We start from the raw sequence: 70,459 nt of genomic DNA, 5'->3' as shown, positions 1-70,459 counted from the left end.
GGCTGGCGAGCGGGGGTTTGGATCGAGGGCCCGAGTGAGGGCCTGTCCGTTGGATCTAGTCAGTTCGGTGAAGATCCGACGATTGGAAATGAATCGGTGCATGGATGTGGCGTACGCGCCTCTGACTTCGTGTGCTTCTTTGTTGCATGACACGCGTCGGTTTTTCTGCATGCATGCACGCGTCGCATCAGAGCCATTAGCAGCGCATCGAGGACCGCAGTCTGAATGGGCTCTGAATATGAGGGGCGTGCTCGACGCGGTGCACCGACGAAAGTCTGAACGGCGGGCGTGCTCGACGCAGTCCTCGACGCAGTGTGTGAATCGGTGACGCACCCTTTGATCCAATAGGCACACGCAAATGGGCGGCATCCATTAATTGCTGCAACTGAATCGACGACCCGCAACCGACGCAGCCCAAAACCTGCTATTTAACCCTCCTCTGCCCCGTGCACATCTTCATCTTCCTCCTTGCCCTCCTTCTCCCCAGCCCCCCCTCGCATCACATCCAAGAAACCGCAAGCCCCGGCATGGAGTTCCAGGCCCGACGTTCCAAGCGCCCGGCACCAGGCCGGAAAGGATGTACCCCGCTGGGGTCATCATGGAGAATCAGCTCCGGGTGTGGGCCATGTCGCGCTGGCGGGGTGGACGGGAGTTCGCCGGGCTCTTCCTTCGCGCCCTCTATCACCACCTCCCTGTGGGAACTCTGCAGATGTTCACCATCGACGAGTCTCGCATGGGAGGAACGGGCATGATCGTGCGCTTCCGCAACCCTTACGACGCGTATCACCTCCTCGGCCGTGTCTGGTTTGCCGGGTGCGAGTTCATCTGCTTCACCACCTACAACATCTTCACCGACCTCGACAGCATGTGGCCCAACGAGCACGCCATGCACACCCTCCCCTACAACCTCCCGCCGGCCGACGATGAGGAGTGAAGATGCGCGCCCGTCGCCCCTCCATGTCGGGTTTATCGTAGTTTAATCTTTCTTTTCTATCGTATCTGTAATGTTAAACACTATCTTATCTGTAAGTTTATTGTAATCGCCCGTACTGTTGTGCCAGTTTATGTGATGCCCGTGTTTATATCGAGCCCGTTTATATCTTATCTATGTTGTGCACATCTATGTGTTTATCTGTCAGATTATATATTTATCAGTGACGCAGTGCACGAGGTATTGGGCTGATCCTTTCTTCTCACCATTCATGGTTCTGTGTTTATCTTGTCACCATTCACCAGGAACTAATCTCTCGTTTGGTTGACCCAGGAGCAGCAAGGCAACAATGGAGGGGGGGCCAATGGAGCGCAGCCGCAGCGACCAAGGGGCGGGCCAGAAAAGAAGTAGCCAGAACCTGTTCCAGCCGGGCCCGTTCCAGCCAGAACAGGCGATTCTGCAGCGAGTAAGGGCCAGAAAAGAAGCAGCCAGAACCTGTTCCAGCCACTGTTCCACGCATCACAGGCGATTCTGCAGCGAGTAAGCCCCAGAAAAGGAGCAGTCAGAAGACGTGCCCGACGTTCCTCACGTGTAGTTGCCCCGTGTAGTACTAGCTCTGTAGATTTTACACTTGTATCTTGTAGGCCGCTTAGGCCATATTTGTAAATAATACAAATCAGATTAGATGTTCAGCCCTGTTAAGATAAATGAACTTGGATTGTTGTATATAATCCGTCGTTTTTATTTCCTATTGAAAATCATACATGACCAGTCAAATAATTGTGGGCCTGGTTATTCCTATTGAAATCAGTAGTACCTTTTGTAAATTACACCTTTGGGCCTGGTTATAATCCGTCGTTTTTATTTTGGGCCCAACATCTATTCGCCAGCCCACGAATAATTTTTTTGTACTGAAACTGAACTTTCTTTGGTCTCGCATTCGGCAGCCCAATTTTTTTTTACTGCAAACTGAATTTGGGTGTGTACTCTGTTAACTGAAGAACAAAAAACAAAGGAAACACAACATGAAAACTGAATAATGTGTTCCAAACTGCTGATTCATTTAAGATACATGAACTTGTCATGGCGCACAGATCACATCATCTACACTGGACAGACCTAAATGCCCCCTCTAATGACGATGAATAGCAAGTAAAACATAAACAGAGCAATGACACAGCAATAAAAAAACACTGCCATGATATTTGCTTGCTTCTGCAAATCGATCATCTCCCTTTGATTTTTCTTTATCTTCTTCAATTCATCGGTCAGTTCAGACTCCAAGTACCTCGCCATCGGCACAACTCTGCCCGCCCCTCTGTCCGAGCTCCCCCAATTCTCCATCTGCGGCACCCCTCCCAAATTGAGCTCCCAGGTTGCGGCCACGCTAGAATCAATGTAGCCCTCAGATTTAATCCTGTGAACATATTCATCAATACACTCGAAATGTGTGCATTTCTTCAGGATCTGCAAACCACAAAATGAACCCTAAATCTTAAATTCGAGGAGAAAAAAAAATATGGAGAAATCAAAGCAAACAACAGCGAAAGAACTGGCTTAGAACCGAGATCTAACCTTGCCATCCCTTCCTGCCATTGGTTTGCTCAAGCATTTTACAAACTCCCGCCCAAGATTGCCATTCTCATCCGTCTTAGTCACCAACCGTTTGAGAGGCTCTGGGCGTGGGCAGTTAGGGCACCTTGTGAGCATCACTGGACCATACTGACGCCAGTTTGATTGCGGGCGGAGGAGGTGGACATCTGCACTAGGTCGCCGGAGACCCGAGGAAGAAGAAGAATGGGGAAAGGGGAAAGCAATGGGCGGCGGCAGACGGACGGGCACGGGCGGAATCGCTTCTAGCCGCGACGAGGTAGGTCCCGCGCTTACTGGACAAGTGGTGGGTCCCGCGCTTACGTGGATACGTTGTGGGTCCAACCCATAACAGCTAATGAGGATATCAGTTCAGCTTAAGGGCCATGTCGCACAGGAGCTATTTACTCGCTCAAAAGTGTCGCTGCCGAGCCATTCTGTCGAACAACGTCTCATTCCATCCAATTCCCAGGAAAGACGTCGCACAGGAGCTATTGGCCCGTCTACAGGTAAGGGTACTTGTTGCTACAGCTAGCTTCGCTAGAGTTTGTGCTGATCGATGCTGGGGCTCGTGCTGCAGAAAAGAAAGCGTCCTGGCCGGCCGCCTCGAGGGATGGCGGCAGGTCACACCTGCGCAGCCGGCCGCCTCGCCTAGTGGCGGCAGGTCCCAGCCGCCTCGACCCGTGGCGACAGGTGCCACGCGTCACCTGGCGCGCGTGCCACCATAAGAGGTGGGGTTTTTTTCTGACATTTCATACCACATGTGGTCTTTTTTGACAATAGCACTCGGCTAGTGGTCTTTTTGGACAAAAAATCACTTTACAGTTCCGCTACATCTGTCTGCTTTGGCGATGGCTGTTGAGACAACGTTCACTGATAGGATCCAACAATCTTCTTGTTGGCCATAAATTAAGTTCCCTGCTACCTCCTATTCTCATCTATTCTTGTGGTCTCGACATGTTAAACCTTGCACAACTAGCAACGTAGACCATTTTTCTTCTTCTTATGAACTCTGTAGCAGTAAGAAGTGCCGATTATTTATGAACGAGGGTGAGGGAGAGGGTGCATAAGTGCAACACAAGTGCCTTCACCAAGTGAATATTGGTGAAAATCAATGCTAGTTAACCATCCGGTAGATGATGGTTGATGGATTAATTTAAAGCAACATATTCTCCTTTTATTTACGGGTGAAAGCAGCAGAACTGTATTAACTAGACTCTCCTTATTTTTTCGCATTTGAAGTTTCAATCCTTTTAACGTGTCCAATTGTGGTTCAGTATTTCTTTTTGTTAAGTTTCAGTCACTTTTCTGAATTTTCAGAGAACTGCAAGAACATCTTATATTTTGGTACAGAGGTAGTATTTCACTAGTTTTGCATTTGCAAATACATTTTTCTTAAGTTTTTTCTGAATGTTCAGTGAATTGCAACTAGTCCTCGTTGTAATTGCGCTTCACCTTTTTTTTTAGATTGTTTAAGTTATTTTGTTACTGTTTCTGCAGTTGCACTTCAGTTTGGTCTAGAAAGAACAGTGTCGCTCTCATCATTAAACCCCCCACACACATCGTGTCTCAATTTATAGTAACCAAATGAATTGTTATTCAGGTGCAAAGGCCTCTTCTGACCGGGTCCGCCCGGTAACCGGAGGAGAGCGAGGACGAGATTTCGACGGCGAACCAAGTGTCTGGCGCTGATGCCCCCACCGTTCTTCTTCCTAAACCGTTTCCATTACCACCACGTAAATCCTGCCGTGCATGCTATGCAAGAGGTGTTTCATCTGGGAAAAACTTTCGAATCTGCGTATACTAGTTTGGATGCTGCACTTGACTCCACAATCTCTACATTTCAAGCCTCTGCACAGCAACAGCAACAAGCCCTCGGCACGCCTTCACCACCTTTAGTTCACCATGACTCCCTTTCCTCGTTGTTTTCACCTAACAAAATTTATATGATGTAGACTATTTACTTAATATTCCTGCAAAATATATTCTTGTTTACAAATGGTATAAATCATTGTCAACAGATTCTTGTTTGCAAATATTTACTTAATATACTGTCATTTTGCATAACATAAGTCAAATATGGATTGAGTACTGGCGTTCAAAAACATGCAAACAATATATTATTTATATTCGCAGGCGTTGGGAGGCAGTACATTTCGGAGATCCTCTCCGAGACTACCCTTAGAATTTCTTTCCAAGAAAGAGTGAGGAACGAACTTTTACACGCTAGCTTCGAGATCTTCATCCTTTGCTTCATGATATACGAAGTGACACGGATATAATGAGCTTCCCCATTCCTCCTATTCCTGAGTCCGAGCACATACACAAATTATTCATCATGGTATTTGATAATACCACCGGTGGTATGTAGGATCAGGAACATCATCGTAAAACCAAAGGTTTCGAACTCCCCGTCATGCAAGACAATGATTTTGAACGGTATCTTTGCTAGGACATGTGTGGAATGAGTGGGAACAAGGAAAGGGGGCTCATTTTAAGGACATGGGATGCACATGGATCTTAAAGGGCAGCGGAAAATATCTGTGTTAATGGGTACCAATACTTGATGGGGATGAAGAGAGGTGTGTCATAGGCTCATAGCCCGACGCCACGACATCATCGGACAGAAGGTGGAGGACATAAATACAGCTTGTGGAGAGCTGCCAGCGAGGGATACTTGCTGCTTGTGGAGAGGATCAGAGGAGTCACCGGGGAGCAGAGAATTTAGAGTAGAACGGGAGCAAGGCTGAGGAAGAAGACATGCTCAGTTCATTTCTGTTCGGGAGCAAGGCTGAAGCTGCTCTCATTTTGTAGCTAGCGGATCCAAGCCAACGGCCCAGTCCCACATGCCATCGGCCCATATCCATGGATGGGTTGTCTCAGAAAAAAAAAACTCCCATGGATGGGTATGACAACAAGTTATGGTAAACTGAAAGTCTGAGAGCATCTCCAACAGCGGCGCAAAAAGGCGCGCGCGCTAAACCGGCATTTTACCGCGCGCGGGACAGTTTGGCGCGCTCCAGCGGCGGCGGGAAAACCGCGTGCGGGAACCGCTTTTCGCGCGCGCGCGAAAAGGCGGCAGCTCGCGCGCCATTTTTCGGCGCCGCGTCCCGCACGCCCATAAAAGGCAGCGCGCTGCCGCTTCCTCGCGCTATCGCCGCGCGCGTTCTCTCTCCCTCTGCCTCTCGCACCGTCGCCCCAGCGCGTTCTCTCTTCCTCTGCCTCTTGCGCCGCCGCCACCGCCGACGCGCCACCATGCCGCCGCGCCGCCGTTCTGCGTCGGGCTACCGCGGCGTCCGCTAGCGCCCCAACGGCGGGTTCTACGCCGAGATACGCTCCGGCGATCTCCGGCTGAGCCTCGGAACCTACGACACGGCGCACGAGGCCGCCCGCGCGTTCGACGCGGCGGCGTGGCGCCTAGGCAGGCCGCGCCTCCAAATGAATTTCACGGACGTCCACACGCTCCAGCAGGCGTTAGACCTCGCCCCGCCGCCTCGTCTAAACTCCGCACAAGACCGTGCGGAGCACACTGCGCTGCAGCGCCGCCTCCTCGTCGCCCAGGAGGACGAGCGGGTCATGGCGGAGTGGCGCCGGCGCCACCCGGAGGACGTCGCCTACGAGCAGGAATATTGGGAACGGCGCCGCGAGGAGGACACGCGCCGGCGCCGCGAGGAGCGGTTGGACAGGCGTCGTCGGAAGGCATTGCCGTGTGCGCAGGCCGACCTCGTCAATGCAGGCGGGAGGTCCTTCTTCACTGAAGAAGATGAGCGTTGATTTGACATCTGGCTGTCAACCTCTGACGACACCAACGACGATGATGATGGTGCAGATGACTGGAACGACTAGGATTAGTTTTTTTTGTTTTTGAACTATCTAGCACCAAACTATCTATCTATGTTTTCAAACTACCTATCTAGTTGCAATATATGTAAAATATCATTTTTATTTTAATGCAATCTACTAAAAAATGTTGTGCGCGCTGCATTTTTGGGCACTGCTGGAGCGGCGCGCGCGCTGCATTATAGCGCGGTTGTTGGAGTCAGCGCGTATCCCTGCGCTAAACCAGCCGGCGCGCGCTGCAAATACATTTTTTGGACGCGGCGCGAAGCGCGGCTGTTGGAGATGCTCTGGAACGTGAAAGAAACTAAATTTGCTTTTCCTGGGTAAGTATACTGACCGAAGATGGTAGATGGATCAGCTGTGAACATTTCGGCGCTTCACAACTCAGGGAAGGTGTATGAAGGGAGGCCCCGACACGTACCCACATGAAGTTTCTATAAAATGCTTAATTATCACTACATATATGCACGGAAACACTACGGATCAACCGGCTGATGCAAGGAAGTTTGAAGGAGTATTGCTACACCTACAAAGGCTTACGTAAAGATTTTACGTACAAACTGATGTGTAAGATTGTGATTGGTAATTGAGGGATGAGGGGCCCCATCCCCACTGAAAATCAGGGGGGGGAAAGAGTTAGTTTGGAAGGTTAAGTAAACCTTTGTAAGTTTTTTATGTCTAACATTATTGAGTTTGAAGCCGCCTCGCTAACCGTATGATCAGCCAGACCAATCCCTACCTTTCGCCTGTTGAATAGTCAACGCACATACTTCTCCCTCCTCACATCGCACGACCAATCCGCTCTCTGCTTTGATCTCGCATTCGCTGTGCCTGAAGATGTCGATGAGGGCTGCATCGAAGCACGGCTAGCCGCCGACGACGCTTGACTGCAGCGACACACCGGCACGGCGCTGCTTCATCGCTGCACCCGACGCCGCCAGTGACGCTTCTCCGCAGCAACACACCGGCGCGGCGGCGCTTCATCGCTGCACCCCATGCCGCCGACGATGCTTCACTGCAGCGACCAACCAGTGCGGTCCGTGGTGGCACTTCATCACTGTACCCGACGCTGCCCCACAATGCTTCACTGCAGCGTCGACGGCGACGCCAGCGCGGCGGTGCTCCATCGCAGCACTTGATGGTCGCCGGCGATGTTCCATTGCAGCGTCAGACTGACGCGGCAGTGGTTCAGCGCATCACCCGACGCCGCCGACGAAGCTTAATTGGAGCGCACCATCACACAGGCGGTGCTACATCGCAGCATCGGCCACCCCCGTCGAAAGCTCTTGCAACACCCGATGGTCGCCGGCAAAGTTTCACTCGAGCACAACCGCCGGCGCGACCGAGCTTCATTGCAGCGGGGCGGCGATAGGGTTATAGTTGCAAGAAGCACGTGGCAGTGACGGGTGGATTGCAACCGCTGCCATCACAAGCAAACTTCGTTGCTACAAGGCCTGTGGAGAGTTGCCCCAAGTCACCGACCGTCGCGATTGCCTCGCCGTGGAGGGATCGAGAACTGCTGCTGTTGAGGACAACGTGGAGCTGGAGCTGTGCTGCTATGGAGGACGGTGGAGAGTTGATGCTGTGAAGAGAGTTAGAAGATGACCGCCCTCGAAAGATAAGGCAGGGAACGAGTGGCTCTCGAGGCAGCGTCCCCACCAAAACACACGACTTCCATGGTCCCCACCAAAACACATGACGTCCAGCAGAGCGGATGATTTGTAAACGTTTTCCAGCTGCTATAAATCATCAGAATGATTCTAAACGTTTCTAGCTGTTATAAATTATTCGGTTGATTTATGACTTGCAGAATGATTCAGAATGATGCTAAACGTTTCAGAATGATTCTAAACGTCTAATTTGTTTTTACAGGGTATGCTACATAATGTGATATGGCCAAAAGGATGTGATGATATGTATGTGATGTATGAGATTGATCAATGTTCTTGTAATAGGATTCATGACTTGCATGTCGAAGAGTACGACAACCGGCAGGAGCCATAGGAGTTGTCTTAATTTATTGTATGAGACACAACGACATGTGATTACTTTACTTTATTGCTAACCATTAGCCATAGTAGTAGAAGTAATAGTTGGCGAGACGACTTCACGAAGACACAATGATGAAAATCATGATGATGGAGATCATGGTGTTATGCCGGTGACAATAATGATCATGTTGTGCCCCGAAGATGGAGATCAAAGGAGCAAGATGATATTGGCCATATCATGTCACTATATGATTTGCATGTGATGTTTATCATGTTTCTATATCTTTTTTGCTTAGGACGACGGTAGTAAATAAGATGATCCCTTACTAAAATTTCAAGAAAAGTGTCCCCCCCTAAGTGTGCATCGTTACGAAGGATCGTTGTTTCGAATCACCACGTGATGATCGAATGTGATAGATTCTAACGTTCGCATAAAACGGGTGTAATCCAGATTTACACACGCAAAACACTTAGGTTGACTTGACGAGCCTAGCATCTACAGACATGGCCTCGGAACACGGAAGACCGAAAGGTCGAACATGAGTCGTATGGTGGATACGATCAACATGGAGATGTTCACCATTGATGACTAGTCCGTCTCACGTGATGATCGGACACGGGCTAGTCAACGTGGATCATGTATCACTTGCATGACTAGAGGGATGTCTATCTGAGTGGGATTTCATTAAATAATTTGATTAGATGAACTTAATTATCATGAACTTAGTCTAAAAATGTCTTTACAAATATTGTAGATCCAATGACCAACGCTCATGTCAACCTCAATTTCAACGCGTTTTTAGAGAAAACCAAGTTGAAAGATGATGGAAGCAATTATGCGAACTGGGTCCGTAACTTAAACCTCATCCTCATTGCTTCCAAGAAGGCATATGTCCTTGATGCACAGCTAGGTGACCCTCCCGTTTGCGCGACAGCCCAGGACGTTCTGAACGCCTGGCAGTCGCGAAGTGATGACTACTCTCTGGTTCAGTGTGCCATGCTTTACAGTTTAGAACCGGGGCTTCAAAGGCGTTTTGAGCTACATGAAGCATATGAGATGTTCCAAGAGCTGAAACTGGTTTTCCAAGCTCATGCCCGGGTCGATAGATATGAGGTCTCCGACAAGTTCTTCAGTTGTAAGATGGAGGAAAATAGTTCTGTCAGTGAGCGCATACTCAGAATGTCTCGGTTGCACAGTTGTCTGTCTAAGCTGGAAGTTAATCTTCCGGATGACATTGTTATTGACAGAATCCTCCAGTCGCTCCCACCTAGCTGTAAGAGCTTTGTGATGAACTACAACATGCAAGGGATGGAGAAGACCATTCCCGAGTTGTATTCAATGTTGAAATCAGCGAGGTGTAAATCAAGAAGGAACATCAAGTGTTGATGGTGAATAAGACCACTAGTTTCAAGAAAGGCAAGGGTAAAAGGAACTTCAAGAAGGACGACAAAGAAGTTGCCGCGCCCGGTAAAACAGTTGCCGGGAAGAAGCGCAAGAATGGACCCAAGCCTGAAACCGTGTGCTATTATTGCAAGGGAGTCGGTCACTGGAAGCGGAACTGCCCCAAGTACTTAGCGGATAAGAAGACCGACAACGTCAAAGGTATATATGATATACATGTTATTGATGTGTACCTTACCAGCGCTCGTAGTTGCTCCTGGGTATTTGATACCGGTGCAATTGCTCACATTTGCAACTCAAAACAGAAACTACGAAATAAGCAGAGACTGGCAAAGGACGAGGTGACGATGCGCGTCGGAAATGGTTCCAAGGTCGATGTGATCACCGTCGACACGCTACCTCTACATCTACCTTCGGGGTTAGTCTTAAACCTTAATAATTGTTATTTGGTACCAGCTTTGAGCATGAACATTGTATCGGGATCTCGCTTGATGCGAGATGGCTACTCATTTAAATCTGAGAATAATGGTTGTTTCATTTATATGAGTGATATGTTTTATGGTCATGTCCCGCTAGTCAATGGTTTATTCTTCATGAATCTCGAACGTGATGTTATACACATATTCATAGTGTGAGTACCAAAAGATGTAAGGTTGATAATGATACTCCCACATACTTGTGACACTGCCGCCTTGGTCATATCGGTGTCAAACGCATGAAGAAACTCCATGCAGATGGACTTTTGGAGTCTCTTGATTTTGAATCATTTGGCACATGTGAACCTTGCCTCATGGGCAAGATGACCAAGACTCCGTTCTCCGGAACAGTGGAGCGAGCAACCAACTTATTGGAAATAATACATACTGATGTATGCGGTCCAATGAGCGTTGAGGCTCGCGGTGGCTATCGTTATGTTCTCACCCTCACTAATGACTTAAGCAGATATGGGTATGTCTACTTAATGAAACACAAGTCTGAAACCTTTGAAAGGTTCAAAGAATTTCGGAGCGAGGTGGAGAATCAACGTGATAATAAAATAAAGTTCTTACAATCTGATCGTGGAGGAGAATATTTGAGTCACGAGTTTGGCACGCACTTAAGAAAATGTGGAATTGTTTCACAACTCACGCCGCCTGGAACACCTCAGCGTAACGGTGTGTCTGAACGTCGTAATCGCACTTATTAGATATGGTGCGATCTATGATGTCTCTTACTGATCTACCGCTATCATTTCGGGGATATGCATTGGAAACTGCTGCATTCACTTTAAATAGGGCACCGTCAAAATCCGTTGAGACGACACCGTATGAATTATGGTTTGGCAAGAAACCTAAGCTGTCGTTTCTGAAAGTTTAGGGTTGTGATGCTTATTTGAAGAAACTTCAACCTGACAAGCTCAAATCCAAAGCGGAAAAATGCGTCTTCATAGGATACCCTAAGGAAACTGTTGGGTATACCTTCTATCTTAGATCCGAAGACAAAATCTTTGTTGCCAAGAAAGGATCCTTTCTAGAGAAAGAGTTTCTCTCGAAAGAAGTGGGAGAAAAGTAGAACTTGATGAGGTAATTGTACCTCCTCTCGAACCGAAGAGTAGCACAGCACAGGAAAATGTTTATGTGGTGCCTGCATCGACTAGAGAGGAAGTTAATGATGATGATCATGAATCTTTGGATCAAGTTGCTACTAAACCTCGAAGGTCCAGAAGGACACGTTCCGTACCAGAGTGGTACGGCAACCATGTCATGGAAATCATGTTGTTGAACAACGGTGAACCTTCGAACTATGAAGAAGCAATGGCGAGCCCGGATTCCAACAAATGGCTTGAAGCCATGAAATCTGAGATAGGATCCATGTATGAGAACAAAGTATGGACTTCGGTGGACTTGCCCTATGATCGGCGAGCCATAGAAAATAAATGGATCTTTAAGAAGAAGACTGGTGCGGATGGTAATGTTCAAGGAATTGACTACGTAAGACTTTCTCACCCGTAGCGATGTTGAAGTCCGTTTGAATCATGTTAGCAGTTGTCGCATTTTATGATTATGAGATCTAGCAAATGGACGTCAAAACGGCATTCCTTAACAACTTTCTTAAGGAAGAATTGTATATGATACATCGAGAAGGTTTCGTCGATCCTAATAATGTTGACAAGGTATGCAAGCTCCAGCGCTCCATCTATGGGCTGGTGCAAGAATCTCGGAGTTGGAACATTCGCTTTGATGAGGTGATCAAAGTGTTTGGGTTTGTACAGACTTATGGAGAAGCCTGTATTTACAAGAAAATGAGTGGGAGCTCTGTCATATTATATGTGAATGACATATTGTTGATGGGAAATGATATAGAACTTTTGGAAAGCATAAAGGCCTGTTTGAATAAGTGTTTTTCAATGAAGGACCTTGAAGAAGCTGCTTACATATTAGGCATCAAGATCTATAGAGATAGATCGAGACGTCTCATTGATCTTTCACAAAGCACATACCTTGACAAGATATTGAAGAAGTTCAATATGGATAAGGCCAAGAAGGGGTTCATGCCTGTATTACAAGGTGTGAGGTTGAGCACAGCTCAACGACCAACCACGGCAGAAGATAGAGAAAAGATGAGTATCGTCCCCTATGCTTCAGCCATAGGCTCTATTATGTATGAAATGTTGTGTGCCAGATCTGATGTGAACCTTGCCATAAGTTTGGTAGGGAGGTACCAAAGTGATCCAGGAGTGGATCACTGGACATCGGTCAAGAATATCCTTAACTACATGAAAAGGACTAAAGATATGTTTCTCATTTATGGAGGTGTTGAAGAGCTCGTCGTAAGGGGTTATGTTGATGCTAGCTTCGACACAGATCCGGATGACTCCAAGTCACAAACCGGATACGTGTACATTTTGAATGGTGGGACAGTCAGCTGGTGCAGTTGCAAGCAAAGCGTCGTGGCGGCATCTACATGTGAAGCGGAGTACATAGCTGCTTCGGAAGCACCATAGGAAGGAGTCTGAATGAAGGAGATCATCACCGACCTAGGAGTGATTCCCAGTGCGTCGAGCCCGATGACTCTTCTGTGACAACACTAGAGTTATTGCCATTGCCAATGAGCCCAGGTTTCACAAGAAGACCAAGCAGATCAAGCGCCGCTTCAACTCCATTCCTGGATACATCCAGGATGTAGATGTAGGTATTTGTAAAGTACATACGGATCTGAATGTCGCTGATCCGTTGACTAAACCTCTTCCACGAGCGAAACATGGTCAACACCAGAACTCTATGGGTGTTCGATTCATCATAATGTAACTAGATTATTGACTCTAATGCAAGTGGGAGACTGTTGGAAATATGCCCTAGAGGCAATAATAAAGTGGTTATTATCATATTTCCTACTTCATGATAATTGTCTATTATTCATGCTATAATTGTATTAACCGGAAACGTAATATATGTGTGAATACATAGACCACAACATGTTCCTAGTGAGCCTCTAGTTGGCTAGCTCGTTGATCAATAGATGGTCATGGTTTCCTGATCATGGACATTGGATGTCGTTGATAACGAGATAACATCATTAGGAGAATGATGTGATGGACAAGACCCAATTCTAAGCATAGCACAAGATCGTGTTGTTCGTCTACTAAAGCTTTTCTAATGTCAAGTATCATTTTCTTAGACCATGACATTGTGCAACCCCCGGATACCATAGGAGTACTTTGGGTGTATCAAACGTCATAATGTAACTGGGTGATTATAAAGGTGCACTACAGGTATCTCCGAAAGTGTTTGTTGGGTTGGAGACTAGTATTTGTCGCTCCGTATGATGGAGATGTATCTCTGGGCCCACTCGGTAATGCATCATCATAATGAGCTCAATGTGACTAAGGAGTTAGCCACGGGATGATGTGTTACGGAACGAGTAAAGAGACTTGCCGATAATGAGATTGAACAAGGTATAGGGATACCGACGATCGAATCTCGGACAAGTGTCATACCGTTAGACAAAGGGAATTGCATACGGGATTAAGTGAATCCTCGACATCGTGGTTCATTCGATGAGATCATCGTGGAAAATGTGGGAGCCAACACGTGGGTGTCTCGGTCATGTCTGCATGGTCCCCGAGCCCGTAGGGTCTACACACTTAAGGTTCGATGACGCTAGAGTTGTTATGGAAATAGTATATGTGGTTACCGAAGGTTGTTCGGAGTCCCAGATGAGATCCCGGACGTCATGAGGAGTACCGGAATGGTCCGGAGGTAAAGATTCATAGATAGGAAGTGGAGATTAGATCATCGGAAATATTTCGAGGATCACTGATATTATACTGGGACCATCGGAAGGGTTCCAGGGGTCCACGGGGAGGGGCCACCAGCCCCGAAGGGCCACATGGGCCAAAAGTGGAAGGGAACCAGCCCCTAGATGGGCTGGTGCGCCAACCACCAAGGCCCAAGGAGCCTAGGAGGCCAAACCCTAAGGCGTGGTGGCTGCCTTGGGTGGCAAGCCACCCCCTAGGGCGTCGCCCCTCCTCCATCTAAGGGCTGTCGCATCACCTAGGGAAACCCTAGGGGTGGCGCACCCCCTCTCCCTCCCTCCTATATATACCCAAGGGTTTGGGGCTGCAAACACACAAGTTTTCTTCCTCCCTCGGCGCAGCCCTGCTCTTGCTCCTCCTCTTCCTCCGTAGCACTTGGCGAAGCCCTGCCGGGAGTACCACGCAGCTCCACCGTCACCACGTCGTCGTGTTGTCGGAGCTCTCCCTCAACTCCTCCTCTCTCCTTGTTGGATCAAGGTGAAGGAGACGTCACCGGGCTGCACGTGTGTTGAACGCGGAGGGGCCGTTGTTCGACACTTAGATCGGAATCTTCCGCGATCTGAATCGCTACGAGTACGACTCCATCAATCGCGTTCATAGCAACACTTCCGCTTAGCAATCTTCAAAGGTATGAAGATGCTTTACCCCTTGCTCGTTGCTAGTATCTCCTAGATGAATCTTGGTGAAGCGTAGGAAAATTTTGAATTACTACTACAATCCCCAACAGTGGTGGGTCGTGGGCGGCCCCATAGAGAATATGTGTCAAACGCACGAGACTGCTTACGAGAGGGACAAATCAACCGGCCTAAAACAAACGTTTTTCATAGAATTAACATAAGGTCAATGCTCAAAAGAAAAGGTTTTTCATGAATGACTGCAATGCCCTATGTGTAACAATGTCATTGAAGGAAGTTTAATGCATCTTCTATGCCACTGAAGTTGTTGGGACATCCTAATTCTAAACAAAATAGAAGGGCCCTCTGTTTGAAGACACCTTGTTGACAATCAATGGGAAATCGTTTTGTTTCTTCTGAACATCCTAAGGAGGGCCCACGGAAGGAGAATGCCACCGACCACCGCCACACTGAGTAGCCGACCATAGGGTCGTGCCCTCGTCGAGGAGAGGAGGCCCACACGGCCCTGTCCACTGGCTCGAGCTCGCATGAAGTTCTCGACACAAAACCAACTGGGAAAGCTTATTTCAGTTGCTCTCAAATGTATACAAAAATCTAACTAATTTAATTAGTGACACGCACAACGGATCATATAGATAAGGCCCTGCACCCAACCCAAAAATAGCTAGCAAAATCGAAAAATCTTTGATCCGTTGTCTATATAAAAATATTCCTACCCACCAACCCAAACTAAAAATAACACAATGCCATCCAACACAAAACAGATCTGGTAGATGCTGGAAATACAACTATCAACTTTGTTTTCCCGTGTCGCGAGTGTTCAATCAAAAGATCTCAAACATCTTGCTCGTGTCGCGAGTCTTCAACCAGGAAAGTGAGGCATCCTCAAACATCTTCAAGGGCTTGTTCGGTTAATCCTCTTGGGGAGAGGATTAGAGGGGATTGACGTATTTTGACTTACAAGGGATTTAAATCCCCCTCAAACCCCTTCAATCCTCTTGAATCCACACGCAACCGAAGAAGACCTAAAGCAGCGACCAGAGTAGATGACACACCAGGGAGGACGCTCCTGAGGATCAGTGGCACCTCCACGAGAGGAAGAAGTCCTCCGCTGACCTGCACGCCACGCTTTACGGTTCCTCCACCTGAAGCTAAACCTGAGATCCTCCTTTCTGTTGAAATAATCCAAACATGTGTTTGTTAGGAGTATTAGTATGATCACAGTTGCCGATTAGATTAGAAAAAGCAAGAGTACAAGTCCAATCGTGAGTTAGATTAGGATAGGAATACTAGTCCGTGTCCTAGTTGGGCTGGATGTATAGTAGTAGTTTCAGTCAGTTTAGGAAATCACAAGTTGGGTCTGATTTGGTTCGATGCGTAGGTCTGGTCGGTGGCGTGGATCTATATATACTTCGGTGTCTGCGTAAGTTTTGTATCAGAAACACGAGAAAAGCAATAAAGAGATTTTACGAGGCACGACACGTGCCTCTAACCATCTTCGTGTTGCTGCGTTCGCGTGCGTGTGTTCTGGTCCCGGTGTTTGCGTGAGCGCCGATGAGATATCGAGTGCTATAACTAGTTCGCATACGTTGAGCCGAGTTGCACGTACACGACTAGTCGAGCTGCAGGGCGATCGTGTGTTCGATCCTGAGGACGAAAAGACAACAATTGGTATCTGGAGCAAGGTGTGGAGGCTTCGCCGTCAAGTTGCATCACGGTGGAGTTGTCGTCGCCGTGAACTTGTGTCACGGACAACGGAAAATCAAAGAAGAGGATCATGTCGACTTCGAAGGCGAGTGGTGGTGGTGTGACCATCCATTACCCCATGCTTGATGGTGACAAGTATGGGGTGTGGGCTGCGAAGATGAAGATCTTCATGCGTGCGCGTGGAGTTTGGGCAGCGGTGGAAGGTGAAGGTGCGGTCGAAGAAACAAAGGACCAAGACGCTTTCGCCATCATAGCCCAAGGTGTGTCTGATGCTGTTTTCATGTCTATATCGGAGAAAGAGACGACAAAGGAAGCTTGGCAAGCGCTCAAGGAGATGCATGCTGGAGATGATCGTGTCAAGAAGGCACGTGTTCAAGCTCTAAGGAGGGAGTTCGAGAGGATGAGCATGAAGGCGTCAGAAGGGGTTGGTGAATTTGCGTTAAAACTAACCTCCCTGGTTAATGAGATGCGAGCTCTCGGATCAAAGATGGAAGACATCGCGGTTGTGGAGAAATTACTACGAGCCGTTCCCGACAAGTTTTTACCGATCGTTGGCACCATCGAGCAGTGGGGCGATGTGACGAAGATGTCGGTGATGGAGGTGATCGGGCGGCTAAAGACCTATGAGTTGACATTGAAAGGACGGGAACGCGACCAAGAAGAGGAGATGTTGATGTTCTCGCACAATAAGGAGAAAGAAAAGCAGAAGTATCGGAAGTTCGACAAATCTAAAGCTTGTTGCTACAATTGTCAGGACTATGGACACTATCCTCGAGAGTGTCCTAATCCATGGAAGGAGGCAAAAAAGGAGCACGAGATTCTGCAACTAGCTAAAGTGGGCGTGGATGACGGCCCAGGGTTGCTTTGATGAAGAAGCTGCGACGGAAAAGAAACAAAAAAAGAGTCGTGACTTTAGTTTTTTCTTGTGTTTGAGTCGTTAGTGTGTCTCGGTGAAAAGACGAAGGCCAGCGTGAAGATGGATGCGCACCAGTTAAGTTGAGTTCCTACATGAGAGGCTATGTGTTTAGTCTGCATGTAGCACGCTAAGATGTGACGGCGTGGACTGATAATCCAAACGATGTGTTGGTTCCAAGTCGATGAGTCGAGTCTTTGGATTAGAAGGTGAATGTTGAAATAATCCAAACATGTGCATGTTAAGAGTACTAGTATGATCACGGCTGTCGTTGATTAGATTAGAAAAAGCAAGAGTACAAGTCCAATCGTGAGTTAGATTAGGATAGGAATACTAGTCCGTGTCCTAGTTGGGCTGGATGTATAGTACTTCATCCGTTCTTAAATATAAGTCTTTGTAGAGATTTCACTAGTGGACTACATACGGATGTATATAGACATACTTTATAGTATAGATTCAATCATTTTGCTCCGTATGTAGACCTTTAGTAAAATCGCTTAAAAGACTTATATTTAGGAACGGAGGAAGTAGTAGTTTCAGTCAGTTTAGGAAATCACAAGTTGGGTCTGATTCGGTTCGATGAGTAGGTCTGGGTCGGTGGCGTCCTGCATCTATATATACTTCGGTGTCTGCGTAAGTTTTGCATCATAAAAACGAGAAAAAGCGATAAAGAGATATTTACGAGGCACGACACGTGCCTCTGGCCATCTTCGTGTTGCTGCGCTCGCGTGCGTGTGTTCTGGACCCGGTGTTTGCGTGAGCGTCGGTGAGATATCGAGTGCTACAACTAGTTCGTATACATTGAGCCAAGTTGCATGTACACGACTAGTGAGCTGCATGGCGATCGTGTGTTCGATCCTGAGGACGAAAAGCCAACAATTGGTATCTAGAGCAAAGTGTGGAGGCTTCGCCGTCAAGTTGCGTCACGGTGGAGTTGTCGTCGTCGTCAAGTTGTGTCACGGACGACGGAAAATCGAAGAAGAGGATCATGTCGACTTCGAAGACGAGTGGTGGTGGTGTGACCATCCAGTACCTCATGCTTGATGGTGACAATTATGGGGTGTGGGCTGCGAAGATGAAGATCTTCATGCGTGCACGTGGAGTTTGGGCAGCGGTGGAAGGTGAAGGCGCGGTCGAAGAGACAAAGGACCAAGAGGCTTTCTCCATCATAGCCCAAGGTGTGTCTGATGCTGTTTTCATGTCTATATCGGAGAAAGAGACGACAATGGAAGCTTGGCAAGCGCTCAAGGAGATGCATGCTGGAGATGATCGTGTCAAGAAGGCACGTGTTCAAGCTCTAAGGAGGGAGTTTGAGAGGATGAGCATGAAGGCGTCAGAAGGGGTTGGTGAATTTGTGTTAAAACTAACCTCCCTAGTTAATGAGATGCGAGCTCTCGGATCAAAGATGGAAGACATCGCGGTTGTGGAGAAATTACTACGAGCCGTTCCCGACAAGTTTTTACCGATCGTTGGCACCATCGAGCAGTGGGGCAATGTGACGAAGATGTCGGTGATGGAGGTGATCGGGCCGCTAAAGACCTATGAGTTGACATTGAAAGGACGGGAACACGACCAAGAAGAGGAGCAATTGATGTTCTCGCACAATAAGGAGAAAGAAAAGCAGAAGTATCGGAAGTTCGACAAATCTAAAGTTCGTTGCTACAATTGTCAGGACTATGTACACTATTCTCGAGAGTGTCCTAATCCACGGAAGGAGGCAAAAAAGGAGCACGAGATTCTGCAACTAGCTAAAGTAGGCGTGGATGACGGCTCAGGGTTGCTTTGATGAAGAAGCTGCGACGGAAAAGAAACAAAAAAAGAGTCGTGTCTTTAGTTTTTTCTTGTGTTTGAGTCGTTAGTGTGTCTCGGCGAAAAGACGAAGGCCAGCGTGAAGATAGATGTGCACCAGTTAAGTTGAGTTCCTACATGAGAGGCTATGTGCTTAGTCTGCATGTAGCACGCTAAGATGTGACGGCGTGGACTGGTAATCCAAACGATGTGTTGGTTCCAAGTCGATGAGTCGAGTGTTTCGATTGGAAGGTGAATGTTGAAATAATCCAAACATGTGTTTGTTAGGAGTACTAGTATGATCACGGCTGGTTGGGTTAGATGTATAGTAGTAGTTCCAATCAGTTTAGGAAATCACAAGTTGGGTCTGAGTCGTTTCGATGCGTAGGTCTGGGTCGGTGGCATCCTGCATCTATATATATACTTCGGTGTCTGCGTAAGTTTTGTATCAGAAAAACGAGAAAAGCAATAAAGAGATTTTACGAGGTACAACACATGCCTCTGACCATCTTCGTGTTGCTGCGTTCGCGTGCGTGTGTTCTGATCCCGGTGTTTGCGTGAGCGTCGGTGAGATATCGAGTGCTACAGCTAGTTCGTATACATTGAGCCGAGTTGCACGTACACGACTAGTCGAGCTGAAGGCGATCGTGTGTTTGATCCTGAGGACGAAAAGCCAACAATTGGTATCTAGAGCAAGGTGTGGAGGCCTCGCCGTCAAGTTGCGTCACGGTGGAGTTGTCGTCGCCGTCAAGTTGTGTCACGGACGACGGAAAATCGAATAAGAGGATCATGTCGACTTCGAAGGCGAGTGGTGGTGGTGTGACCATCCAGTACCTCATGCTTGATGGTGACAATTATGGGGTGTGGGCTGCGAAGATGAAGATCTTCATGCGTGCGCGTAGAGTTTCGGCAGCGGTGGAAGGTGAAGGCGCGGTCGAAGAGACAAAGGACCAAGAGGCTTTCGCCATCATAGCCCAAGGTGTGTCTGATGCCGTTTTCATGTCTATATCGGAGAAAGAGACGACAAAGGAAGCTTGATAAGCGCTCAAGCAGATGCATGCTGGATATGATCATGTCAAGAAGGCACGTGTTCAAGCTCTAAGGAGGGAGTTCGAGAGGATGAGCATGAAGGCGTCAGAAGGGGTTGGTGAATTTGAGTTAAAACTAACCTCCCTGGTTAATGATATGCGAGCTCTCGGATCAAAGATGGAAGACATCGCGGTTGTGGAGAAATTACTACGAGCCATTCCCGACAAGTTTTTACCGATCGTTGGCACCATCGAGCAGTGGGGCGATGTGACGAAGATGTCGGTGATGGAGGTGATCGGGCGGCTAAAGACCTATGAGTTGACATTGAAAGGACGGGAACATGACCAAGAAGAGGAGCAGTTGATGTTCTCGCACAATAAGGAGAAAGAAAAGCAGAAGTATCGGAAGTTCGACAAATCTAAAGTTCGTTGCTACAATTGTCAGGACTATGGACACTATTCTCGAGAGTGTCCTAATCCACGGAAGGAGGCAAAAAAGGAGCACGAGATTCTGCAACTAGCTAAAGTGGGCGTGGATGACGGCCCAGGGTTGCTTTGATGAAGAAGCTGCAACGGAAAAGAAACAAAAAAAAAGTCGTGTCTTTAGTTTTTTCTTGTGTTTGAATCGTTAGTGTGTCTCGACGAAAAGACGAAGGCCAGCGTGAAGATGGATGCGCACCAGGTAAGTTGAGTTCCTACATGAGAGGCTATGTGTTGAGTCTCCATGTAGCACGTTAAGATGTGACGGCGTGGACTGGTAATCCAAACGATGTGTTGGTACCAAGTCGATGAGTCGAGTGTTTGGATTAGGAGGTGAATGTTGAAATAATCCAAACATGTGTTTGTTAGGAGTACTAGTATGATCACGGCTGTCGTTGATTAGATTAGAAAAAGCAAGAATACAAGTCCAATCGTGAGTTAGATTAGGATAGGAATACTAGTCCGTGTCCTAGTTGGGCTGGATGTATAGTAGTAGTTTCAGTCAGTTTAGGAAATCACAAGTTGGGTCTGATTCGGTTCGATGCGTAGGTCTGGATCGGTGGCGTCCTGCATCTATATATACTTCGGTGTCTGCGTAAGTTTTGTATCAGAAAAACGAGAAAAGCAATAAAGAGATATTTACGAGGTACGACACGTGCCTCTGGCCATCTTCGTGTTGCTGTGTTCACGTGCGTGTGTTCTGGTCCCGGTGTTTGCGTGAGCTCCGGTGAGATATCTAAGTGCTACAGCTAGTTCGTATACGTTAGCCGAGTTACATGTACACGACTAGTCGAGCTGCAGAGCGATCGTGTGTTCGATCCTGTGGATGAAAAGCCAACACTTTCTTCATTCTGGCGACAACGTCTTCTTGTAGGATCTCAAAATGCTCCGGTCGGCCACAAACTAAGTTTCCTGCTACCTCCTACTCCCGTGTATTCTTGTGGTCTCAACATGTGAAACCTTGCATCAGTTCCCATGGATATCTTCCCCATGCTTGCACATCTAGCACAGCATAACACTTCCTTAGTCTTATGGACTCTGTAGCACTACCAGTGCCGATTATTTATCAACTGATGGGTGATAGAGAGGTGCATAAGTTCAACAGAAGTGCCTTCAACAACTGAATAAGTGTAGTACAGATGTCATGAATGTAGCTGGGAAAATCGCTGCTAGTTGAGTATCCAGTAGATGATGGTTGATGGATGAATTTAAAAGAAGCTCAGTCCCTTGTTCTTTTTTTCGAATGAAAGCAGCAGAATTGTACTATTAACTAGACTCCTTATTTTAAAACAGTTGAAGTTTCAGTCTGTAGTATGTTTCTAATTGTGTTAACAGTGTTTTTTGTTGTTGTTAAGTTTCAGTCACTTTTCTGATTTCAGTTGCTTTTATTAAGTTTCAGTCACTTTTCTGAACTTCTGTTAATTTTCAATCACTTTACTAATTTTGCATTTGTTGCAACTGGCCCTCGTTGTAATTGCACTTCACCTATTATTTATATTTATTTTTAATTGTTTATTTTCTTTTTGCTGCAGTTGCACTTCAGTTTGGTGCAAAAAGAACAGTGTCGTTCTCATCATTAAACCACACGCACATTGGTATCTCAATTTATAGTAACCAACGAATTGCTCTTCAGGTGCAAAGATCTCTTCTGACCAGGTCTGCCGGGTAACCGGAGGAGAGTGACGACAAGATTTGGACGGCGAACCAAGTGTCTGGCGCTCATGTCCCCAGCGTTCTTCTTCCTCCAGCATTTCCATTACCACCACACAAATCCTGCCGTGCATGCTATGCAAGAGGCGTTTCATCAACACCACTGGGAAAAACTTTTGAATCTGCGTATACTAGTTTGGATGCTGGGCATGACTCCATAGTGCTTACTTATGGCCAAGACCGCTCAGCACCCACTCTCTACATTTCAAGCCTCTGCACGCAGCAACAACAACAAGCCCTCTGCACGCTCTCACCACCTTCAGTTCACCATGCCTCCATTCCTTGTTGTTTTCACCATCCTCTTGTGCCTACGCACCCCGGCGGGTTCTGCTGCAACTGACACCATCTTGGCCGGCCAAGCGCTTTCTGTCAACGACAAGCTCGTCTCCAGCAATGGCAGGTACGCGCTCGGCTTCTTCCAAACAAGACTCACTGCCAACTGGTACCTTGGAATATGGTTCAATACGGTCCCCAAATTCACTTCAGCATGGGTTGCAAATAGGGATAGACCCATCAAGAACACCACCTCACTGGAGCTCAGAATCTCCCACGACGGCAACCTTGTAATCTTAAACCAGTCTGCCAAATCCATAATCTGGTCTACACAAGCAAACATCACAGGAAATAGCTCTACTGCTAGGCTGTTGAGCAGTGGAAATCTCATCCTGACAGACTCTTCAAACTCACCAAATGTTCTGTGGCAGAGCTTTGATCACCCCACAGATACATTTTTTCCTGGGGCGAAACTCGGATGGGACAAGGTCACCGGCTTGAATCGCCGTTTTATCTCTTGGAAAAACTTGGTCGACCCGGCTGCTGGTTCGTACTGTGAGCAGTTAGACCCCAGTGGTGTTGACCAGTTACTGCTTGTAGCACTGAACTCATCCATACCATATTGGTCCACTGGTATATGGAACGGCAAATACTTCGCCGCGCTTCCAGAGATGTCAGCCCGCCACTCTATTAGTCCAAAACTTGTCGACAATGACAAAGAGAAGTACTTGACGTATAATTTAGTAGCTGAATATATGGATCCAAATATGATTACTCGTCATGTCATTGACGTCTCAGGTCAAGCAAAGACATTCATTTGGATGAAGGGCTCAGAGGATTGGGTAATGATCAATGCCCAACCAAGAGCTCAGTGTGATGTCCATGCAATTTGTGGACCTTTCACAATTTGCACTGATAATAAAGTTCCACACTGCAACTGTATGGAGGGCTTCACCATAACATCCCCCAAGGACTGGGAGCTAGAAAATCGAGCGGATGGGTGCACTAGAAATACTCAGTTAGACTGCATTAGCAACAAAAGCAAAACACATACCACAGACAAGTTCTATTCTGTACCATGTGTTAAGTTGCCCCAGAATGCCCCAAAAGTAGAAGGTGCTGCAAGCGCGAGTGAGTGCGCACAAATTTGCCTGAGTAATTGCTCTTGCACCGCATACTCCTTCGGCGACAGCGGATGTTCTATGTGGCGTAATGAATTGCTCAACATAAGACAACTACAATGCAGTGACACTACCAATTCAAATGGAGAAACTCTTTATCTTCGTCTTTCTGCTAAAGATGTACAAAGTTTGAAAAACAGTAGAAGAGGGATAGTTAGTGGAGTTATAATTGGTACAGGTATTTCTGCTCTAGGCTTATTTGCACTCGTCCTCCTACTAATGGTTTGGAGAAACAAAAACAAGATTTCTAGTCAAATACGGAATGAATCTGAAGTTTGTGATGGAATCACTGCATTCAGATACAATGATCTTCAACGAGCAACAAATATTTTTACAGAAAAGTTGGGGGGAGGCAGTTTTGGTTCTGTGTTCAAGGGGTTTATGAAGGGCTCCAATGCCATAGCAGTGAAGAGGCTTGACGGTGCTTATCAAGGAGAGAAGCAATTCAGAGCTGAAGTGAGCTCAATTGGAGCTGTCCAGCACATCAACTTAGTTAAGCTGGTTGGTTTCTGTTGTGAGGGTTCTAAGAGGTTACTTGTTTATGAATACATGTCAAATCGCTCTCTTGATGTCCATTTATTTGGAAGCAACTCAATGTTGAATTGGACTGCTAGGTATCAGATAGGCCTAGGTGTTGCACGAGGGTTGGCCTACTTGCATGACAGTTGTCGAGACCGCGTCATACACTGTGATATCAAGCCAGAAAACATACTTCTTGATGCTTCACTCCTTCCAAAAATTGCAGACTTTGGGATGGCAAAGCTTTTAGGAAGGGATTATAGTCGAGTATTGACAACAATGAGAGGAACTACAGGATACCTTGCGCCTGAATGGCTTACCGGTGTTCCTATTACGCCAAAAGTCGATGTTTTTAGCTATGGGATGGTGTTGCTGGAAATAATATCTGGAAGGAGGAACTCATGTCCATCATGTCCTAGTGGTGGCAACATTGATGTTTACTTTCCTGTGCATGCCGCACATAAGCTTCTTGAAGGAGACGTCGGGAGTTTGGTAGATCACAAGCTACATGGTATTGCCAATCTGGATGAGGTTGAAATTGCTTGCAAGGTTGCGTGTTGGTGCCTCCAAGACAGTGAGCTTGATCGGCCAACAATGGGAATGGTGGTTCAGATTCTGGAAGGGCTAGTTGAGATCACAATGCCCCCGATACCAAGACTGCTCCAAGCTATGGTTGGAAGCTCAAATTCAACATGTTCCTTTTTTGTTTCAGGAAAACGAGCTGCATTGCGCGCCTAGACATTATAATATATGTCTATCTTTAAGACTAAAGTTGTACTATTTACTATACAATTGTAATGCCCATGGTTGAAGAAACAGCTGTGTTTTGTACAAACTTGTAACTATATATCTTGATGTACCCTCACTGCGTCGAAACAGGCGTCACAGAGATTTCAGTTTTTCTCTACTTAACATGGAATTTCTAGTTTTTAAGATCCAAACGGAAGCTCATATATCTTAGCCTTTTGTTTATATGAAAAGCTGAGCGTTGTTACAACAGGTAGCAGGGTGGCATAATGGCAGCAAAGGTTAAGCCGTGCTGGCAATGCTACTGCCAGAACAGAGCGCTCATCTTGGCCAACGGTATCCCATAAAACTCACCAGCATAGGCAGCAGGTTCTGATACAGGCGTTGATCATAGCTCAGTGATGGGGTACACGCGGATGGCAGCATTGGTGAGTAGGAGGTAGAGCCGTAGAGAGAGGAAGACGAGCAGACCAGGCTCGGGAGCCGCAGTTTCAGACAGAGTTGATGATTGAGCAAACGACGGCCATCTCGATCTCTCCGGTGCGGGCGGCTGCAAATTAAGTGGGGTAAATATTATCAGGTAGAGATCAATGGCGCACTGAGACGCGGATGGAATCGGACGAGGCTCACCGGCGAGGGCAATCGGCGGCGCGGCGGGGGAATCGATTACATGCTCCCTGCCTCCAGAGCTCGAAGGACTGAACCATGGAACAAAGGGATGCGGTCTTCGGGGCACGGCGAGTCGCCGGATGCTCGATTGCGGGCACAAGGCCTGATGCGAGCGGGTCGGATCAAATTGCGAGCGCAGAGGCGGCCAAGCCATGAGGGGGAGAGGGAGGATGGAGCGCGTTGCGGGAGGGTTGAGCAGAGGATATAGAGCGGGGGTTCGGGCCACTCGCGCGCGCGCGCAGCAGCAGCAGGCGAAGATAGCGGCGCTGCTTCGCTGCGGGCGGAGCCGGAGGTTGGGGATAGGTGTGACGAGTGGGACCCGGAGGCAGCGGCGTCGGCTCCTTCAACTCTGTTCTCCCGAGAGTTAAATGCAAATTGGAGTTGAGTTCAATCACAGCGAGGGGAGTTTCTTTTCAAGCACACGCAAGAGAATTGCGTGCTTTTTTATTTTATTTTATACTATACTCCCTTTCTTTGATCACGTAGTGCGCATGTATAAATTTAATCAAAGTAGAACAAAACATGTATCAGGGTCTTACAACAGATCAACATCCATAGCAGCCTTATCGATTTACCGGTACAATCAAGAGTAGTGAAAGCATGACCCGGACCAAAATATATAAAGCTTTGCTACAAACTGTTGAGGCAACTTAGGTCAAGGGAGGATCAGAACAACACACGTCGTGGGTGACAAGAAATTTGGAAGGAGATATGGAAGAACAGGAGTAGAGCTCAGAGAAGGATAAAAATATAAGACGTTTTTTTTACACTACAGTAAACGCCTTACATTATAAAACGGAGTACTAGTATATTTGACCATCAATGCCTTGCTGTCCTAGTGCCTACCGTACCACGGTAAATAAAAAAACACGCTCAACACACACACACATGGCGGTAAATAAGAAATACACTCAACGCACACATACATGGCGCAGGCAAGCACACGTACAACTCCCACACCATTCTGATTCTGACGTCGAAAGCAGATTGGTCTACCCATCTCCTCACTATTGAAATTTTCTTATACTTCAAGTGGCAGGCTCTTCCTCGAGAGCCAAACCATGAGCTTTCGGCAAACAAATATATGCCGAGAGCCACCCTTGATAATCAAAGGTTTACGGTAACTATGTCCTTTTGTCAACAGTGGCTTACAGCGAACACGCGTCGAACGGCAAACGGAACAGACGTCGAGCGCTACTCTTGGCAAAGAGAAGCCATGTGACATGGCCATTGGGAACTGATGGCGCTGTCATTCGATTTAACTATACCGAGTGCAGCTACGTCGTCCTCGGTAAAAACACGTCACACTAACATTTTCTTACCTAACATGTGATCCCAATGGTCACATTTATCCATAATAGTTCTAAATTAGTATTTGCTAAATATTTAAAATGAATAATATGATTATGTCTTTGCCAAGAGCTACTCTCGTCAATGCCCTCGGCACAAGGTGACTTAGGGTTTTCTCTTTATCAAGAGCAACACTCAGTACAAGGTGAACCCTAGATCTAGGGTTTTATCTTTACCGAGAGCTCCCCTCAGAAAATGTGAATTCGAGATTTAGGGTTTTACCTTAACCGAGAGTCGCACCAACAGACTCTCGGTAAAGGTTTGCGGGATACTTAAGTTTCTTCCCCGTCGGGCTTTTCTCACTTTTGGTTTTATTTTCCACCAACCGATTTCCCCTCCCCCTCCCCGCCCGACGCCCTCCCCTCCCCGCCGGCGCCCCCACTCCCCTCCGGAGGCGTCTTCATTTTTTTGGTGAGCTTGGATGAATGTTATATGCATGAATGCTAGATATATGTTAGATCAATGCTAGATGTTATGAATGCTACATGTTGGATGAAATGTTAGATGAATGCTAGATGCATGCTAATTAGATGAATATGCTAAATGAATGTATGCTACCGATCACCCAACCTTTAGAAGAAGTGTAGTAAATGTACTTGCTAATGTGTAGCCTCGGAGTATAACTTGAATATGAATCATTAATGCTTATGTTGGCTATGTTTTGCTTGTGCTCTTCTAAACTTTTGTTGATTCTCCTGTTATGCTTGTTCAAATCATATTCTTCTAATGGTAAATGAGGTGGTATGCGGTGTGTAGAGGAAGGTCTCCTAGAGTGTACAATTCGTGGGAGGAATGTCGTGAACAGGTGAACGGTTACAATAATACCGACTATAAAGGGTTTCCAACTAGGCAGCGGGCAGAGGATCATTATTCCCAGTTCCTGCTCAAAGCGAGTCTTCCTGAAATGTATGATTCGTTTGAGTATCATTGCTCCTAGCTACGGTGCAGTGCGAAGGGCGGTGATGGAGTAAGCAAGGGTGTATGTGAGACTTGGTTTGGTGGCATGAAGAATCTGATAATCTTCGTCCAGTCCGTCGTTATTTTGGTATTGATGATATCTTGTGCAAGGTTAGTATACATTGGGATAAATGTTATTTCTTTTCTATTGTTGTCTCACTTTATTATTCTTTTTATATAACTAAAGAAATATGTTTCGTGATTATTTTGCAGATGCTTTAATAAATTGTGAACAACGGAGCTCATGGATACAAACTTGATGCACTTACATGCTATGATCATACCGGTGAAGCTCATGGAGCTTATGTTTACATATTTGCACTCGTGAACTTGCTTTTGGTTCCGAATTTGTTGAATATATGTGTATGCACTTGGTGGAGATATATATATATTGTTGGATATATATGTATGCACTTGATGGATATATGTATATATTGTTCTATATGTATTCAAATTTATGGAGATATCTATGCATGCATGTTTGATCTAGCTAGATGGAAAAACAGGAGAAAAAGAACATGGGCACTTAACTTTACCCAGAGCGGCTCTCGGTAAACATGCATGAGCTAGGGTAATAAAGTGCTCAGCTGACTAGTTTTTCGAGAGCTACACTCGGAACAGGAGTGGCACAACCGTAGTTTCAGTTCAGGCGACCCCTTTTGTAGAGCCCTGTGTAGACTCTCGGTGACTATTGTGCCACTCCTTTATTTTCCTTTTTTGTGTTTTTATTTTGACACTTCCTTTTTGTGTCTGATATTTCACACCTTTTTATGACTAATGTTTGAAAATACCATGACTTTTTATGATACTAAGGTACTTTCGCCCCCGGTGCCATGGCATGCCCCTCCCTCGTTTGCGTAGGGCCAAGGCATGCCACAAGGACATCACAAAGGATTTTCCATGTCGCTTTCGGGCATGATTTAATGTGGTGCCTTGCAGGTTTAGAATTTTCGGTGATGAAACCCTAGAAGAGCAATAAATTTCTAGAATATTGCATGCGGGTCCGAAAAATGCGGGGGCGTGGTACATGTCATGCGATGATCTTCTTTGAGAGCACGAGAAGTTTCGAGGCCAACGCAGCAACATGCCCCGTACTTCGTGCACAAATCTAATACGTTCCCTCTCAATACCCAGAGAATAGCTCGGAGATGGTGTGTTTTACAAGTGGCCTGAGGGGAGGCTTATTTGAAATGCGCCCAAACTTTTACTGCACCCTATATGGGCCATGTGATGACACCTGCACCCTATATGGGCCATGTGATGACACCGTGCCAGCTCTCGAGGAATTCCGGCATCGTACGCTTTTCCGAGGATTTAAACTTTTGCATCATGCATGCCACAGAGGTACTTTCGCCCCCGGTGCCATGGCATGCCCCTCCCTCCTTTGCGTAGGGCCTAGGCATGCGGCAAGGACATCACAAAGGATTTTCCATGCCGTTTTCGGGCATGATTTTATGTTGCCTTGCAGGTTTGGAATTTCCGGTGATGAAACCCTACAAGAGCAATAAATTTCTCGAATATTGCACGTGGGTCTGAAAAATAAGGACATCTCTTGCAGTTCAGTACCGGAGTCAGTACCGCTACTTATCCAAGACATGCTCTCACTCAAAGAAGCAGCAACAAGTACCATGCCATGGCCTCCATCCCTCACGATCAGTGCTGCCAGCACCTGCAGAGCAGGCACCATGACCAGTCGCGCAGCGCACACGAATCAAAGTGCTCCTGCTCCAGACGAACAGTGCACGCTACGGCAACACATACCCTTGCACCGTTGCACACCATATATGACCACCTCCAACTGACTCCCTATAACCTAGGCAAACCATCAGTGGCTAGTTGGCAACGGATTGAAAAATAAAAGAATGTGCCATAGATCAGAGGGATGCTTATAGGAATGGCGAGCGCTAGGCATCAGACTACAGGTGTTTAGCATCCATCAGACTGCCTATGCGCCGTTGGATGCGGGTGATGGGATCCATGAGATTAGATTAGATGTCCTGCTTCCTGAGGCTTTTAATACCTGTAATTAAGCGGCTGGGTGTACGTAATTAGTGGCCCTGAACGCACGCCCTGGAAGCACGCTGCCTCCCGCGGGAGAACACTTCCTCTCCCCTGTGTCTTCTCCAGTCAGATTTGTGGCGCGAGTGCTTCCAGCGAGATACAAGTGGCTGCAAAAATGGCGCACCTACGACGAGATATTGAGTATGGAGGGATTTCGGATGCATTCTGGCGGCATGGATCGGTTAGTACGACAGGTTCGGCAGGCGTCTGGGGTGCTGCTGCTTCGAGTAATCAGACGAACCTGAATCCTCCAGTGGTGAATATTGGGGATTATGAGGTAAAACGAACACCTTGATACATGTTCGCAGTACTTAGCTTTCTTTTTTCTTATGTTGGTTGTAGTTTTGATGTGTACTGGTAGTATGATGCATCATTTGCTTGGTCTTTTACACAGCATGGGGGATTGATGATGAATCTTTAGGATAAGTGTGAGAGAACGTAGTTAGAAGCATTGTTTGTTTCCATTGGATACATTATAATTTGCTGCTGGAAGCTTAGTTTTCAATGTCAGTGGCTATGTTCGGACTATGGCGTGATTTGTTTAGCACCGTGTATGTCCAGATGCATGCGGATATGGTCTGTGTTCAGATATATACAAATTTTGCTTAATGATTTGGCTCTACGATTTCATGTTTGCAATTATGGTGCTAAAAAATATGCTTCATTGTAGGATGAAACCATGGAGGACATTGAAGGGGGGACATATATTCCATTTGCTGATGCTGCAACAACTACTCGACCAGATGCGCCATATGTTGGATTCGTCTTCGACACCATCGAGGAAGCACAAATGGTGTATAATAGCTATGCTAAGAAGCTGGGTTTTGGTAGTAGGATATGTTACACTAAGAGGAGTCAGAAGAAGGGGTGTAATCACATAATCAGGAGAGAGTTCGAGTGTGTTCATGCAGGAGGGGAAAGCGCCCAAGATGGAGGAAAACAAGTTGTGTGTGATCCTGAGTGGTATGAAGCATTAGAAGAAAATGTCTGTGCATCAAGGAAGGAACCAGATTTTGGCAATAAAAAACTTGTAGCACAGCGAAAGAGAAACATGGTGAATAGGCATGGATGCAGAGCACGCATGGCAGTGGTGTTGAGGGATGGAAAATGGGAAGTAACTGTTTTTGAGGAGCAACATACGCACCCAATGATGAGTAGGGGGGAATGGACAAGGTTTTACAGATCTCATAGAAAGGTACCGTATGAGGACTACATGTTTCTGAAGACATTGCATAATCGGAACATACCAACAGCGTTGATCATGGCAACACTAGGAGACTTGCATGGGGAACTTGGCAACCTTCCGTACACTGCCAGAGATGTTGCAAACATTAGAACTAAGTTGAGAAATGAGGTGTCTTTGAATGATATGGCGAAAACGATGGAGTATTTTGAGAAGCTGCATGCAGAGAGTCCACGTTTCTTTTATGCGAAGCTGGAAGATGAGAATAAAGCAGTGAGGGCACTATTCTGGGTTGATGGAAGGACCCGGGAGGCATACAAAAAATTCAAAGATTGTGTGTTCTTTGACACTACGTTTTGTACGAACAGGTATGATATGCCGTTTGCACCAATCGTTGGAATAAACAACCACATGCAAACCATAATGTTTGGATGTGCGTTGATTCCAGATGAAAAAGTTGAGACATTCAAGTGGGTTTTTGAGAAGTGGATGGATGCAATGGGGCATGACCCACCAGGGTGTATAATGACAGATCAAGACCAAGCGATGTCAAAAGCTATTAGCATGGTTTTCCCTGGAATAGTACACAGATGCTGTAAGTGGCACGTGCTGAAGATAGCGAAGGAAAAACTGGGTATGTTGTTCAGGACAAGAGCAGATTTTGAGGAAGAATTCTATTACTGTGTGAATGGGACCGACAGTGCATTAGAATTTGAGGAAGCATGGCAGCGGATGGTGCTGAAGCATGAGCTTGGTGAGCACCCACATCTGAGTAACATGTGGGAGTGTAGGCACACCTGGGCACCGACGTACTTCAAAAGACACTTCTTTCCCTTCACAGGCACGAGTGGCAGGTCAGAAGGATTGAACTCGTTCTTCAAGAAGCTTGTGCACCCTCATGACTCGGTGTGGCAGTTTGTGAAGCAGTACGAGTACATACAGGAAACTAGGCTTGACCGGGAGGACAATGCTGGTTTCCTTGGCGAGGCTACTGTTGCGCCGTTGTGGTCAAGGTATGAAACGTACAATTAGAGTAAATGTGAAAAAAAATGTTGATATAATCTGCAACATGTGGAGCTAAAGTTTGCTTCATATATGTTGTTATCATGCTTCTGTATTCCTACTGAGAACGGATGTATTTTTTTCCACTAGGTACAAGATAGAGGAGCAAGCATCAAAGTTTTATACCAGGACTGCCTTCGGAAAGTTTAAGGAAATGATGGAGGAGACAACGGCATTGATGATTAATCCTGTTGAAGGTAATCGGTTTAAGTTTGAGCTACGACGTTGCGATTCTGATTCAAGTAAAATACGTGTGGTTGTTACCGACCCAGTTGACAGGTCGTATGAGTGCTCATGCAACAGATTCCACATGAATGGGATCTTGTGTCATCACATCCTAAAGGTAATGGTGCATACTAATGTGCAAGAAATACCTAAGCAATACATGATGCATAGATGGTCTGAGGAAGCAACAATTGGACCTGCAAGAAGCAGAAATGTTGGTTCAGAGGTTCCGGAAACAAATACTCTCAGGTACAATGACCTGTGCAGCCAGATGTGTACACTTGCTTCGGATGCATGTTTTGGTCCGGAGACGTACAAGATTGTTGCTGGTGGAGTGGTTGAGCTAAGCAAGCTGGTCTGGAAGTGGAGGTTGTCAGGTGGTTTGCCAGACCAAGACCCACCAGTAGGTGTTGATGTTGAAGTAATAGGAAGCAGAAATGTGAATAATCCGCCAAAATTTGCCAAAAAAGGTAGAACAAAAGATAAAGAGAAAAGAAGGAAACCACTAGTGGAGCTGAGGCAGGAGAAGGCACAGCAAAAAGCAAAGAAGAAGGGTGTGTGTTCTTATTGTAAGGAGGATTGGCACGACAAGATGAATTGCCCGTATCTCGCGCTTGAGAGACAGAGACAGAAGGTTGAAGCTGAAAAACTTAGGCATGAGACGGAGTTGACACTGTAAATAGTTTTTCTACGAAGGTTACCACGTACTGTGATGTGGTGTACTAAGTTGATGAACTAGAATTTACTTTGGCAATGCAGAAAATAATATGTAGACTTCTGCTTCACTATTTCTGTGAATATAGGTATGATTTATGTAGTTGTGAAAAAATGTTAACGACACACTGGAAGCACACCGATTTCATGAAGCAGACTTCATGTAGGGTGGCGCCAGAATTCATGGGAATATATATGTTTTAGGTGAGTGAAGTTTGGAAGAAGCAAGCGTATTCATGTTTATGTACTGGGGTTTTGATTGAGGATAAATCAAGGTTTTTTTTTTGGTGAAAACTATGATCAATGTGAATTTTTGTTTGAGAATGCAAAGTAATATGTAGCATTCCGCTTCACAAATTTTGTGTAGATTGTTCTTGTAATTCATGCAAGCATGTATGTTTCAGGTGAGTAATGTTTGCAAGAAGCAAGCACAGATTGAAGTGGAAACAAAAAATGTATTATTCGTGCGTAGTGAAAAGTAACGTACACTTTGTTTTCAATGTTGGTAGTACGTAGACGACAAAACAGCATCATGAAGCGAAAAAAACAATGCTCTGTTACTTCCAGCTTGAAAACTCATGATTGAGTACAAAATAGTACCAGATAGTGGACACAAAAATATGGGAACCTGTTGGTAACGAAGTTGAATTGTGTAATAAAACAACTAACTAGAAGTAAAAAAGTTGGCCATGATCTTCCCATCCCATTGCTTCATGAAGAGCATTGTGAATATTCCGCAATCGTAGCTGGCAAAAATATAGAAGAGAGCATCATACGTAGTGCAAAGTAACGTACACTTTGTTTTCAATGTTGGTAGTACGTAGACGACAAACAGCATCATGAAGCGAAAAAACAATGCTCTGTTACTTCCAGCTTGAAAACTCATGATTGAGTACAAAATAGTACCAGATAGAGGACACAAAAATATGGGAACCTGTTGGTAACGAAGTTGAATTGTGTAATAAAACAACTAGCTAGAAGTAAAAAAAGAAACTTGGAAGCACATAGTTTGCAGAAGCGCGATCGTTTATTCTGTTGAATGCTCGTCGGCGTGATTATCTATGAGGAATATTATTTGTTTGATCGCGACTAAGACGGTTCCTCAGTTGGTCTTCAGTACCCAGGTAGGATCTTGGTTGTTGAGCTGCGAAGTTATGATTAGTTCGGTGATAATCGCCCGATGGTCGTATGTATCCTGCGGTAGAAGTCGGGACGGTGGTTAGAACAATGAAGAATGCACATTTGTAGTTGGGTGCACTGAAGAAAATTGCAGAATTGGTTACATGCCAAAAACCAATATGATTGATAGAAGCATTGAATTAACACATGAGTAGCTGTTTGGTTTAGGAGGGTAATACCTTGGAAAAGTTGGCCATGATCTTCCCATCCCATTGCTTCATGAAGAGCATTGTGAATATTCCGCAATCGTAGCTGGCAAAAATATAGAAGAGAGCATCATACGTAGTGTGAATTTTCTTCATCACCGACTTGAGGTGAAAAAAAGATTGTATAAACTTACTGCGTTTTCTGTTGGGGGCAATCGGGGGGGTTGAAGCACGTGAACTTCATGAAATCCAACTTTGTGAATGCTTTGGCATGCGTGGCCAGTGTCGTAAAGTTGGTAACCTAAAAATAAAGGGATGCAAAATGTAATCAACGCATCACCAGAAAAACATCGCACAATAATTAGTTACTGTTAGTTTAGGAGAGTGCTCACCAGATTGTTTGACAACTCGTACACTTCATCATTTTTCAGCTTCTTGTCTGAATCGAATATGTTGATCTGTTTGTAAAGAAGGTTGATGCAACATAGTATCCAATGTTGTTTGTGGGGAATTGCGAAGTAAAGCTGCAAAAATATTATGGGTATGAAGGGTATGAATTTGTTTCCAGGTGGTTATAGATTGTAAATTTTAATGATGTATTGTGCGTCAGTACATGGTACGGTGCAAATTGGAAGTTTGGAAAAATTGATATGAAGTTATGAGCACAGTGTTTAATGGCGTGAGAAGTGTACCATATCCTTTGACTTGAGCGAGCCATCTTGGTAGGCATTGTTGAATTCACGAAGGCAGTTGGTTGCAACGAATTTTTCCTCGGGCACGCTTAGTTTTGCCTGATGAAAGTTATGAAATACAATGTAAAGAATTTTAAAATAAGTGATGGTGGAAAACCAAAGAGATGTGTTGCGAAGGTTGTTACCGTCAAGGACTGTGAGAAGGCGTATTTGGTAGTAAGGGCAGAGCTGCATGCTTCCATTGTTTGTTGAAGGTTGAACTAGCGAATGTAGAGCTCCATTGTATGGGTGTCAACCCATCCGCGTGGCTTGAGTGCGTCACGAAGTGTTCATATGATATATGGTACCCACCGTAATCGATGAAAGGTGGCCTAATACAAGGGTGATTGCGAACAAACGTAATCAGATGAAGCATTTTATGTAAGTATGAACACATTACTAGGGAACCAAGGAAGCATGAGTTGCTTGCAGGTGAATCATAAACTTAATAAAAGGTGCGAGTGCACGGATGTGATTTAATGAAAAAGTTGTGACATGTAACCTTTTATCAGTTTTTTTGGGAGGCCTTAAACATCTGGCGGTGATGTACTTGTTGTACAGTTCTATCGAAGAGCTTGTAACCTTGATTTTCTTCAGCCTTGTGTCCTCAGTTTTCCGAAGACAAGCTCTCTTCTTCCTATTCTTCTTCTCCTGAGTTTGTGTGCCAATGGTGTGAAGGACATCTCCGGTGGAGGGTTGACCCCCCTGGATGGATGATAGGTTGTACAAATAATTTAACGGTAATGGTGTAGACTGAATTTTGTACTTGGAGTGTGAGTGAGTTGGAAAAGGGTGGAACCGTACCTCATTGACATTATGGCTCATGTTTGGTCCTTCGGATGTGTTGTCCTAAGTAGACGCATGTAAAGTGTTGGACACGTGTCTTCGCGTTTAAATTGAAGCTGCGAAAGGGGTTAGAGGATGCATTTTTTATAAAGTGTTAGAAGGTGCACCTGTGTGAGCTGTGTGGGGGATGTTGGTGTTGGTGCATGTATTGGGGATGATTGAGGACTAATGTGTGCCAGGTTTGCTTCAACTATTGCCATGGTTGTAGGTCCTGCACGAGCATATATACGTGCAAGTGATTTTATTGAAAAAAAAAATTGAAACCGAAATGAGATTGTAATATGGTTTGTGATGCACGTACCTGCAGCTGTGGTTTGTACTACAGCTGTAGAAGCGTCCACAAATTCACCTTCATGTGTTGATGGAGGTGGTTCGGCGAAAGCTTGGGTCCAAGTCTGACCGGGGGGTAGAAGACTGAAACTCGGATCTTCGTAAGAATCAAGGACCCTCCGCAATGTTTCTTCACTGCTGGTGGAATGCTTCGTGACAGGAGGGGTTGTAATAGCGTCGGCCGGTTGGTCTTGATGTGATGAGGGACGTGGTTCGGTGCAAACTTGGTTCGCAGCAGGAGCGGATGTTGAAGCTACATCCTGGTTATTCTGAGGTTTTTTTGGTAACACTTTTCTCCACCTCATCGGCATATGCAGTTGCTTCCTTCCAAAACCTGGTGTCGGGAGTTTCTTTTGGACCATGTGGTTGTGGTTGTTCGGTATGTGTGTCCTGGAGTACCCAATGAGGTGAATAATAATTTGTTGGATCTGGAGCATTATCTTTTGTGGCCGCTAAAACATCTTGTGCAAACTCTTCCATGCGCTTGGCGTGAAGTTTAGAAAGTCTCGATGTAGCTTTTGATATATCCTGTGCCCATTTTGATTTGTGTGTTTCAATAATTTGTAGTATGTAGGCCGGTAGTTCCTGCACGAAAGCATGTAGCATGTGAAATGGTGAATGATTTGAGGAAATGATTGTGCGTGTTAAATAATTCTGGAAGCTTTTATAGTACATCAGGAAGACATTTGTATTAAGGTGGAAGCATGGGTTTGATGTACATAAATTAATTTGGAAGAATGTGTAGTACAGCATGAGTAACTTTACTCTGGAAGATATTACTCTGGAAGCATTTATATGAAAGCATGAAAACAATTTTTACTATGGTGGAAGCATGGGTTTGATGTATGGAATTGACTCTAGGAGCAAGTATATTACAACAGGTAGACATTTACTCTGGTGGTTGTTACTCTGGAAGCATGCATATTACATCATGAAGACATTATTTTATTGTAGAGGAAGCATGGGTTTTGAGGAATAGAATTTACTATGGAAGCAAGTATATGACAACATGAAGACATTTATCTGTGGAAGCATGTGTATTATAACATGAAGACATTTTATTATTATGGTGGAAGCATGGGTTTTGTGTATAGAATTTATTTGTCATGTTTATGTTTCTTCAAGTTAGAGGGAAGCATGTAAGTAACAGAATGGAAACCTTCAGAAAAGATGGTAGAAACATGCATTGGAGTATAGAACTAGTGGGTTTTCAGAAATAATTTGATATCGTTGTACCTAGCTTGATAGGAAATCTAGGGGCCTCATGATGCATGTCCTGATTTTCTTCGGTCTATAAAAAAATTTAGAATACCAGATGAGTAGAAGCTGTACGTAAAAGCTCTGTTAGAAATAAGCACAATAGAAGTGGGTACCTGTGGTGGATGGTTGGTACAATTGTTTTCTGTTTGTTGTATATATGGGTGTGTAGCAGGTTGGTCATCGTAGTTTGACCGTTGGATGGCATATGGTGTGCTTTCAGGTGCACGGAACTACAAAAAAATGCAGCATTTTAGCACACTTGAAGATTACAAATTCTTATATGGAGATGTACATGCATAAACGGGGAGCGTCATATTAGAAAAGATTGGCATCTATCTTAATGAATTAGTATCGCATTGTAATATAAGGCAAGAAAATATTGTATGGCCTTACCGGTCGCGCACCATAAATATGTGCGTTGAGGGTCAATCTGCTTTTATCATGTAGCATGACAAATTTGAAGTCCTCATCTGTTACGTGGGATGCTCTAGGGAGTGAGTAATTTATGTGATGCGTCGAAATAGATGATTCAGAAAGTCGAGATGGTCCATGTATATAATCTGAAAATAAAAAGGTAGGATCAAAAAATGTGAATAAAATAAATAATAACTACATAAAAGATGAGGTATAAAAAGTGCATAGACTATGTGTATACCGCAACCAAGGGTAGGCAGCTGCCAACCCAAATTTTTTTGAAAGCTCCATCTAATATTGCTTTCTTCTTCTTCTTTTGGAATGTATCGATCTCAGTCATGACATCTTTGAGAATTTGATCTCCCCATGCGTACTCGCAAACCTCGGATGCAACTTCAAGGCTGCCTAAATACTCCAAAGGGACCATGTTTCCAGTTCCTGGTGTCAAATGAGTAGCCAATGCTACTAGGAAGAAGGTCCTAAAAAAGGTCTCGTCATCTAGATCAACTTCTTTTTCTAGAATAGTTGCAGCATAGTGAATGGGCGCCCGTCTACCATGATCATAATCTGTCTTGTAGAATTCTCGGTGAGGGGATTCTTCATGCTTGCTTATGACAACAACAGGCCTAGTCCCATGAGGAAGTCCGAGGACCTTTTCAACCATTTCTGGAGTGAATAGAATGCTGGTATTGTTTCGTGGGTTCCGAAATTCACCAAGCTTCGGGTCAATCCTGTCAATGATCCATTCTAGGAGTCCCTCGAGGGCTGAGAATTTGCTAACATCCAGGAGATTGCCCCATTTTTTGGTACGAATGAGGTTTTTCCTTGCGGGGGCGAGACCTAACACGATATCATGTAACCGGCCCGCTGCATATCGACTCTGGAGCATGAGCGACTCTTTATCTTTTTTAGTCATTGTTGATTGTCACCTGAGAAAAAGAGTGATGTGATGGGTTAGCATATTTGTATGATGTATTAGGCACGGTAACAAAATGCAGTACAAAAAACTAAAAGCATTGTTTATGGTCAGGAGCAAAAAAAATGGGCACACGATGAATACGGCGCATGACACAGGCATTAGTAAGTTGCTTCCATTGAGTGTATGTTTTCCATGGTGGCAATGTTTTGGAAGCAGTTTTTAATACAATCGAATCAGAGAGTGGCCACTGCAGAAGCATCTGTGTTTGATGCATTTTAAGGTGCAACATGGTTCAATTTTTCTGTACAATGGAAGCAAGGAATTTTTAAAAAGGGAATAGATAACAAATTTGCCGCCAAGTGTTCGTCTACATGTGACACAGGAAGCTTATTGGGATGTATTTTAGAACATTTGCATAGATAGGAAGCACGGGTGCGACATATGAAAATATTCAAAAACAAATGCTAGTCAACTAATGAACATATGAAACATTTAGTCTACAGGATGAATTAGACATCAGATTTCATTTGAAAAAAAATGAGAAAGAAATCCCAAATCTGGAACAACACACAAACAGTAGAGTTTACCTACGACCTGGGATGGGGAGCTCCAGCAAGTGGCGGCCGATGCAATGCGACAGCTTCAAATCGACGGGATGTACGCCCTGGCGATGTTGCGGATGGGATGACTGATCCGCTCGCCGCCGGCGGGGTGTTAGATCCGATGTGGGGTGAGCTGGTGGTGCGTGGCGGGTCGAGCACTAGGGGTGTGGGCTGGATGTGACAGTAGGCTTCCGTGGACCGTGAGGGTCGCGTCGACGGCCGGTGGGGGAAGCGGGGTCGGTGGGCTGTAGGGGCAACGGCGGTGTCTGGTGGCGGTGGAGGAGATGCCGCTGCATGCGACGAAGGTGGGGTGGCAAACAGAGGAGGGGGCAGTGCACGGGTGCGAGGTTGTGCCTGCGAGGTCGATCCGGCGGACGGTCCGGTGGAATGGGAGGGCGGCGTTCGTGGCCGGTGGGGGGGACGGGGGTCAGCGGCTTGGTTGGTGGCGGAGAACGGGATGGCGCTGGAGTCAGCAATGGTGAGTTGGGGAAACAGGGGAGTGGGCAGACACGGGCGGTTGTGGGCGTTGATTGGAGTAGATTACGTGCGGGATTTAGGGGATACGGTTTTAGTTTCTAAATCACAGACGAATCTGGAGCGTCGGAATTCTGCTGGATCGACGGGAGAAGATGGGTCTGACGATTGGAATCGTTCCAGACTATGGATACTAAGTGTTTTCCTATAGGAATACAGGACCACACTGCCGTGGTGCCATTACCAGTTCGCCAACGGCAAGCTGCTGTCCTTCCTTTGCGCTTTCCTTTCTGCCACAAATCCAGTGCACAACAAGAGCACGGACCACATTGTTTGCCTGCCATGCAGGCTATGCAAGATTCAGTTGATCATCACCACAGGAATAAATTTTCACTCCAATAGTTAGGCCCTTCCCTTGAGCTTAGACTCGGCCGTGACTATTTATCACCATGACCACTGAGTACCCAGTCTACATTTGCAGCCCTTGCACGACAAGTTTCTGCACGCCCTCACCGTCAGTTCACCATGCCACTCCACCTCATTTTTTTCACCCTGCTCTTGTACCTACACATCCCAGCAAGTTCTGCAGCGACGGACACCATCTTAGCCGGCCAGACACTTGGCGTCAACGACAAGCTCATCTCCAGCAATGGCAGGTACGCGCTTGGCTTCTTCGAAACAAGCAGAAAATCCTCCGGAAGCACTCCCAACTGGTACCTTGGCATATGGTTCAATACAGTTCCCAAATTTACTTCAGCGTGGGTTGCAAATAGGGATAAGCCAATCAAGAATAGCACCTCACTGGAGCTCGCAATTTCCCACGATGGCAACCTTGCCATCTTAAACCGGTCCAGCAAGTCCATAATGTGGTCTACACAAGCATCCATCACAAGAAATAGCACCACAGCAGTGCTGTTGAGTAGTGGAAATTTCATCCTGGCAAACTCTTTGAACTTATCAGAAGTTTTCTGGCAGAGCTTTGATCATCCCACAGATACATTTTTTCCTGGGGCAAAGCTTGGATGGGATAAGGTTACCGGCATAAATCGCCGCCTTGTTTCTTCAAAAAACTCGATCAGCCCGGCTAGTGGCATCTACTGTACTGAGATAGACCCCAGTGGCATTAACCAGTTCTGGCTTGCACCATTGAACTCCTTGGTACCATATTGGTCTAGCGGTGTATGGAACGGCAAATACTTTGCCTCAATTCCAGAGATGGCAGCCCATTCTATCTTCAGTTCGATATTTGTCAGCAATGACCAAGAGAAGTATTACACATATAACTTAGAAGATGAAACAATGGTTACTCGCCAAGTACATGATGTTTCAGGTCGATCAAAGTTGTTCATCTGGTTAAAGGGTTCACAGGACTGGGTAATGATATATGCCCAACCAAAAGCTCAATGTGATGTCTATGCAATTTGTGGACCATTCACGATTTGCAATGATAATGCACTCCAGTATTGTGATTGCATGGAGGGCTTCACCATAACATCCCCTGAGGATTGGGAACTAGAAGATCGAACCGGTGGGTGCTCAAGAAATACTCCTTTAGACTGCAATATTAGCAACAAAAGTACGACACATACCACGGACAAGTTTTACCCTGTGCCATGTGTTAAGCCGCCGCATAATGCCCGAAAAGTAGAAGAAGCTGCAAGCACGAGTAAGTGTGCACAAGCTTGCCTCAATAATTGCTCTTGCACCGCGTATTCCTTTAGCAACAGCGGATGTTCTATCTGGAATAATGAATTGCTCAACATGAGACAGTTACAATGTGGTGGCGCTACCAATTCAAATGAAGAAACTATTTACCTTCGCCTATCTGCTAAAGATATCAAAAGTTTAAAAAACAACAGAGGAGGGTTTGTTATTAGAATTGCAATTGGTACAGGCTTTTCTGCACTAGGCCTATTTTCACTTTTCCTATTACTGATGATTTGGAGAAATAAAAGGAAGAGCTCTGATCTCATACTTAATGGTGCTCAAGGTTCTAATGGAATCATTGCATTTAGATACACTGTTTTACAGGGTGCCACAAAAAAGTTTACAGATCAGTTGGGGGCAGGCAGTTTTGGTTCTGTATACAAGGGGTTTATAAATGACTCGATAGCTGTAGCAGTGAAGAGGCTTGACGGTGCTTATCAAGGGGAGAAACAATTCAGAGCTGAAGTGAGCTCAATTGGAGCTGTCCAGCACATCAATTTAGTTAAGCTCATCGGTTTCAGTTGTGAGGGTTCTAAGAGGTTGCTTGTTTATGAATACATGTCAAATCGCTCTCTTGATATCCATTTATTCCGAAACAATTCAACAATATTAAGTTGGACTGGTAGATATCAGATAGCCCTGGGGGTTGCTAGAGGGTTAGCCTACTTACATGAGAGCTGTCGAGACTGCATCATACACTGTGATATTAAGCCAGAAAACATACTTATTGATGCTTCATTCACTCCAAAAATTGCAGACTTCGGCATGGCAAAGCTTTTGGAAAGGGATTTTAGCCGAGTACTAACTACAATGAGAGGAACTGCAGGGTACCTTGCACCTGAATGGATTAGCGGCGTGGCTATTACACCGAAAGTCGACGTTTACAGCTACGGGATGGTGTTGCTGGAAATAATATCTGGAAGAAGGAACTCTTGCACATCATGTCCTGGTGGTGGCAACGCTGATGTTTATTTCCCTGTGCATGCCGCACATAAGATTCTTGAAGGAGACGTTGGGTGTTTGGTAGATCACATTTTACATGGTGATGTCAATCTGGATGAGGCTGAACTAGCTTGCAAGGTTGCGTGTTGGTGCATTCAAGATGATGAGCTTGATCGGCCAACAATGGGACAGGTGGTTCAGATTCTCGAAGGGCTTGTTGAGACTACGATGCCCCCGATACCAAGACTGCTCCAAGCTATGGCTGGAAGCTCGCATTCGACGCGCTCCTAATCTTTTTGTTTCATGGAAGTTAGCTGTATTGCGCGTCTAGATGTTGTCATATATCACTAGCCTTAAGACTAGAGTTGTACTATTTGCTATGGAATTGTAATTCTTATGATTGAAGAAATAGCTGTACTTTTATAAATTTGTAACTCTCCCTACATCATTGTATCCCGGAGCCATATCGAAATAGGCGCCATATATATTTCTCTCTTTCCTCTAGTTAACTTGGAAACTCCAGCTTTTGAGATCCAACTTGGAAGCTTTTTCTAGCCTTGTTACAACATCTATCTAGCTCGGTGCTGCACAATCAACATCCTTATAGGATACTGAACAATGCCCGGCATAATGGTAACTATGGTGCAGAAATGAAAGTTACCCCGTGCCAAAACAACGCGCTAGCCTACGGTATCCCATAAAGTCATAAACTCACCGGCATAGGCAAGAGGCTCTGATGCGGTCCGAGGCATGCATGCAGGCGGTGATCCCTGCTCATTGATAGCAAGCTGGGATGTGGCAGGTAACCAAGCAGGCAGGGCGCCCTAGTCACGGCTTCACCTGGAGTTGAAGCTGGAAATTATGTGAGGGGAAAACATCAGATAGAGTTCAATGGCGCGCCGTGACGCGAATGGAATCGGACGAGGCTCACCACAAATCAGACTCTGCTTTTGTAAAGGGTGCTCAATTCAATTGCAGGCGCAGTGCGTGCGTAGAGGCGGCGGGCGTAGGTCGAGAAGAGCGAGGGGTGTGGCGGGATGGGGGCCCTCGAGCAGCAGGTCGACGCGACGCGGGGGGTCGATGAGGGGAGATGCGAAGCCGAAGCTTTATGCTAGTGATACAATGGTACATTCAGTGGGCAAACATGTTTCCTGAGGAAGCAACATTAGGGGATGCGAATTTCATCAAATACATATTCCCAAAATTCTTCAAGGCTACAACACGAGCCTGGCGCGAGGCACATAAAACACCATGAGGAAATGTCATCTCTTTAGAAGGTGGCAATATCAGGCCTGCATATTTACCTTCAGTTAACAAGGAACATGTTTAGTTAACTGTCGTGAGTCCTACAAATACCACTTCAGTTATCGAACGGTCCGAGTTGGCTCCTCCGCGTAAGCATCATCTTCACCGCCCTAGTAGTTTTTACGTTTATTAGTGTAGCATATCATTCATCTTTCGCTAGTGGTAAAAGTTCTTCCTGTATAACAACCGGGATACCGCTGACTTAGACATGACTTGATTGAGAATTCTCTGATTACCTCGATGGCTAATATAATGGAACCCTAGAGTTCCTCTTACGGAAAAGGCTTTCGTTCCGCTTTATATATAAAAGCAACGATCAACAACATCCGATACAAATCCATGCCTCCGGAACACACGCACACACACCCACGACAGGATACATAGACGTCGAATGCAGCAACACCATCCCTAGCACTAAGAGCATCCGGGAGCTTCAACCATGAACATGCAACAGCGAAGAAGTGAAGCTACATATAACGAACCGTGGGCTTCAAGGCGACGCCTTCAGCAAGGATGCGACACCGAAGCGCTGCCACCGCCCGATCCGTGGATCAGAGTTTCCCCCAAAGCAACACGACGGGTAATGAGAGCTGTGACGACACCTTCAAGAAGGGAACGAGCTTCGCCAACACCGGTCCGTCCGAAGAAAGAGCAGGTTTTCACCCGGCCAACACTCAACACCACCGAACGCTACACCCCGGCTACCATATCGTCCACACGACCGTGGCTACCAGGAAGCACCAAGGCACATGCTCTGTCCATGAGCACCGCACCACCACCACCAGGGCCGCCGCTCAGGTATCCAAGACCTTGACACCATGTTCCCCGAGACCTGCAGCCGTTCCAACCACTACAAGAAATCTGTTGATCCATGACGGAATTCAGATGACGTTCCACAATCCGTCACACATACCGTCACCGATTAGTAAGCCGCGATTGGGTCGGAGGACAGCAGGCCCTTGATGACGGATGACCGGATACCGTCACGGAAACCGTCATGAATCGAAGAACTGGGCTTAGTCGGGCCTAGCAATTTTTCGTATACACCATTTAAACCGTCATGGATTGTCGTCCTGCTGATGTCGTGTATATGCCCCTTCTTTGGCCCATACGTTTTTCTCAACAAAAAAAAATTGGGAGGATCCCAATTTTCAGATCGAGGCCGTCGCTGCGGCACCGCCAGTGCCACCGACGACTGCCCCGGAGAGGGTTGTCAGGTCCGGCGGGGTGGTCTCTCTCGGCATCATCTTCAAGATCCCGTCGGCCTCCCGCCTCGCCGCCACCCGCCCTTGCTGCGCCGACGAGCCAGCCTCCGCGCGCCCGCCATTGTCGTGCCCACGATCCATCCGCCGCCCGCCATTGCCGCACGGACGAGCTAGCCGCCGCCCTCCATTGATGCACCAGACATTCCCCCGTTCTTCTCCACATCAACGTGGGCCAGGAACGAGCGGTATGTCTCTGTAGGGAAATCATCTCTATCCTTCAGATTTTCTAGCATCAGCAAACTTGTACTGTATACAAGTTGTTCCTTTCTTTAGTTTTTCTGTTGGAGGATGCACTCAGATTTGCTAGCATCAAACTTGCAGTTTATGAGAACGCATTCAGATTTTCTCTTGCCATGGTTGTTGCCTGCCTTAGCCCTGAATGAATGGACATGATCAGACATGTTTGTCTTGAACACTGAATGGATATGATGAGACATGTACGACCGGTGACGGTAGAGAGCCGTCATGATTTGACCAACATCGATGACGGACTACTAAATCCGTCATAATTTGTGGGATGGACAAATTATGACGCGATATACATGACGGACAGGTCGACCGTCGCAGATGGCCATCGATGACAGTTTTTGGGCTGTCGGTGACGGATAGGGGTTGTCATAGATTAACCGATTTCTTGTAGTTAACCAAACAGACGAGCGAAAAGGCCCCGCCTTCGCACCCCTGGTCGACCCCTAGTGCCGAGACCCCATAGGCCGGCCACAACTGGCCTCCATCGAGCCGTCCTGCAGCACCAGCTGTGAGACGAGCGCAGTCCCGCCGTCGGGCGCGAGAGAGTCCAATCCTGTAGCTGGGCACGAGACAAGCTCGGTCCCGCGGCACCAGGCGCGAGACGGGAGATGGACCACAGCTCGAAGAACACCATGCCATCGATGAGAGAAGTGAACGGGCGTCGAGAAGAGGGGTTGAAGGACGACACATGCGGCCTATAGACGAGTCAACGCCAAAACAATCCGACCGTCGCCGCAGTCAACCTGCCACCACCACATCACATGCGCCTCCATGTCCTGGTCAGATCCACCGCCCACGCCGGAGCAGCGCGGACAACAGCCCCATCACCATCACCTCCACAATATCGCGTCCACCCCCGCCCCCGCCGACCATCACAAATGCCGAATCTGGGCAAGGATGCCCAGATTCGTCGCAAGCTAGCTACGAGATCCCAAGCCCCGAGGAGCGACGCTGGGTGAGGGAAGAAGATGAAGCAGCGTTGACATGCCTCGATGACGCGAGAGAGGAGAGACTGAGCAGGGGCGGACCAGGACCCGACGCTGTCGGGCAGGGGGCGGCGCCCCGCGACGCTAGCCACCCCCCCCCAAGCACGAAACTAGATAGGTAGCCCTACCTACGACTAGAAAAGTATCGTATTTTTTTCTTCCAGTAAATCTTCCACTCATTCCTTCCATTATGGAATATCATTTGGAGTGTATTTTCCCTCTCAAAAAAGGCTTCGCCCTCACTTCACTGAACTTATTGGAAATGCCTAGGACAGAGTTCATTCACTTGCCCAGCAGCCCTTGTAGTTTTGGATCGATTCCGTGTATTTCACATATTTAAGAGTGGTTAGGAGAGAGAATCAATGTTTAGTAGTAGGCCCGGTTCACCAGGTTCTACCACTGTTCGGCCCAATCATAGTCCAAATCTGAGTTTGATCCTGGCTCAGAAGGAACGCTAGCTATATGCTTAACACATGCAAGTCGAACGTTGTTTTCGGGGAGCTGGGCTATTTAAAAAAAGAAGTATGAATCCGTGTCTTCTCTGCCATTTGATTTCCTTCACCACTAGCACTAGCCCCGCCAGCTACTAGAGTATAGCAACTTTCGCTACCTTGACTCTTCTTGTTATTATCTAGACCCATCAAGTCATTCAAAAGCAAAGAAAGAAAGATGAAGAGCGTGAAGGTTCGAGTCCTCTTCAAGGCATAATATGGAGAATGCTCATTCAATGAGCATTCCCCGTAGAAGTATTCCGGAAATCTGGGCCTGGCGCTCTCCTCTATCTTCTGAGGTCCTTAACCATCTCCCTGAGAAAAGTAGACAGTAAAAGCCAAAATAGACTAAATATAGCCTGAACGATCTTAAAAATCCCTCGAAGGAGATAATAAAGAACCCAAAGCAGATGGTATCCTACTGCAAGGGAATGTTTTGAAATGGATATTGTTCTCTCTTTGATCAGGGATTGCTATATGAAAAGAAGTGGAGTTTGAAAAAGGGAACGGAATGCTCAAACCGGAACTGCTAGAGGAACGAATTTTCAATAGCATAACTTGGGCTCCTAGAATATGGCGCCCTTGGGACAATCTATTTGATTGCAGGGTTTTGTTCCGAAGCAAAGATATCCGCGAAGGCCGGTTCGTTCGTCCTATTCTGATTTTCAGGACCAAGAGGTACTGGATTCTCTTTCGGATAGGCCCTGAAAGGAGAAGAAAGGCTGAAATGCCAACGGACCTCTGTCTATTCTCTAATTCACCCGATCCGATAGTACCCGTTTTTGAAACGTCCAGTGCCAAAGTCACTGAATGGGTAAGTCACCAATCCAATCCCTTTGACAAATCGGATGTCATATCCCCCCCCCCCCGAACCGCCGCCGCCTACACCACGCGGCCTTCTGCCGACGGCACCCCCGACAACGGCGAGGGAGGGGGAACCGGGGGGAGGCGCTAGGGTTGCCTCTCAAGGACGACGCGGGAGCGCTTCGGGAGGGGGAGCCTAGAGTTCCTTTCATCTCATACTCCTCAAATCCCCCCAAATTCCTCCTACATCTCTCGATATACTACTAGGTCCTGACACCCGGGACAGGTAACCCCTTCGAGTCTTCAACCCACTCAACAAACGGGCCGGGTCCAAAGTGACTTTGTGCAGTAGGACGGTCCTCGACCGCGCAGTCAAGCAGCCATGCCGCCGCCGGCCACAGCCGTCGCCTCGCCGGCCCTCCGCCGCGAGGACCTCCTCCGCGTCGCCTCCACGCTCCGCTCCCTGCTGGCCGCGGCGCCCTACGCGCCCCCCGAGGGCTCTGACACCTCCGTCAAATCCCTCCTCTCATCTCTCCTCCCGCCCCCCTCTGAGCCCCCGACGGGCGGGGCCGGCAAGGAGGCCGTGGACCTGCTCCTCTTCTGCGCGGCCGCCCGCGCGGCCTCCGCGGAGGCCCCCGCGCTGCACTGGGTCCCGGAGGGGCTCTCCAGGGCCGCGGCGGCCGCCATGGAGGAGATGGCGACGGCGGGCGGGTGGGGCGGCGTCGGGGAGATGTTGGTGGCCATGATGTCGGAGGCGGTGCCGCCGCTGAAGGACGTGCTGAAGGTTACGGGCGTGGACGCCAATGATGACACCATGATGATTGGGGGCGTGAAGCCGCCCAAGGAGCACGCCTTTGTCGCCGCGCACCAGTTCCGGTGGCTGTTGTCTCAGGTTTGTGCTCCATGATATAGTCACACAAGCTTCATTCTCTTTGCAATCAGTTGTTTATTTAGGAAAACTTCGATATCACCTGCTTGAATAAACATGTTAAAAGTACTGTGAGAAACAGAAAACGAGTTGCAGTAAAGTTGAGCCACTTCAGAATTGAAGGTATTTACTGCAGTTGCTTCTTTGAGTGTTTCAGATTAATTACCCGAAGCTTGGCGATCTGTGCTGGTTAGTCATTCCATGTGCTTTGACGGCATTGGATCATTGGTCGCCGGACGTTAAGGTACGATGATGTTCCTTTTTTGGTTTCTCTACCGAGGATAACATTAGTATGTGCTGAATAGCAGTGCCAACTTTTTATTGAAGCACACTCAGCTCGCCCTATAGTGCTGACTTCAATTTCCCCTAAATTTCTGTTGGTGAGCATTTTGAGTGAGAATGATCCATATGATTGACAGGAACAAGGAATGATTAGCTTCATGCACATAGCAAAGAATGTGAAAGTGACAGAATTAAGTTTGTATGAAGATGCAATACTTGATGCCTGTTGCCATAACATTCCTGCAGATGATGAGTTATGGTATCGCGTTGTTGAGGTATCGGTGCTGCTGTTGACTTGCACTCAGAGAAGCAATCCACGTAGCCCTTGGTACACTCTTTTCCTACTTGTAAATTCTCCATTTTATTCTTGTTGTAAATTCTCGGATTTTACATTTGAGTATAGGTATTTTGAAATGTATAAGAGGTTTATGATATAAATGTACTACTCATCTGACATTATGAGAACTGTGGTATGGCCTTTTCCTTTTGCACCAAAAATGCAAGTGAGGTCCTGACGCTTTCTTGATGGCCCGGGAAATCCACATTTACAAATGGGATGGCTTAAAACTGAAAAACTGCCTTTAAGTTAGTAAGAGTTACATCATCTTCTCCTTTTGTTAGTCAATAGTCACAATTATTTTTGAGGCGTTCCGCCTTGTATGCTTAGGCAGCAAGGCGCACTGGCAGTGCCTTGCAATTATGCCCGGTTTAGGCGCTTAGGCGTCAGGGCCGTGGGTGCTCGTGCTGGGTCGCCTATACCGCCTTAAAAACATTGATTGTCACTGTTTAGAAAGGCAACTTAGATGGAATTTGTTCTACTTATATTGAAGTACATCATCACTGTGGGGGAATCTGAGATTAATGGTTGTAGTCATTGGCTGAGCAGTGGAAAGCTAGGACAAAGATACTGACTTAAAGTTACTCAGATTTCTACTAATATGAGTTTTATAGGTACGATCAGTTGGGTTAATCTCTACTGTAAACATCAACTGCACATCTTGTTCTTTTCCTAAAACTTCAGTTTTCCGTTGGTTCCAGGTACGACCGTGTACTCTCTGAGATGTTGGGACACCTGGAACGGCAACCACTAAACAAAGAACGTCGTGTTGCATGGCTTACCCTTATTGGGCCAGTTTTGGATGCTATGGGCCTCTTCCTATTGGCACATTTTCGTCTCCTGTTCTCTCTCTTTTTCCAATGGATGCATGCTGATGATGATAGAACAGTTCTTCTGGTAAGGAAGTTGTCCTGATTATGTACGATGTGATTATGTATGCATTAATAGTATTCTTTAATATTTTAGCCATGTATCATTTGTAGGTTTTAGAGCGAATTCATACAGTTGTCAAGCTCACCTGGATCAGGAAGTCACCCTACACTTCAAGGTACTAGGGGTTATGTTACTTCTTAGAATTGCTGTTCTTCTGTTTTATCTACTTGCTGAATCTGAAATTTCCAACTCACTTTTTTTGGGGATATTTAGACTGGTGGATGAGCTTGTCCTTTTGTATAAGGAGTCAGCCACGAGAAAGAGTCGGGAGATCATGCGAAATCACATAGTGGAAATACTCATGCTACTCCAGAAGTAAGATTATCTTTCACTAGTGATTTTAGTTTTTGCATCACATCTCTATTAAATGGCAGTTGGATAATTAGGTTTGGAAATTAGAATATTAAACTGGTTCAGAATGAGTGCTTATTCCACCTTGTTGGCTGCCATTCTACTATATTGGTGGGCAGTTAAATTAGTTATATCTTGTTCTTCACTGTATCATGCTTGTGACTTTTACGAATTAGTGCTCAAGATAACCTTAGATTACAGCTGGGGATAATCTATCTAATCAACAAATGGAGTAGTTCGAAGAATACTTCTGGCTGTGGTAAAAATATTTAATGTTAACCTTATATTATGCTATTGGAGTGGTGACGAGAGTAAAGTATTTTGATCTTTAGAACTCTGACTTGAAACTTTTTGTACTTATTATTGCCGCATTTGTTCATTTCTTCCTATGAGATCTGTCATTCGGTCTTCTCATGGTAAGATGTACCCTTGTAGATGCAAGGGGGAGCAGTTTGAGGAAGCTTGGAAGAAGCATGAAGCTGACCCAGATTTAACATTGCTGCTATCCCGTTTCAGACAACTATGCACCGAAGATGGTTTGCCAGAATTTTGAGTTCAACTGATATTCTCGCTGTAGATAGTTGTTTAACATAGATCAAATCAATGCTGTTACATCTTAGCTGTCAGTGTTCGAATTCGGGTCCTTGTATTTGCATGCATTTTTTCCTGTAAGGTTTGCCCACCTACTCTCAAGGATCGAAGAGCACTGGAGGCTTCTGGTCCTGATGAAAGCGCGGTGGCGCTGGCTTGATACATGAACTGAGGTAACATACCAGGGGCAAGCCACTCTTATGCTGTAACTTTGTAACTTCTTTAGAGAAATGTAGGTTTGTAACAGTGTACCAAATCAAGGCATAAAACCCTTCCATTTTATAGAAATGTACTAGGTTCGTAACTGTTTAACTTTGTTTGCAACTGTGTACCCTGCCCAACATGCTAAAACTGCATCTTTACTTTTAGTGTAGTTCGTAATTTAGTCTGGGTAAATAGTGCAGAGCACATATATAGCATATGGCGACATAGGCCATGGGAGAACTCATCGAAGGCTCAAAATGTCACGGTGAGGCTTCCATCGTCGAGGGGTGAACCAAAAAGCTTATCATGTCTGCCCATTGTTCTCCGGGAAGTCGAGTATCTGCGGCTGAAGATACCTCCCATGGTAGATGAGCCTGGACATGGCCTTGTACGCTGCCTGGGTCATGTGGATGCCGTCCCAGCTCACGTACACCGACGGGTCCGCGCACACCGCCGTCCCCTCGATGCCGCACATCAGCCTCTCGTCGTAGTTGTACCTGCCGCCTGTGCCGCAGCAGGCCTTGTGGGTACTGCCCACATCGAAGCCGAGCGCTGGGGCGCTCTTGAGAAGGCTGAGGAAGGAGTTGAAGTAGTCGGCGTAGGCGATGGCCGCGTCAGGGTACGACGCCTGGAGACCGGCGATGGCTCGCTGGAGCTGTGTGTTGTGCTTGGCGGCGAAGATGTTGAGGTCCTTGAGGCAGGACGTGGAGTCGTATGCCGACGGCTCCGGCGCGGCCATGGCGGTGAGGTAGCTTGGGAGGCAGCCGATGGGGAAGTTGCCTGGGACGATGACTCTGCGCGCACCCATGTCAAGCACTTCCTGTCATGATAGAGGCTCCTCCAAAGAGTTAGTTCATCAGCTTAATAATCAATTGGATTGCATGTAGGTGTAAGATGAGATGTTTGAAGATAGTACCTTGGTGGCGTTGATGATGGTCTGAACCACAGCTGGGATCATTGTCTCCACCTCACTGACAGACTTGTTTGCCAAGAAGGCGAAGTTGTAGTCGTTTCCTCCAATCTCCCCGACCAAAATCAGAGATGATCGGAGCCTTTCGCGAATCTCTGCGCACGAAATTTTACACAGGGAATTAGCATGCCTGGCTATTGAAAAGCAGAGTGTGCATGCCAGAGAGAAAGTAATAAGAGGGAAAAAATATTTTAAATTGCCTTGGTCGGTGTTGTAGGTGGATTTCATGAAGTCCTTGAACCACCGGAGCTGCAGCTTGAGGGAGTTGGCGGAGAAAGGCATGGAGAAGGTCCGGTTGAACTGGTCTGCAGGGTCCATGGCGGTCGCTCCGGCGACGGCGAAGTTCACGCCGTGGTCGAAGCTCATGTTCTTGGCCAGGTAAGGGTTGAGGAACGGGAGGCCCATGTCCTGAGCTGCATTGCGCATGAACCAGATCGGAACACAGCGTCACTACAGTACATATCATGATACCAATCATCCAAGTTGAGGGAAGTACCGAGGAAGTCGATCATGAGGAGTCCGTCGGAGCATCGGCCGGTGGGGCGGCCGAAGGTGACGCCGTAGGGGAGGTGCTTGATGGTCTCGAAGGCGCCCGGCGGCGCCTCCTTGGCCAGGTTCCCCGTGTCCGTGATGGAGTCGCCGAGGCTGTAGATGGCCGCCACGGCGGCGCCGCCGCCGCCCCCGTCTTGCCCGTGGCAGAGACACGCGTGCAGAGCAGCGACGACGACGAGGAGGAGGAAAGCCGCCGAGGAAGCCATGCAGAAACGGTTGTAGATGATGAGAGCGCGTTGCGTTGGTATCTCGACAGGAGTCGGCACCTTGGTGGCGAATGGTCGATGAGTTGCTGCGTTGCCACGCTCTCCTTTTTATACACGGATGGAAGAGGCACGATGTGCTGGGCGGCGTTCTGGTTCTTCTAGTTCTAGAGATAGGCGTGGATTGACGGGGCGGTGATTTTCCGCCCTCGTGTGGATGTGTCAAAAGAACAATGGAAAAACATTCTCTCTTTTTCTAGGGAATTTGAAGTGCCATGCCGCGCGATTCTGTGTGTCCGTCGCTTTGCTGCTGACAAGGATGTCACGTAGGGTCGGATCCGGTCCGAGATCGTGGGGCTCGGCCGGCTCTGCTTTTGACTAGAGTCATCGTGACCACAGAAAGAAAGAAGGAGTCAACTAGGTAGCGGCGCCGCACCCAGGTCCTCCGGTGCGGCGGCTACTATGGTGTCCATGCACAAACATTTACAAAAAGATTAATAAAAGGGACCCGGGCTGCATGCACATGCATGTACTTGTCATATATATTGCTATAGGCTATTTTTTCCTCATTCTATCATGCATGCATGCATTGATATCATTAGGATCCTCTTTAATGTTTAAGCTTTAAAAAGTTTTATCTAAAGAACCGTTAATTCGATCGATGATCCGTTTTCACCGTTGATTTTCTCGCGACGAGGTCTTTAAAACTAAATCCCATATCGACATGTTTTGATAACTTTTTTCACGTCCGTACTTGCCACATTGTTTAACTCACTTGTCATATTATTAACCACTTACTTGTCTGAGAGAAATAACTTAATTACCATATTTCAATATTGTTTCGTACAAAGCTTGTTGGTGTTTGTAAATTCAGTTGCCACAGAAAATTGTGCTTGTCATTGTGACAAGTGTATTTTATAAGCAATGAAAAGCATTATGAGACAACATGGCCACTAGGTAGCATTAAAATGATAAGCACATAAAAAATACAACAACTATAGTGTTTATAACAACTCACAAGCTTATATGAGATTTGAGTAGAATTTAACTGTCCGGCACAACAAAACACTACCACAACTACGTTTCAGAACAATCAAATGTTCTTTTATTTAGACACAACATAACAACCGAGGATAGAATTCAACAGACAAATACAACAAACACCGTGACAACTATTTTTTTTTTACAGTGACTGACAAGTTGTATGAGACAGTATGATAACGAGGTAGGATTAAAATGACAAGCACAAAAAATAAATGTGGCAAGTGTGATTTTATAAGCACCTACAAGCTTTGTGAGACCATATGACAACTTAGTAGAATAAAAATGACAAGCACATCAAAACATTTTGCGGACTGCATTTATAAGTATCGACAAAATTTTTGCACAAAACGACATCAAAAAATATGGCAATTAAGTTATTTTCATTGGGCAAGTAAGTGGTTAATATTATAGCAAGTGAGTGGAACAATGTGGCAATTACGGAAGGAATTTTTTTTTTTGTCGAAACATGTCGACATGGGATCTAGTTTCGAAGATCTTGTCGCGACAAAACCAACGGTGAAAACAGATCATCGATTGAATTAACGGTTTTGAAGATAAAACTTTTTGAATTTCAAGCATTTGAGAGAATCCTATAGCTGGTCATGTAGCTCTACAAGATCCTAGTAGTAGGCCTTGCATGCATGCATAGTGCTCGTTTGTACTCAACGAGGAGAAGCATCCAACAGAGAAAATTAGTTCCTTTCCGAAAAAAAAACAAAGAAAACTAGTCATATCCGTCTACCTGCATGTCATAATTTGTCCGCAAGTCAGGACACTCGGGTCTCGCACCGCCGCCGCACGGGACGACGTCCGTGCACACGTCATTCGTTAGCTTTTCCCAAGAAAGAAATCGCCGGGAAAAGGATGAAAAAACATCGGTCTGGCCTGCCGTTGCTCACCACGTATGTATGTTTCCCTCGAAAACATATATCGAAATCATCCATGCATGTTTAATCTTATCTCTGGTATTATATGTCAGCATTTATATCTTTTATCTAAGCCAAGTCTTTTCTTGTGTTTTCTCTTTTTTCACATTAGCATCTATCTTATATTCTTCAACAAAGGAAATATATTATTATCGTGAAGATACTAATTATATCCAGACTCTGCAATAATGCAACACCCTCATGATATTATGGATGCACACATTAAAAAAAATTGAAGTCCCGCTACAGTGATCTAATCTTTGAAGCAACAGTATAAACACCAAGACAACATTCAAAGTCCAAATCTTCAAAAACACACCTCCAAAAAGGAAACCGTACACACACACCGTTATCGTGCGATTATAGATCATATGTTTTCACCCTGAAAAAAGTACACACTATTAAAACAATGTTTTCAAAAAGGGCATTGCGAGACATAACCAGTTAAGGCCAGACCTTGAATTTTCACTCTGAAAGTTAAAACCTTGAACTTCTCCCGTGTTGTCGCATCCACTTGCATAATGCTGCTATAAGTCCCGAAACACCAAGCAAATTCCTCATCACCGCAAGGACTCGAACCACCATATTAATCCTTAGGTCACAGCTTTCATGGACGATGTAACCTATGCCAACATAATACCAGAGGCACGCGGGGAGCCGACGGCGTGTGCCGGCGTCCGGGCGGCCGGTGTGTGATATTATGTGCTAGGTTATTCGGAGGCTACAGATATTTATTCAGAGAAAGGATTGAGTTGAGATGCAGCCGTCTGGGGCATGATTCTGGACGAGATCAGAAAGTAGCAGTTGCAGCAGGCGTCGGATCGGCGGAAGACTCGTGTGCATGTTGCGGCAGCAAGGCACCTGCGACGCGAGCGTACAGACGCGCGTGGCAGGTCAGCCAGCGGAAGCCGTGCGCGCGGTGGGCTGGTGCGTGCATGTGTTGTGCTGGTGGAAAGAGCTGGCTAGGCATGGAAAGAGATGGTTAGTTCGATTGCTTCACGAGATTTTTTTTTGAGAAAAAGAAGACCGAGTCTCCACCCATGACACGCAAGGCAAGCCCAGATCAATTCGGACAGAAGGAGAAGAACACCACGTTTTGCATCCACCGGGAATTAGCTGGAGGGTTGACAAAACAATTAGCCAACATTGGGTTGAGCCAAGACAGGGAGCTACTACACGTGATGGCCAAGTATGTTTTGGTTGGTTTGCTATTAGTACGCGGAACTTTGGTTCGTGTACTTTGGGCATCGTGAGCTCGGTTAATTTTTCGCAGGGTCAGCTGTACGAAGAATTATGGTGTCAACGGATACTAAGTTTGAGGTGAAGAAGTTTGTGTGAACTGAAAACCTTGAGTTATGGCAGACAAGAGTGAAAGATTTGTTGGCAAGCCAGCTAAGATGGCTATGGTGGATGAAGACTCGCGAAAGATGATTTGTGAGCCTGGAGCGTGTCGCACAGTCGAACGAGTTCGGCTGGGTCGGACTGGACAGTCTGACGGATCGACGCGAGTCGGTTGGTACAGAAGACGGTGGTAAGATCGGCGACGATGACATAGGAGTGTGATGCTGATGGTGATCGACTTCTGGGTGTGGAAACACGCGGCGCATGCTCTAGGGCTTGTATGGGTTCGACAAGACTATGACGCGGGGTTGATTCAAGACGGTGCACATGTGACCTTGAAGTCAACGGGGCGAGGGTGGACTGATCATCTACCATGGAGTCAAGTTGAAGGTGGAGCTGGATTGAGGGGCTACGGTGTAAGGATCTAGAGAATCGAAGCCTATTCAGCGGGAAAAAAAGCGAGTGACACGCAATTCGGACTGGAGCCCAGTGGTCTGATGGAAGCGTGAAACTTGTCATCGGTCGGTGATGAATGATGGTACTCTGCAGTGGGGGTTGAGTGGTGTGGGTTCGCGATCCTTGAGACTCGACCGGGACAACGGAGGCTCGACGCGGTAATAGCAGCGAGGCGTGCGGTACGCACAGGACATGGAGACGGGCCAGGGCTCTGGTGGTCATACATGTGGTGAGACAACTGCGAATTTGACTCGGGATGACTACAAGCAATGGCGAAATTCTTTCAAGTTTCAGACATGCGATCAAGGAAGAGCAGTGATGTTGAGTTCACGTAATTCTTATGTGCGACACCCAATATGAGTTGCTCACTTTCACGCAGGTCAGTGATCGGTGTGTGATGGTGTTGGGTACTCTGGAAGTTGGGAGCGCAACTAGAGTAATGTGGAGCTTAATTTCGTTCGAGCGTTGACTATGGTCAGGAAAAGAAGGAACTACAAGTTGCAAGGTGGAGTCACATGGAGTCTTTGGTGTAGCAGCGGTGCTCATGGATAAGCTCAAGTCTAATGTACATGAAAGTTTGACGCACAAACGAATTCAAGGTGGTGGAGAATATTCGCCAAGGTGGAGTTTGTTAGAGTTGTGTCGAATATTGTGTACAAGGTAGGTTACAGTTGAACTTGTAGTAGTATTGTGTTTAGACAGGATATGGAGTCGTGTCCTAATAGGACACTTGTATCCTAGGCCTCTTATATATAGCGGAGGTAGACACACGATGTAACCTATGCCAACATAATAGCAGAGGCACGCGGGGAGCCGACGGCTTGTGCCGGCGTCCGGACGGTCGGTGTGCGGTATTGTGACGGTGTCATGGGAGGAGCGCCCGTAGTCAGACCATGGAGATGTAGCCATGATGGTGAACCTCGTTAACAAATCTCGGTGTCGTGCTTGTGTGATTGCTTGGTCCTCGGATGATCAACGGAGTGCCTCGGATTTATTCTAACAACTTGTTGGGTTTAGTCCCACATCGGTTGTGGGAGGAGACATAACACGACTTATAAGGGTGAGGGTGTCCCCTCCTAACAGGCTAGTCTTTTGGGGGGAGAGGGGCCAAGGCCTGTCATAAGTCGGTGTTGCTCTCTGGTTGGGCCTGTTGACGCATGTGGGGTCGGAAACGCTGGTGTTAGCGGACCCGGGATTGCGTAACAAGTGGTATCAGAGCCCAGGTGCCCGGAATAAATCTCGGTGTACTCACGGATGATCGGTCATGGTAGGTAGGCTGGAACACTGGTGTTAGCGGGCCCATGGGTGACCGATGTGTGAGGGGGAGATTGTTGGGTTTAGTCCCACATCGGTTGTGGGAGGAGACATAACACGACTTATAAGGGTGAGGGTGTCCCCTCCTAACAGACTAGTCTTTTGGGAGGAGAGGGCCCAAGGCCTGTCATAAGTCGGTGTTGCTCTCTGGTTGGGCATGTTGACGCATGTGGGTCGGAAACGCTGGTGTTAACGGACCCGGAATTGCGTAACAACATTCTCTACCTCTGACTTCATCATGGAACGGAAAAACATGTCCCACGATGGCAACAAATAGTAGACCTTCGCGCCACTCCTTTCAGGAACTAAACGGTAAAAAAAAAGAGTGCACATGATCGAATCTCATTTGATCCAGCAATCTTCAGGAATGAGGCGCCCAAGGAAGTTCACCGGCGAGCCTTCCGGAACCTGACACTCTGGCCAGATCAAGGAGGACAAGCATCAAGTAGATCTTCGTCTTGAGGCTAGAGGAACTCTAGGACCGCAACCTTTATTTCACAGAACGACGGTCCCCATGCCATAGCCCGCCGACTCCCAACAACAGGCCGGAGATCTAAGTGGACACCGCCACCACCACCGGCCCCATGCAGAGATGAGGGGTTAACGGCGCCGAGTCCCCTGAACTAGGCGTTGCGCCACCCTCGCGGCCACATCGGTCACCAAGGTCGCTGAATAAGACCGGGGCCGTTGGCCCGACGTCTGTCTCCGCCGCATGCACTTCGACGTTGAGGGCTGCCGATCTGTCGGGATGAAAGGCCCGCGCCGCCGCTTAACCTGATGACTTCCTTCGGTGGCGGCGAGGGACGGAGGTGGAGGGGATGGGGGCAGTGGCGACGGTCGAGATCTGGATCGCCCGAGCCGCCGCGTGGAGCCATGTGAGTAACTGCCTAGCTAGCGGCGCCACAACATTTATCTTAAATCTTAAATGACACTTCTAAGATAAAAATAATTATACATACCATACTGTCTCCAACTCCGAACCTGACTGCGCCGGCCTGTATAGTGCAGTGGTGACGTGGTATGTACAAGGATCGAGCATTAGTACACACCCGCACAAAACTGCAATGCGCACTCACGAGCAAAGTGGAGGATATCGTCCGGAGCCAACTTTTCCCTCTTACAAACTTTGCGCCGATATGGCGGTGGAGGACGGTAGAACAAATTCTTACTTGAGCGGAAGAAAATCGAACAAAGATCGGCAAGACAATCTCCCGTTGCTCACCACGCAGAGGAGGAAATGCTTGTGACGCAGGTTACATTCATGCTAGGTAGGTTCTTTGCAATTGTCATTTTAATGGAAGCATAGCTGCATAATCGCTCCCTAGGAGATCGGGTTTCTTATGCATTACTCCCTTGGTTTTTAAATATAATTTTTTTACTAGGGATCTACATACGAAACAAAATGAGTGAATCTGTATTTAAAAATATATCTAATATATACATTCGTATATAGTCCATTAGTAAAATCTTTAGAAAAATTTATATTTAGGAACGGAGGGAGCAGTATGCACGTACGAGCACTCCGAACGTGAACGAGCCTGTATATATACCACTAACGTATAGTGCACTGCTGATGTGGTATAGATACAAGGACCGAGCTACAGAACTACGATACGCAGAGTGGAGGATATCGGGGCGCAACTTCTTATTCTTGCATTGCATGCCGACTTTACGCCGATATGGCGGTGGGCGGTGGAGGACGATAGATTGGACGAAGGACGGAATCTTGGCACTGACGCTGTCCATGGATGGAACTTGATAAGCACGCATATCATATGGATTGGTCGGCGAATAATTGGCGGTGCGCGGCTCACGATCCGCATCGTAAAGTAGGCCGTGTGACCGGCCGGCCAAGGGCCTCGTGTGTGTGTGTGTGTGTGTGGAGCTACAGTAGAGGCTACAGGGGATCATCGGGTGACAGGCTCCGGCCGGCCGGTGGTCTGCGCTCGAGGTTTCGGGAGGGGCGAGACGCGAGAGCGAGAGGGAGGGGGCGGAAGGGAAAACGGAGCGCACGTCCTCGGGAAGAGACACCCGGTGAGCGACGTACATGTCCATGTTGCAGTATCACAGCTCACGAGTCCTGAGAGCTCTTTTTGATGCGATGCGATGCGATGTCGTTTTTGCGTCGTAGCTTTGTGATTTGTGGAGTACATTCTCCAGTAAACGGACGTGGCACAGATGGTCCGCGGCTGATCCTTACATTTTTTTTTTCCTTTTCAGAAAAGCATCGGATTTTGTAGTTAAAAAGATGATCTAAAATTAGTAACCGATCTCTTCCAATAGATCAAAAGAGGACTGAGGCATAACAACATATATCTACAGCCGGACGTCCCAAATGCGTGTTAAACGTTCGGATGGACGGATCAGTCACTGACCGATCATTAAAAAAAAAATCCATCCATGCGCATTAAATAAGCCTCAAACATAGGCTGTCCAACACACCTCATATTCAATTCAAATGTAGGACAGATATGAGACGGCGTGAACACGTCCGGACGTGTTCACTACATTAGACCCGACAGGTCCAACCCATCACCGACCCAACGGCTACCTCACAACCCCACCCGCCCCCTCCTTCGAACCCTAGTTCACTCTTTTTTCTCTCTCTCGCTCTGCCCCCTTCTCTCCTCTCTCTAATTACGACCGAATCAGGCGAGTTGTCAAGCTCCGACAACTAGTCTGGCTCAGACGCCGACTATGACGAGAAGCTCTCCCTGTGCATTGTCGTGGAGCGGTCCAAGGTGGACACGGGGGGCAGCTCCAGATCTGCATCGTCCCGCTCCCGCGCTGGAGCAACGGGACGCCAGAGCTGGCCCCTCCCGGCACACGCGCAGCTTCGCGGGGGGCAGCACAGTATGCTCCACCCCCATGCCGCCTCCTTCGCCTGCCAACCTCTAGGTGCTAGTGCATGTGCTGCAGCGATCAAGGGAGAGGGACACGACGAAGCAGTCTGTGCGCTGTCGTCGCTCGTTGCTGGTGGAGCCAGACAAGGAAGAGCGGCTCCTCGCTTGGGTGTACCGCCGATCGCTGACGACGGCGGAGACTGACACTCGCCGCCTACGACGAAAGAAGGTGAAAGCGCTCTGGCTTGCTATTGAGCAGTCGGAGTGCGAGATGAAGGAGGCAATGGAGGAGGTGGCTCGGGTTGCCAAGTTGAAGCGGCAGTAGGACTGGGTCGTCCGCCAGATGAAGGGGTTGATCTTACTCTTTGATTCCTGCTTCGATGACGGCGACGATCACCCTCCACCTCGTGTGACACGAGATCCTCCACCAGCCGCAGACGCCTACAGCTGCGCGAGCGACTGGTAGAGCAAAGGCCTGACACAAAAGTGGTGAAGACGCTTCTCCTCCTATGTTTATTATTGTTTTTAGTTGTCAAAATTAAGAACTTGTCTCGTGTCGAACTCCGATTATTTTTTGGATGATATACACTTCGTTGATGTGCATTTGGTTGTCCGTTTGATGTCGATTTGTCTATTGTTTGATCATGTAAATTAGCTCATTACGTTGTTGTTTATGTAGTATGGATATATGATACATGATATGAGATATACGGATGTGAAGAATAAAATACGAGGTGTGCTCGGAACGCTTGAGGGGCTGAACTAGCCCATCATGAATGTAGATGCTCTAAGTGAAACATAGCAACTGAACTATCATTATACAACTAAGAGCATGTTCGGATTCTCTCCACTCCTCAACTCCGCTCCCGGACCTGACGGAGAGGCGCCGAACGCTCGAACTCTGCAGAGTTGAAAACGAGGAGTGGAGCAGGCCGCAGTGCGTTCGTGAGGAGCGGCTATTTCGGCAATCTCGGATCTTAAAAATCATGGAGTTGATAAGATTTACAATGAAACTGCCACCGCCAAGTGAAAACGCCAAGAGTCTCTGAATGGCATTAGTGGCCGCAGATTCACCGAATTACTAGACAGGCAGAAAAACACCTCGAGACATTTTAGGGTTGTCATGCCCGACTGGCTCATTTATGTCTTTGTTCCATATCTCTAGCCAGGTCCACCGGCCGTTGAACAAGTCCTCGTGGATAGGGAGCAGAGCTGCCTGTCGAACATGGTTTTTTATTGCTAGATTTTACAAGGAGCAGCATTTTGGATGGAGGAGCCGGAGTTGTGGATTGAGAGGAGCTGGATCATTTCCGAACACGCTCTTTGATGAGTGATAGATTTCGTTTTGTCTGATGAATGTAAAACAAACAAAACGAAGGTTGTCACGTAGAACAAAGGTTTGATTTTTAAATAGGATTCGACATTTTTTTCTAGGATGCCGTTAAGAGTAAATTAGAGCAGCAATATGGAGAAAATGTTTTTGACACTTTAACTTGAGGCATGTCCCGGGTCGCTTCACTCCACTATCCCGCTCCCGGAACAAACGGAGCTGCAGTTCAAAATCGTCGAGCGGACCAATAGGTATTCCGTAGATTCTTGAATTCTACGAAGCCGGTGGATTGCCAAACAGCCCATCGGTCACTACTACTATTATGAGAAGGGATCCCATTGACCGTCGGTCAGCTGTTGAGTTGGTGAACATGTCATCTACGCGAGTTGGCGAACATGTCATGTACGCGTCATTGATGTGTGTGTGTGTCCTTCCCGCAAATGGTATAATGGGGTCATTAGCCGTTCCAGACAAAGAGGCAACAGATGCAGGGTCTCATTCACCTACTCTTGATATTCTGCTATGCAGTTCGCTGACCATTGTGTTGTAGCTACGTTGTACTCAATATATGGATAAGACCTGCACAATTCCGTGTAGGCTGCAAACTCAATTTCCCGTTACCTCCTACTCCAAGTATTATTCCTCATCCAGTTGGTAAAACTTGCACAAATTTCCATGGATATCTTTCATGTGCTTGCTCTGTTAAAAAAACTATATTTTTTTCTTCTTCTGCAACTCAGCAGCGTTAGAAGGGTAGACTATTTATAATTCGAGAGATGAGCTCAAGGTTGTAGTACAAGTGCTACACATAAGCGCCTCACCAACTGAACAACGTATCACAAATGCAATAAATGAGCTTGGAAAAAAAAGCATGAATGCTATTGTAGATGATTATTCATGAATTAATTTCAAATGACACGGGCTTGTCCTCTTCTTTCCAAACGAGCCCACATCCGGATTTCACTTTTGTTATTGTTAGTGATAAAGGGGCAAAATATGGTTGTGAGAAGACAAAAACTATAAGTAAGGTGGCACAAAGCTAGCCAAGACACTTGCTAGGACAAAGTAGCAACATCGAATAACCATACTCTGGTACATTTAGGACAAAACTTCCCCTCATGGGAGAAATGATCACCGCGATCAATAAATGGATAAAAGAATCCATGAAAAGCATCAGCTTAAGCATGGACCAGGAAATTATCTTTCAAGCATCACCCGGTGGACCATCCTTTGCATCTCCAACTTCATAAGAAGCATTGTTCCTGCGTCCAGTTGAAGGCTGCGATCTTCCTGTTGTAAGCATGCGGGTCTATTCTCATACACTAGTTTCCGCCTCTATCAGCTTCACTCTCGAGACTGTCAAATATAAAATAGCAAGCATGTATTTTTCCAAAAACAAATGATTCATATTCTAGGTTGTGTACAGAATTGACACAAAGGCCTGCCCTCCTGCAGTCATTTGACCACATTATCTATAGTCATGGTGCCAATCAGATCAACCTTTTTTTCAACCGTGTGCCCGATCTGTTAACGAACCATGTACATGCATGCAATACCCTTGTAACTACTAGCTAGAATATAGGATCTCCACCGGCTACTCTCCTCACCTGACGGGAGTCTCCCCCTATATGTACATGTAACACTGATGAGAGCAATGCAAGACATATTCTCTCCAATCTATTTCATCTCACTTGGTATCATATACCATGGCCTTCGAGGACATTTTCGGCGATCAGCTCTCCGCCGCCGCCGTCGCAACGGCCGCCGCCGCCGCTCCCCCCGCTTCCTCCCCGGTCCTCTCCACCACCACCGCTGCTACCTCTTCTGCCCTCTCCACCATGGTCACCGCACACCCACTTCCTGCCGACCACTCCCTTCTCAATTTCCATCAAGATCACATCTCCAACCACATCACCTTCAAGCTGGATCCTGCCCTAAACAATTACATCAAGTGGCGCACCTTCTTCACTTGTGTTCTTCGCCAACACCACGTCGAGGACCACGTCCTCCGTCCTCCTCCACCTTCTCCCGACGCTGCCTGGCTTGCCGCCGACCAGCGCGTCATGCTGTGGATCCTCTTCACCCTCGCCGATTCCCTCCTCGACCTCATCATGGGCGGCACTATCGACGCCTACACCGCCTGGACGCGCGTCCGGGACTACTTCCAGGCCAACCAGGGTGCCCAGTATCTCCATCTCACGCGCCAGTTTCGCACCCTCAAACAGGGCGATCTCCCTGTCTCTGACTACGCCCGCCGCCTGAAGGCCCTCGCCGATGGCCTCACCATCTCCGACCACGACCTCACCATGCAGCTCCTTCATGGCCTCGATGCCCGCCTCGACACCATCTGCACCCTCCTCGGTGACACAGTTCCTCTGCCCTCCTTCGCCGCCACGCGCTCTCGGCCGGATCTCGCGGAGTACAACATCAACCTTCGCGCTGCCGAGGCTGGCTCCGCCGCCCTCACCATCTCTGGCGGCCCTGGCTCCTCACAGGACCGCGGCGATCGTGGTGATCACGTTGGCCGTGGCCCCGGCGGCCCTGGCGGACACGGCGGTCCAGGCGGTTCTCGCGGCTCTGGCGGTGGTGATCGCTGACGCGGCCGTGGTCGCGGTGGTGGTCGTGGCCGTGGCCGCTCTGACTCCGCTGGTCGCGGCCCTCCCCCGCAACCCGTCCCGTGGACTGGCTACTTCGCCCCCTACGGCATGGCGCTCCCGGCACCTCGCCCCACCTGGGTTCCTCCCAACGCCGCCGGCGTCTTGGGTCCCCGTCCCGGCGTTCACTCCCAGGCGTACCCCCTCATGATCTCGGGTCCGTCCCCGGCGTTCCACTCCCCTCCCGCGCCGGCCCAGTACCACTCCGGCACCGCCACCTGGGATCAGGCGGCCCTGTTCCACCACGCCCCAAGTCAGCAGGGCGTCCCCAACCTTGGCGCCGACTGGATCCTCGACTCCGGCGCTACCACGCACGTCACCGGCAACCCTGGTAATCTCTCCTCGTTTCGTCCTTTCCCAAAGCATATATCTTCAAGCGTGACTGTTGGCAATGGTGCCCGTCTTCCCATCATTTGCACTGGATCCACAACCCTACCCCCCACAAATCTCTCCCTTAATGATGTTGTTGTCTGTCCTGATATTGCTCAAAATCTCATTGCTGTTCGCAAACTCTCTCGCGATAACCATGTTGCTGTTGAATTTAACCCCTCTGGTTTCTTTGTGAAGGATCTTCCAACCAGGAATCTCATCATGACGTCCAGTAGTCCAGGCCCGCTCTATCCATTCTACGGCACCACCTCGACCGGCGCCTCGGCTCTCCACATCACCTCCGGCGATTTGTGGCATCACCGGCTCGGCCACCCTAGCAAAGCCTCCCTGGCTTCCCTCTCCAAGCAATTCCTTCCCGATTGTAATAAAGTGTCCAACACACCATGTACCGCTTGCCAGCTAGGGCGCCAACCACGTTTATCTTTTTCCTCTTCCAATAATTGTACCACCGCTCCATTTGATCTCATTCACTGTGATCTTTGGACCGCTCCGGTTGTTAGTTTTTCTGGCTTTGAATATTATCTTATTATTCTTGATGACTTTACTCATTATTCTTGGTCTTTCCCGTTACGCCAGAAATCTAACACCTCCCCTACTCTCCAGCGATTTTTTACTTACATCTACCACCAATTTAACACTCTTATCAAAACCATGCAATGTGATAACGGCGGCGAATTCATTAACACGTCCCTTCGTACCTTCTTTTCCAACAATGGCATCTCCTACCGCGTCTCTTGTCCACACACGTCACCCCAGAACGGCAAGGTTTCATCTAACTAGATCTACCTAATCTAAATTTTCCCACGCAAAAAAACACCTAATCTAAATTTTGATTTTCGCAGGAAGTTTTGCTTTCCATCAAATTCCTAAAGGGAGTACATTAACCATCATTTAACAATTAACACCACTCTTATCAACTCATCTCTCATCTTGTAATTACTTCCCCATACAACTTCTAAATCTGTAACTCCATACGAAGCATCTAATGTCAAATTGGTTGTACATTGTTGTTGGAGAATAGTGTGTCCACATCACGCATCTTCCGAGAAGTATGTTCGTCACTAATTCCTTACCCCCATTGTACTGTCTAGCGAGTACAAATGTTTAACATTAAATAAATTAACACAAGAATCACAATCATTTCCAATCCTTGTGATCTGCAAAATTCCAGCTTGCATCATATATTTTCTCCTAAAAATCCATTGTGACGGTCCTCCATTCTCACGACCCCACCACCACTTGCAAAGCAGACATATTGAATTTTTCAGGTTATGAATTCTAACTCCTCCTTTTTTTGGGTTTCGATAGGCCATTTTAGCATATATGGTACTCCCTTATTTTTTATATACAAGGCTACAAATCCATATTACATGTACCAAGGTAAACATTAGTATTGGTTCACTAATAGAAAATAGGGCTTTGGTCCTGGCCTGATAAGAGCATTAGTCCCGGTTGACTTACGAACCGGGACTAATGCGTCCATTAGTCCTGGTTCGAGCGGCGAGCACATCGGTCGGGCCTCGGCGGACATTAGCCCCGGTTCTTCTAGGACCTTTAGCCCCGGTTCGTGCCACAAACCGGGGCTAAAGGGCCTGGCTCCTGGCGCAACCCCTTTAGTCCCGGTTCGTGTGTGGAACCGGGACTAAGAAATCTTCACATCAGGTTCTAGAAACCAACCGGGACTAAAAGATTGCCTATATATATGCTCGTCCCTGCCCGCTCACTCCTCTCATTTTTGGCTGGTCAGCGTGTGGAGGTGTGTGCTACTCTAGTTCTCACCTCCTATGCACATGAGGTGTTTGCTGAAATGCCCGAGCCAACTCAAATTAACCTTTTAGTTTGCACATGTGTAGGGTGTCGTCCCGTCTCCGTGCACGTCGTCCTCTCCCCCGTCCATTGCCCATGCCGATCTCATCGAGAGCCTGCACCACCGTGGTGAGCCTCTTGTTCTTAATTATCCTATTTTAGAGAAAAAATCTGACTTGTATGATTTATATAGCTACTTGTATAATTTTGTTACCTTTATTATTGTTTGTTATTACATAGTGCTATGGTTTTGGTATCCACCCCCGTCGGCTCTCGTCCGGTCTATGATTCAGATGTGGTATATTATCTTTTATAACTATTTGTTTTATTTAGTGTTTATGATAATTATGTCGACCAACTTGACATAGACGTCTTTATGTAGGAGGTATGTGAATCGGAAATTCCAACCGGCCCTCTTGTCGAGAGGTTAAATCTAGTTGAAAAATAAAACAATTATTTGAAAGAAAAATTGAAAAGAGTTGAAGAAGAGAAGATGAAATTGGAGTTGCATGTTGCCGATGTCGTTGATCTAAACAAGATACACATGAATGCAATGCGCTTGAAGATTAAAAGGATTAGAAAATATGCCATTGATAATGAGGCTTGGTATCATTATGTTGTTGGATCAACTGTTACCTTAGTTGCGATTTTGGTCGCATTTGTTGTTGCATTTAATTTTTTTACATGGTTGTATGTTAGTTTCAATATGTTTTAATTAGATATCCTAAAGAGTTGTATGGTATTCTATGAGGACTATATGTATGGACTTTCGGTATTTATTTCTTCACTAATAACATTTGATGAAGAACTTGTATTAATTTGGTCACTTTTCAGAGTTCATTTGTAGTGTTTTTTTAATTTTAGGGTCTTTTAGCTCAAAAAAATATTAAATGCATGAAAATTAGCAAACGAAATCAAGAAAGAGTTAAAAATTGACGATGTGGATTTGAATGGTGCATATTGACCTCACAAATAGTCTGGAGTTAAAACAAGTTTAAAAAAATAAAATCCCTTTGTAACAAGTGAGTTTTTATCCAAAACCCTAATACTTCAAAAGAGATTGTCCAGTTTGTACACGAAGTGCATCCAGTTTTTGTCGTAATCCTCTCAACTTTTTTAGCACAAGCTATGTGGTTGAAATTATGATACCATGCCAAATTTCAATCTTTTCAAAGTTTATTTGTAGCGCTTTTTAATTTGGGAGTCATTTAGCTCCAAAAAAATCATTAAATGCATGAAAATTTAAAATAAAGTCAGAAAAGGGTTGAAAATTGATTACATGGCTTTGAATGGCGCATGTTGAACTCACAAAAAGTCTGGAGTTAAAATAAGTTCAAAAAAATGAAATCCCTTTGTAACACATAAGTTTTCGTTCGAAACCATGATATTTCGAAAGAGATTGTCGAGTTTGTATATGAAGTGCATCCAGTTTTTGCCATAACCATCTCAACTTTTTAACACAAGCTGTGTGGGCGAAATTATGATACCTTGTCAAGTTTCAACCTTTTTAGAGTTCATTTGTACTGCTTTTTAATTTCAGGATCATTTAGATAAAAAAATTCAATAAATGCATGAAAAATAGAAAATGAAGTTAGAAAAGGGTTGAAAATCGATTACGTGGCTTTGAATGGTGCATATTGACCTCACTAAAAGTCTGGAGTGAAAATAAGTTCAGGAAAAATGAAATCCCTTTGTAACAAATGAGTTTTTGTCTCAAACTGTGATACTTCGAAAGATATTGTCTAGTTTGTACACGAAGTGCATCCAGTTTTTGCCGTAACCCTCTCAACTTTTTAGCACAAGACATGTGGGTGAAATTATGTTACCATGCCAAGTTTCAACCTTTTCAGAGTTCATTTGTAGTGCTTTGTAATTTCAGGGTCATTTAGCTCAAAAAATATCATTAAATGCATGAAAAATAGCAAGTGAATTCGGAAAAGGGTTGAAAATTGATTACGAGGCTTTGAATGGTGCATACTGAACGCACAAAAAGTCTGGAGTTAAACTAGGTTCAAAAAGATGATATCCCTTTGTAATAGATGAGTTTTCATCTGAAACCTTGACACTTCGAAAGAGATTGTTGAGTTTGTACACGAAGTGCATCCAATTTTTGTTCTAACCCTCTCAACTTTTTGGCACAAGCTATGTGGATGAGATTATGATAACATGCCAAGTTTCAACCTTTCCAAAGTACATTTGTAGCGCCTTTTAATTTCATAGACATTTAGCTTGAAAAAATCATTAAATGCATGAAAAATAGAAAATGAAGTCAGAAAAGGTATGAAAATTGATTATGTGACTTTGAATGGTGCATACCGAACGCACAAAAAGTATGGAGTTAAAATAAGTTCAAAAAAAAGAAATCCCTTTGTAACAAACACTACAGGAATCAGCTTCTTTGCCGTCTGCCATCATAGACGGCAAAGACAATATCCCGGACGGCAAAGACAATATCACAGACGGCAAATATTCTCACGTCTGGCAAAATTTCTGCGTCAGCCTACGACGGCATAGGACCTTCTTTGCCGTCTGCCCCACCAAAGCGGACGACAAAGCTCTTTGCCGTCAGCTTTCCTTAGGAGTTGTCGGCAAAATGCTCGAGACGGCAGCCGACAGGCGTTGCCTCCGTTAGGGGTTAACGGAGGCTTTGCCGTCTGCCTCCCCGTCCATCTTTGTCGTCTCCTTCTCCTCCCCTCCCCTCCCCTCCATCTTTGCCGTCTGCCTCCCCGTCCATCTTTGCCGTCTGCCTGCTCCTCACCTCCCCCTCTCTCCACTCTTTGCCGTCTGCCTCCTCCTCCCCCCTCCTCTGTTCCCTCTTCTTTGCCGTCTGCCCACCCTGGAGGCTGACGGCAAAGAGACTACATAGAGACCCCAAGATGCACAGCTGGGTGCCATGTGGCACCTTTGTCGTCTGCCAGCTGATGGCACAGGTCTTTGCCATCAGCTGGCAGACGGCAAAGAACCCATATAGTTCCTGTTTTTTTGTTTTATATTATTTCACATCACACACACACACACATATATATATATATATATATATATATATATATATATATATATATATATATATTTGACAGCACATTTATATAATTCACCACACATAT

General features: G+C 46.5%; 6 protein-coding genes across 7 annotated transcripts; 3 read left to right on the top strand and 3 right to left on the bottom strand.

Moving 5' to 3' along the window:
* The first annotated feature begins 21,815 nt into the window (after positions 1 to 21,815).
* On the top strand, positions 21,816 to 25,653 carry LOC123412058 (G-type lectin S-receptor-like serine/threonine-protein kinase At2g19130). Its single transcript, XM_045105011.1, has one exon. It carries the CDS (start codon positions 22,480 to 22,482, stop codon positions 25,018 to 25,020), a length of 2,541 nt encoding a protein of 846 aa, XP_044960946.1. The 5' UTR covers positions 21,816 to 22,479; the 3' UTR covers positions 25,021 to 25,653.
* Positions 25,654 to 34,352: 8,699 nt separating this feature from the next.
* LOC123409341 lies at positions 34,353 to 35,509 on the bottom strand. Its single transcript, XM_045102272.1, has 6 exons — positions 35,453 to 35,509; positions 35,268 to 35,366; positions 34,968 to 35,099; positions 34,770 to 34,876; positions 34,609 to 34,681; positions 34,353 to 34,445 (listed from the first exon to the last, which is right to left on the bottom strand). Exons 1-6 carry the CDS (start codon positions 35,507 to 35,509, stop codon positions 34,353 to 34,355), a joined length of 561 nt encoding a protein of 186 aa, XP_044958207.1.
* Positions 35,510 to 38,141: 2,632 nt separating this feature from the next.
* LOC123412057 lies at positions 38,142 to 43,905 on the bottom strand. 2 transcript variants are annotated; one of them, XR_006613391.1, is made up of 3 exons: positions 43,732 to 43,905; positions 43,516 to 43,652; positions 38,142 to 38,302 (listed from the first exon to the last, which is right to left on the bottom strand). XR_006613391.1 is itself a non-coding variant. In XM_045105010.1 (2 exons), exons 1-2 carry the CDS (start codon positions 38,818 to 38,820, stop codon positions 38,246 to 38,248), a joined length of 480 nt encoding a protein of 159 aa, XP_044960945.1. In that variant the 5' UTR covers positions 38,821 to 38,911; the 3' UTR covers positions 38,142 to 38,245. The 2 variants fall into 2 exon arrangements, 1 of the variants encoding a protein (XP_044960945.1); XM_045105010.1 differs by lacking the exons at positions 43,516 to 43,652; positions 43,732 to 43,905 and adding an exon at positions 38,398 to 38,911.
* LOC123412056 (G-type lectin S-receptor-like serine/threonine-protein kinase At2g19130) lies at positions 40,167 to 43,182 on the top strand. Its single transcript, XM_045105009.1, has one exon. It carries the CDS (start codon positions 40,677 to 40,679, stop codon positions 43,089 to 43,091), a length of 2,415 nt encoding a protein of 804 aa, XP_044960944.1. The 5' UTR covers positions 40,167 to 40,676; the 3' UTR covers positions 43,092 to 43,182.
* Positions 43,906 to 48,282: 4,377 nt separating the features above from the next.
* LOC123411436 (uncharacterized protein At2g39910) lies at positions 48,283 to 51,634 on the top strand. The gene is made up of 7 exons (XM_045104377.1): positions 48,283 to 48,792; positions 48,986 to 49,072; positions 49,248 to 49,438; positions 50,149 to 50,344; positions 50,431 to 50,495; positions 50,594 to 50,695; positions 51,167 to 51,634. The coding sequence occupies exons 1-7, from the start codon at positions 48,283 to 48,285 to the stop codon at positions 51,282 to 51,284; spliced, it is 1,269 nt and encodes a 422-aa protein (XP_044960312.1). The 3' UTR covers positions 51,285 to 51,634.
* Positions 51,635 to 51,665: 31 nt separating this feature from the next.
* LOC123411437 (acetylajmalan esterase-like) lies at positions 51,666 to 53,748 on the bottom strand. The gene is made up of 3 exons (XM_045104378.1): positions 52,993 to 53,748; positions 52,443 to 52,909; positions 51,666 to 52,346 (listed from the first exon to the last, which is right to left on the bottom strand). Exons 1-3 carry the CDS (start codon positions 53,252 to 53,254, stop codon positions 51,831 to 51,833), a joined length of 1,245 nt encoding a protein of 414 aa, XP_044960313.1. The 5' UTR covers positions 53,255 to 53,748; the 3' UTR covers positions 51,666 to 51,830.
* Between the last annotated feature and the right edge of the window lie 16,711 nt (positions 53,749 to 70,459).

The sequence above is a fragment of the Hordeum vulgare genome, chromosome 7H (assembly GCF_904849725.1).
Source record: "Hordeum vulgare subsp. vulgare chromosome 7H, MorexV3_pseudomolecules_assembly, whole genome shotgun sequence".
NCBI classification, from domain to species: domain Eukaryota; kingdom Viridiplantae; phylum Streptophyta; class Magnoliopsida; order Poales; family Poaceae; genus Hordeum; species Hordeum vulgare.
The sequence above is the reverse complement of the archived record's forward strand: the minus strand, read 5'-3'. Positions and strand labels throughout refer to the sequence as shown.

Bases quoted from the DNA above. Each gene is read 5' to 3' on its own strand.
- LOC123412058 (XM_045105011.1), top strand. From the start codon at position 22,480: ATGGCCAAGACCGCTCAGCACCCACTCTCTACATTTCAAGCCTCTGCA.
- LOC123412056 (XM_045105009.1), top strand. From the start codon at position 40,677: ATGCCACTCCACCTCATTTTTTTCACCCTGCTCTTGTACCTACACATC.
- LOC123412057 (XM_045105010.1), bottom strand. From the start codon at position 38,820: ATGGTTGAAAAGGTCCTCGGACTTCCTCATGGGACTAGGCCTGTTGTT. The intron at 38,303-38,397 runs GTATACACATAG...TTTTATTTTCAG, and splicing joins GCTGCCTACCCTTGGTTGCG to ATTATATACATGGACCATCT.
- LOC123411437 (XM_045104378.1), bottom strand. From the start codon at position 53,254: ATGGCTTCCTCGGCGGCTTTCCTCCTCCTCGTCGTCGTCGCTGCTCTG. The intron at 52,910-52,992 runs GTACTTCCCTCA...TGCGCAATGCAG, and splicing joins CCTCATGATCGACTTCCTCG to CTCAGGACATGGGCCTCCCG. The intron at 52,347-52,442 runs GTACTATCTTCA...CTATCATGACAG, and splicing joins CCATCATCAACGCCACCAAG to GAAGTGCTTGACATGGGTGC.
- LOC123409341 (XM_045102272.1), bottom strand. From the start codon at position 35,509: ATGGAAGCATGCAGCTCTGCCCTTACTACCAAATACGCCTTCTCACAG. The intron at 34,682-34,769 runs GTAAGTTTATAC...TATTTTTGCCAG, and splicing joins TGCCCCCAACAGAAAACGCA to CTACGATTGCGGAATATTCA. The intron at 34,446-34,608 runs GTATTACCCTCC...CTTCTACCGCAG, and splicing joins TCATGGCCAACTTTTCCAAG to GATACATACGACCATCGGGC.
- LOC123411436 (XM_045104377.1), top strand. From the start codon at position 48,283: ATGCCGCCGCCGGCCACAGCCGTCGCCTCGCCGGCCCTCCGCCGCGAG. The intron at 48,793-48,985 runs GTTTGTGCTCCA...TGAGTGTTTCAG, and splicing joins TCCGGTGGCTGTTGTCTCAG to ATTAATTACCCGAAGCTTGG. The intron at 50,345-50,430 runs GTAAGGAAGTTG...TATCATTTGTAG, and splicing joins ATGATAGAACAGTTCTTCTG to GTTTTAGAGCGAATTCATAC.